Source organism: Prunus avium, chromosome 5 (assembly GCF_965620075.1).
Source record: "Prunus avium chromosome 5, drPruAviu1.hap1.1, whole genome shotgun sequence".
NCBI classification, from domain to species: domain Eukaryota; kingdom Viridiplantae; phylum Streptophyta; class Magnoliopsida; order Rosales; family Rosaceae; genus Prunus; species Prunus avium.
The window spans coordinates 22,251,228-22,307,783 of record NC_142288.1 but is presented as its reverse complement, the minus strand read 5'-3'; the positions used below and the strand labels follow the sequence as shown (position 1 = coordinate 22,307,783).

Genomic DNA, 56,556 nt, shown 5'->3' with positions numbered 1-56,556 from the left:
ATGTTTTTGGGGTTTAGAGATGCATATATGGGTTGTGAATTCATTTAAAAGTATAATAGTTATACTTGATTTATTTTGATATGATTGAATAAAAATCAAATGGAGTGAAAGGGGTTGTTTGGGATTTTGAATTTCTGGATTTGTGTTTTGATGATTGATGCTCTCTTTGTGTTCATATATGTATATGAATATTAGAGCATAGTTGCATTAAAACTCACATGATTTTAACTTCATGAAATATATGATATTAAGAGCATGAGATAGTTAAAATGGAATATGAATTTTTCCGGAAATAGCATGAACATTCATATTAGTTCATATGCATGTTCTTGGTGTTCTTGATGTTCTTGTTATGGGATCTTTTTGATCCATAAGTTAGGTGGCTAATTTTGATGATTGTGTTTAGTGGAATTTTCCACCAAGATAGGTCAAAAGATGATGATGATGTTTATTATAAAATTAAAAGTTTTTCAAAAATGTTTCCACTCAATAAACATTTACCCACCACACTAAAATTAATAAGATTACTTTGGTGAGTGTGTGGGGACTATCTAGATGTAAATGATGGTGATTTGATATAAAATGCAAAAGTTGATCAAATTATTCCTATCACTAATTATTTACCTACTACACTAAAATTAATTTTGATTACTTTGGTGAGTGTGGTTGGCCTACCTAGTCACATTCATGATTATTCACTTGTTGGAAAAATCATGATCACCACTTTGTATTTTACAAATGCATGCTTTAACCCCACACCCTAGTGGATCAACTTTGGATCCATTATTAATTGTTGAATAGTTTTAGACCTAGTTGCAATATATGATAAATGTAACTATGCCTAAAAGGTTTCCACAATTACATTTACTATTGTAGTAAAATGTTTTCACTCCATGGTAAATTTATTTTATTTGAATATGGTTACCACTTGAATTAAACCCATATATATGTATGCAACCCAAGAGCATGTTTTTACATTGCTAGTTTAATTATTTAAAGCGTTTAAATAATTAAAGGATGGTTATGGACTTAGACCAAACAATTGAGCTATGTGATTGGCCGCTTATTGGATATGTATTCGATTTTGATTGGCTATGTAATAATGAAATGGCTTTCATGCCTAATTTATTTTTATGCGCGCGTAATTAAAATGAATCACCATCCAAGACCATGATCCAACATGGTGGCTCATGTTGGATCAACAAGAAAGTCCATAATCATCCTACAAGCCCAATGCAATTGGAATGTTCGGTAATGATGATAATTAATCAATTAGTAGTATCATGTATTTCCACTATCTTAAGCAAATGGTTTCTAAAACATTTAGTGGGAGTATTATGTGCTACTAATATATTGCAATGGGAACCATTTAATGAGATTAGATAAGTAATTTTAATAGGATTAAAATTGGATTAAAATGAGACCAATTTAACTACCCTCAAAGCAATATTAAGTTGATAAGCGAAATGGCACTTTGAATGCTATTTTGTGGCCTTCCACCGTGGTAGTCTCTTATTGGGTGGCACATTTACACATTGTTGTACCTCAGTGAGGCAACATCCAGTACTTGTAACCATCCAAGGGAAGCCTATTACACATACTTGATGTAGTGCGGATAGATAACGAGTGTGGCCAACAAACTGTTAGGTTGAGGTCATACTTGAAACCCTATACCCACAAGCATGGTGGGAATAACTTAACTAAGACGAACGAAACCAACAAACTGTTAGGTTGAGGTCTAGTTCTCTAGAGGCCATAGTGATGGGTATTCACATTAATGATGTGATTGGATAAGAGTATCCTCTCATTAGTATCATAGCAATCCAACAAACTGTTAGGTTGAGGAAAACTATGTGAAAGTGAGACTCCCATCCCCACTAAGAGTTTCAACGGAAACTCTCGGATTTCAGGAGGGATATGAAATTTGCCAAAAATAGTGGGAGCTACCATCATGACTTAAAGACCCTAAGTCCTTGGTAGAAGATTAATCTAAATTAAAATCTATTTACGTTTTGCAGAATTTCAAATTAACCATCACAAACCCAATCTCAAAGATACTTGACTCAAACGTCCAAGATGACACGAACTATCCGGTTTGATGCACAAACACCAAGTTGTCCTATAATTGGATAAGATTAGTTGTGTATAAGAAAAACCCCACCATATACCCCTCTTGGTCCATATGCCATTGAGGAGAAGACAAAGGCTTATAAGAAGCATGTGTCGGATGACAACCGAGGTAAAAGTTACATGTTGGCATCCATGAAAAGGTGAAGCTACTCATAGCTTACATTACCATATGTGAACTTGTTATGACAAGAATGGTAAGTGGGTTCCCGGTTAATCAACATGATCTCAATGTAATATCATTACATAAGATATTGGAAAATATGGATTTTTCTTTGATGTTGAAGTTCAACAAGATTCTTTCTTTCATCCCTATCATTAGTTAATCCCAATATGTTATGAACTATAATATGGGAAAGATGAATGATACCATATATGAGCTACTCAATATGGCTATAGTAGCTTAAATGAATATCTCAAAAGATAAAGGGTTAAAAGGATAGTTGCAATTTTAGAAGGGTTCTTCTTCTTCCAAATCCAAACAAAAGGTAAGGATAAAGGAAAGAAGAAGAAAAGTTTTCTAAAAACCCAAGAAAGAAAGAATACAAAAGAAAGACAAGTAACTTAAAGGTACTTGTTTTCACTGAGGCAAGGATGGACATTGGAAGAGAAATTGCAAGAGATGCCTTGCAAGCCTCAAGAGAAAAACCTTCGGAAGGTCACTCTCTTGTTCTAAAATTAGTAATTACAGTTAAAGCTTCTAAACTGAATAGTTGATTCAGGAGCTAGTCAACATATATGCAATTGTGTGCATGGACTAGTGGGAGTAGAAGACTTGGAAAATGAGAAATGGTGCTGACTGTGGGAAGTAGCACTAATGTAGTTGCCAATGCAATAGGCACCTAACATCTCAGACTACCCTCTGAAGAAGACCTGAATTTGAAATAATTGTTATTTCATTTCTGGATGTGTAAAGAACTTAATATCCGCCTCTATATTTTAAGAGATGGAGTTAATGTTTTGTTTGACAAAATTCTTTGTTCTATTTCACATATCAATCATATCGTTGCTTATGCAATTTTGATTGATGGTCTCTTTTCATTTAAGAAATGAATGGTAGCATTAACTGTATATGGATAAAGATGCAACTAGACCTGAGAGGCCTAGAGATGTGGATACATCAACTAAATTGTGACACCTTAAACTTGGAGGCATTAGCCAAGATAGAATTCACCGGATGGCAAAAGATGGAACCTTTTGGATCATTTGATCATGTTCATATGCCTACTTGTGAATCTTGTCTACATGGTAAAATGACCAAGTCTCCTTTCACTGGTAAAGGAGAAAGAGTTACAGAACTGTTGGGATTAATTCACTAAGATGTTTGTGGATTTTTGTATACAAACACAGATGGCGGTTATTCATACTTCATTACCTTTACCGATGATCATTCACGGTTAGGGTATTTATACTTAATGAAGCATAAATATGAATTTTGAAAAGTTTCAGGAATTCAGAAATGAAGTTGAAAACCAAACAAGCAAGAGTATTAAAATCCTTAGATTCGATCTAGGATGTGAATACTTAAGCACATTGTTTCTTGATTACCTCAAGGAACACGGCATCTTATCACGATGGACTCCACCAGGAATTCCACAACATAATGGAGTTTCTAAAATGAGTTCCATGAGCTGTACTAATTTACCTATATCCTTTTAGGGATATGCACTTGAAACTGCAATTCATTTGCTAAATAGAGTGCCTTCCAAATCCATTCCACAAACTCCATTTGAAATGTGTTTTGGGAAGAAACCAAGTCTTGATTAGATCAAGATTTGGGGTTGTCCAGCATATGTAAAGGCAATATGCGGATAAACTAAATGCAAGGTTAGTGAAGTGTAGATTTATAGGGTATCCAAAAGGAAACTATGGGATATCACTTCTATCACATCGACGAGCAAGAGTTGTTTGTCACAAGGTCAGCTACCTTCCTAAAAGGGAATACACTCTTGATGGGAAAAAGGGGACATGAGATAGAACTCAAGGAATTGTCCAATGAGCTAGAAATCAACACTGAACTAAGTGCAATCCCAGATCCATAAACTTGTTGTAACACAGACTCCACGTAGTTCAAGAAGGGTTAGCAGAATGCCTAAAAGGTATTATGGTTTCCTTCATGACAACAAAGGAGAGTTGAATCTCCTAAGTGATTGTAAGGATATCGAAGACCCTTCGAACTACAATGAGACAATGTTAGACATTGACTCATAGAAATGGCTTGGAACCATGAAATCCGAAATGGATTCTATGTATACCAACAAAGTCTAGACTCTAGTTGATCCTCTTCCTGGTATTGTACCAATAGGGAATAAATGGATCTTTAAGAGGAAGATAGGCTCAGATGGGATAGTAGAAACCTACAAAGCAAGGCTAGTAGCAAAGTGCTACAAGCAAAGAGAAGGGATTGACTATGAAGAAACCTTCTCTCCTGTCACTATGACAAAGTCTATTCGGATTTGGCTTGCAATAGCTGCATACCATGATTATGGGATTTGTCAAAATGGATGTGAAGGCGGCTTTTCTGAATGGCCACCTTCAGGAAGAACTATATATAGATCGACCTGAAGGCTTCATTTCTAAAGTTGATAAGCATAAGGTATGCAAGCTACATAGATCCATTTATGGGTTGATGCAAGGTTCTTGGAGTTGAAACATCCTATTTGATGAAGTTGTCAAAACATTTGACTTCATACAAAACATGGATGACTAATGAGTGTACAAAAGGTCAGTGGGAGTTTGGTAGCATTCCTAGTGATGTATGTAGATGACATACTACTTATCGGAAACGATATAGGAATGATATCTTCAGTGAAGCTGTGACTCATTAAAATCATTCTTAATGAAAGATTTTAAAGAAGCATCTTACATACTTGAGATAAAGATTTATCCTGATAGATCTAAGAGAATAATTGGATTATCTCAATCCTTGTATGTTGATAAGATGCTAAGGAGATTTCATATGGAACAGTCTAAGAAAAGTTTACTTCCAGTATGACATGGACTTCACTTTTCTAAGAGCATGTGTCCAAAAACTCATTATGAGATACAGTAGATGAGTAAAAATCTCTTATGCATATGCAATTGGGATTCTCATATATGTCATAGCATGTACAAGACATGATATCGGTTATACGAGTATAACTAGAAGATATAAATCAAGCCCATGATTGGATCAATTGAGAGCAGTCAAGTATGTTCTTAAATACTTAAGAAGGACTAAGGACATGTTCCTCATCTGAGAGAAACATCAGAGTAGCAAGTGGAAGCATTTACTGATTTGGGTAATATATCTATTATCAATTATTGCAAATCCACCTAAGGGTACGTCTTCATTTTGAATGAACACGTAGTTGTTGGAGAACAACTAAAGTTGATTACATTGTCGCTTTAGAAGCTACAATAAAATCTGTTTGGATAAAAAGGTTCATTACCGAACTAAATGAGGTTCTAACCATAATGTCACAAGTACCTTTACTGTGTGATGACAATGGGGCGATAGCTCAAGCCAAGGAACCTAGGTCTCATCAAAGATCCAAACACATAGAAAAATGTTACCATTAGATGGGGCATCTGCAAACAACGTAACAGATCCACGCACTAAGCCTATGTCACAGTCACAACTGGATAGACATACAGAGATAATGGGTATGAGATACATGGCTATGTGGCTCTAGTGCAAGTGGGAGATTGTTAGAAATGTGCCCTAAGAGCCAATACATTTGATGTAATCTCCTTAGAATACATTTCGTATATGATATATAAAGGGCAAACTTATTTGTTATCTTTTACATCGTGTAAAGAAACAAATGTCCCGGGTATGCTAAATAAGAGATAAAGTAATCTAAAGAAGATTAGATTCGGGAGACCTTTAATCTCTAACTGTAGCATCCCAAAATGTTCCTAATCATAGGTTATCAAATGGGCATTGATAAACCGTCAAGATTAGCACATATTATGTATGCTCAATTGGGAGGATGGTTAGTCTCAAACCATTTGTGTAGTTGACACTAATACAAGTATGTGGGTGCTCATTAGTGAATGAGTACACTGAACGCGATCAACCGTAGTTCTCATATGGAGTATTTATCTATATGTCAAATGAGAACTCATAGTTGCAATAATGCAAATTAGTCCTTAGACCTGAGGTATCATGGTTGTCCTGTGATGCGTTATTGATCTTTGATAGCTCTTAAAGGCAAGCCGTAAAAGATTTGTCTTAAGTGTTGTTGGGATCTCTTAATTCATCATAGGGGCATGTGAATGTACAATAAGGAATCTCTACTTTCGATAAAGAAGGAGAATGTTTCAAGATGTGATTCAGTAAATCTTTGGCCAAAGTATTTTTGAGCTTGATTTAGAAAGTTGTTCTTAATCATGTTCTTTTGAATCACATGAGGTTATAAATCATATTAGGGGTTTGACATAAACAATCCGTACCCTAATAATATGATTTGAAACATTGTATAAGAGAAGGATCGTATTGCATTGCAATTCCAACTGAATAGGTTCTTCATCTATTCTGGTTAGCTTGGGTAGCCTTGATATATTGCTAGATGTCACTCTTGGCTTGTGGAAGTCCTAGGATTGATTGTGATCGATCCAAATAAAGGAAGAATTAAAAAGGGGTTTTAATTCCAGTTGGTTAGAAAGAGTTCTAATATTTTCCCACTGCCTTGCTAATTAGAACCTAATGGATCGCACACCTTAAATGGTTAACTTTGAGTAATACAAATGAGAATGAGGAAATCAATTTGATTGATTTGATGTGGATGATTTACTACGTGTAAAAACGTATTTGGGCCTCGATAATAGTTAGAGGGAAGCCCAAATGGTTGGGTATCAAGCCCAAGGGCTTAAGACACCTAAATATTATGGTTTAAGTGTCATAAGGCCTAATTTTGGAAGCCCAATGGGATTTGGCCGAAAATGGTTAAGTGAATGTGTATGGGAATTGTTTCCATAAGCTAATTAACACACAAACACAATCCAACATCAACCAAATGGGTTTGGGAGATCAAAGAGAGACAAAAGAGAGTTTTCAAGAGTGAAACACTTTCATCTTTCAAAGTGGTTTAGATTGAAACCAATCTTGTGAATCTTGCACTAGCATCCAAGTATTCTCAAGATACTTATTCTCATCTCAAGGTTCCATTGGTGTGGAGACTTAGAGGCCATATACTTTTGTGGCTCACATGGAGGAGAAAGATTAAGGAGCAAAGATCAAAGAGGAGATCAACAAAGAGGAAATCATCAAGAGAAGACCAAACACAAATTGGTTCATATAATTGCTTCAAGGGTAATTAGATCTTATCCTTTTTCTCTTGAATTTTCATTTATGAAAAACATATCAATGTTCATGGCTTAAGATACTTGGAAGAAGTTTTGTTTTTGAATTTAAACAACCACCATAGACTTCCGCTGCGATTAATTTGATTAAATGCATGTTTAATATTGAAATGAACTTTGGAAAAATGTTTTGAAATTCCTACATATTAGTGGATAGACCAACTGAGAAGCCAGTCATTGGAGTCAAGTGGGTTTACAAAACTAAACTCAACTTGGATGGTTTAGTTCAAAAGAATAAAGCAAGGTTAGTTGCCAAAGGTTATGCTTAGAAGCCTGGATTGGATTACAATGAAACCTATGCTCTTGTAGCTAAGTTGGACACCATCAGAACTCTCATTTCTCTAGCTGCTCAGAAAAGATTGGAAGTTATATCAGCTTGATGTAAAATCAGCCTTTCTAAATAGAGTATTGCAAGAAAAAGTCTATATAGATCAACCAGAGGGTTTTGTGATCAAAGGCAAGGAAGACAAGGTGTACAGGCTACATAAAGCTCTCTATGGAATGAAACAGGCACCTAGAGCCTGGTATGGAGAGATAGACACCTATTTTACTCAATGTGGTTTTGAAAAAAGCCTAAGTGAAGGTACTTTGTATACCAAGACAAAGGGAGACAAAGACATCCTAATTGTTTCTATCTATGTAAATGACATTGTGTACACAGAAAGTAGTAAGGAAATGCTGGATGAATTCAAGGAAGACATGATGTTGAAGTATGAGATGACTGATTTGGGCCTGCTACATCATTTTCTTGGTATGGGAGTGGTTCAAACAAACTCAAGTATATTCATCCATCAAAAGAAATATGCAAGCTCTTTATTGAACAAATTTGGCTTGAATGAATGCAAGACTGTGACCACACCCCTTGTAGCAACTGAGAAGTTGTCTAAAGATGATGGAAGTGGAGCAACAAGTGAGGAGCAATACAGAAGCATTGTAGGCAACCTCTTGTACCTAACAGCCACTAGACCAGACATTATGTATGCTTCTAGCCTGCTTGCTAGATTCATGCACTGTCCTACAAGAAAACACTATGGAACTGCTAAACATGTGCTCAGATATATCAAGGGAACTCTAGACTATGGCTTAGAGTATGTGAAAGGCAAGAGTGCAATGTTGATTGGATTTTGTGACAGTGACTGGGGTGGATCAGTTGATGACAGTAAGAGCACATCTAGATATGCATTTTCCTTTGGAAGTGGTTTTTTCTCTTGGGCTTCAGTCAAGCAAAATTGTGTGGCATTGTCCACTGTAGAAGCAGAATACATAAGCGCATATGAAGCTACTGGACAAGCAATCTGGCTCAGATTTGTGCTAGAAGACTTTGGAGAACTTCAAACTGAAGCAACTCCATTGCAGTGTGACAACACATCTGCAATTGCAATCACTAAGAACCTAGTGTTTCATCAGAAGACAAAGCACATTGATCAAAGGTATTATTTTATCAAAGATGCACTACAAGAAGGAATTATTAACTTGGTGTACTGTCCTACAAGTGAACAACTAGCTGACATCTTCGCAAAGCCATTGGCTAAGGATTGGTTCAATTATCTCAGGAGCCTGATTGGAGTTAAATCAGCTCAAGATTTAAAGGGGAATGTTGAATTATAAGCTCTTAAGCTGATTTAGGAGTTAGTTAAAACAATATTTTTTATTCCTTTATTTTCATAGCCAAGTGTAAAGATCTTATTGGATAACTAGATGGATGGCTGAGATCATCTTGTGATGTAAGAGATCCAGCTCCTGTGCCTAACGGTTATATTCCTCATTCCAAGTGAGTAAGGTTGCAATGAAATAGAAGAGAATATTCCTCTGCTTCAATATAGCAGAGTAGTTGACATTTTCATTCTCTCTTCTTCTCTCCTTTCGTCACTCTCACTTACACACATCAGAAAACACTAACAATTAGGACAAGAGTGAGCGGTAATATATTTATTTTTTTAGGGTATTTGAAGAGAACTAAGGTTGACGGTTGAGCAATATAACCTTTGTTGTATGGATCATATAAAAGTTCCCCTTCCACCCTTTCATGACAATGATCCAATAAGCCTGAACAATGAGGATTAGAAGAAATCGTTGTAAGATTCCGAATATTTTTCAACAAAGTGGAGATTAGATACTATTGAGCCCAACCCTATTTTGGTGGTTCATTCATTCATACTATACGACTCATTTAATTGTTTGTTGAATAAACTTGTTCTTAGGAATAGGTTGGGGCGGAGCCGCACAACTTAAAATGGTCCTCCAAGCCTCCTTATAGTTCTCTTTAACATTGTTTAAAAGATATAAGTAGTAATTTCAATATGTTGGGAATCAAGAATTCTGTAGTTATATATGGTCTTTAGGTGAGGTCATATCTCTTAACTGTTGGATCAAATTGGTTAGTCATCGGATCAAATTGATTAGCCTGATTTAACATTTAAGATATAGGACCTCATTTAAGGGCCATAAATAAGACCCTCACTATAGAATAACTTTTCTGGGAATATATTTGGGACACACTTTTTATGTGTAGCTTTCTAGCAACAATGGGCTTTAGCCCTATAGCTTTTTTGATAAAAAGGATAAAAGCACTAGAAATGTTTTATTATGTTTTCAATGCAGTTAACCTCAAATAAGGTTAGTAGCCCACCCAAATTAAGCCTAGTAACCCATTATCTACTCTAGTTTGTAGGACACTAGGGATCTAAAGCAATTCGATAATTGAATACAAATTTGAAAAGAAAAAAAAAACCCCTTGGGAAGAAATAAAAAAACACTCTCTTACCTGTTTGATAACCATTTCATTTTTTAGTTTCTAGTTTTTCAATTTTCATTTTTAAGAAATTAAAAACAGATAACTTGTTTGGTAACCAATTTTGTTTTCAAAAAATTGAAAACTGAAAACTGTTTAAAGTTGTTTGATAACTTTTTTCATTTTTCATTTTTCATTTTTATATGGAACTTAGAAATTGAATTTTTCCAAGGAAAGTGCATGCTACAAAGAGTTCGTAGTATTTTTCGGTGAATTTTTTGGAGTTAGGATGAATTTTGGATGAATTTTGGATATGGAGGTCTCGAGGCTTAGACTGGGTCCATAATTGAACACAATAGTCGAGAGCAGTCGGGTCCAAGTCGGGAGGTCCTAAACACCGAATTTTAGTAACTGGAGTGCAATGCATGTGTAGTGATGTAAAATTGGTGAATGAGAAAGGAGTGCAAAAAACTAGTTCTTATTTTTTGTAAATGGTGATTTTAAAAATTAGATTTCACTTTTTTTTTTTAACTGAAAACAAAATCTATTACCAAACATGTTTTTAGTCTTTAGTTTTAAAAAAAATTTGAAAATTGAAACAACCGCTTAGTAAATCACTCCATCTTTTCCTCCAAATATTCCCTTGATTTGTCATGAAATCTTACATGGAGTCTAGCCAAGCATTAACTTGTAGACTAGTGATCTCAAGCTTGAAACACATGACACCTTAGGTCCACATCTATGATCCATATATGACACCCTCATCATAGAATGACTCGTGCTGTGTGAGAAAAACCCCTCCACTTTCCTAACTTTAGCCCAAAACCCAAAAAAAAAATACAGAGTAATTCAAGGGGTTACCGTTTAATCTGACGGTGACATTTTCCTGTGACATTCAATCTGACGGTGTATCTATTAATTCAAGCTTGGCAAGCAGACGACGTCGTTGGAACATGTCTGGAGCGCGCCAAGTCTAAATCTTTAAAATGATAAATTGAATTTCTCAAATAGCAGCAAATCCAAAAGCCCCAAAAATGGAAGAAGCTTGCAAATCCTCGTTGAACTTCTTCTCCGATCAACACCTCTGCCATGCCGACGTCCTCTCTCCTCCGGAGGTCATCGCCAGAATCCAAGTCGCCGTCCTCAACTTCCTCCGGATCTTGACCTCTCCAGCTCCTGCAATCTCCGACCTCCCTCTCGTAATTATTAACTAACTCAGCATTTCATTCTCATTTCAACAACTTTCTTTCTCATTTTCTCGCCAACCAAACACAAAATAACTTGAAGAAAAATCCACAGGTCGCAAGAAAATCAAGCAACAGCCGACTCAGCCAAGGCCTGTTGACTCAAACTTCATGGATTTTCCTAACGAACGCTTTCTCCACCAGGTCTCTCGCGCGACCCAATGCCACCAAAGCCTTCATCAGAGGTTTAATTTCTCAATTGGTTAATTAATTGTATGGATTTTAGCAGCGTCTGTTTCGATTTCTCATGTGTGATTCACTGTAACAGTGTGGAAGGTGATGGCGATGTGCTCTCAGATTTTGGGTCAAGAGAAGAAGGTCACGCAGAGGGAGATTTTCTACAAGTTGCTCTGCGATTCACCGGATTATTTCTCGTCTCAATCGCAGGTCAATCGGACTGTCCAAGGTGATCACAATTCAACAGTACCAACTTCGGTTTTGTTTCAATCTTTTGGGACTTTTTCCAAACAAATGGAATGCCTAAAATTTTACTTATATTGGTACAGATGTAGTGGCATTGCTTCGCTGCAGCCGTTATAGTCTCGGAATCATGGCGTCTAGCAGAGGACTTGTAGCCGGCCGTTTGCTTTTGCAGGTACTCCATCCTTGCAATCTGTATTAAATGGTTGTGGAGAAATTGGCTACTTAATTAATTAGCAGATTATCAATAATTTAATATGCACAGAGAGGCTTAATTGGATTAGTCTTGTTATAGGAGCCAAACCAAGGGGTTGTGGATTGTGCTGCCTGTGGATTTTCCGGGCATGGTATCTCTGGTGACTTGAGTTCCATTGATAGTTTGATAATGAAGACCGATGCAAGGTACATCATTGTGGTGGAGAAGGTATTTGCTTATTGAGCTTCTGTGTGTCTGACTAAGATTATGATAGCTTGTCAGCTTCTTGACTTTCCAACAATATTGATTTACTTGGATATGAATAGCATGCAATATTCCAGCGGTTGGTGGACGACCGTGTGTTCAACCAAATTCCTAGCATTCTTATCACTGCCAAAGGGTACCCTGATATTGCCACAAGGTAATTAGGTCAGTTGGAGCCGAGTTCAACTTGTCGATGCTTTTTGCTTTGAATCCCACAACAAATTCCTCAATTTAATTGAAGATTTGATACCCTAATAGACTCAATCATGTATGCCTTAGCCATTGTTTGAATGTAGGCTTCTTCTTCACCGGATGAGCCGGGCATTTCCTGACTTGCCAATTTTAGCACTAGTTGACTGGTATGGATGCCCTCTCCTTGTCACTTCTGATTGTTTACGTTGCAAGCCCTCATCTTTTTGACTGCTAGAAATTTTTTGAAGGAACCCAGCTGGGTTGGCTATCTTGTGCACCTTCAAGTTTGGAAGTATAGGGATGGGCCTGGAGGCTTACAGATATGGTTAGCTATTTTGTGCACCTTCTGTTTATATGTTGCTGAAATACAATTTTTACTTATGTAGAAATAAACTTACAAAGGTGGGTTGGTTTATGGCGTGTTCTAGCTTGCAATGTGAAGTGGTTGGGAGTGCGTGGGGATGACCTAGAGCTGATACCCGAACATGCTTTAGTTCCATTGAAGCCGAAGGACCTCCAAATTGCTAAAAGCTTGATGTCCTCGGAGATTTTGCAGGTGAACTATTTACCCTAAATCTCATGGCATTTTACTTTAACGTTACGAAAAAAATCAAGGTTTTTGGTATTTGTAAAATTAGGTCCTGAAAAAATCTGTATTGCAGGAGAATTACAGAGAAGAGTTGACATTCATGGTTGAAAGTGGTCAGAGAGCAGAAATTGAAGCTCTGTATTTTCATGGATATGATTACTTGGGGAAGTTCATAGCAAAGAAAATTGTGCAAGCCAATTACATCTAACAGCAGCTACTATTTCATTATAGTTGCCTATCAGAAACTGTGTATTGTTGAGAGGGATGCTCACCCCTACGATAGAAACAAGAAATTAAGAGAATGACAACACCAAATCTCCGACAGAATTGATTTGAATCTTTTTTATCTTATTTTAAACATCACAATAATAAGCAAACTCTGGAATTACTGTTTACAAGAGTTTCATCCTTATAGCAGCTCAGATTTAACACAAATAATACAAAGCAAATGGCGCTTTGATTTACTTTCGACTGATCACTACAACAAAACTAGTAAAGGGCATACCTATATGAATTTTGATTATAAACTAGACTCGGCTGCAATGTACATATCACAATGCAGAAGTCTCAAAATCGTCGAAGTAAAAGAATGTGACCTCTCAATATCTCTAACAAAATCTTCAGCCCCTCCTCGATGTGAGACTCACTTTTTTTCCTTCCACCATGAACTTGTTGCTGCCTTCCAGCTGCACAGACAAGAAAATATGAAAAATACATTTAAGAAAAGAGAACATATTGTGAGAATTCAGTGATGCAGCAGGGGTCAAAATGATATTTTCTTTTTGAAGGCAAACCATTTTGCAAACACAAGATTACTGCCTGATTACCAAAAAGAAAAAAAATGAATACTGCTTCAAAGTAACTTGGTTGCATGCCTTTTCTCTCAAGTAAGCAAGCGCATCTTTCTTTGAAGAAAAATTGGAGAAAACAGAAGATGAATGTTCGTCGATCAAAGCTTTCAATGTTTTAAGCTTCAATGATTCTCCAGGTGCCTGGGAACAGGCCAACAATTAGTGCCAGGGAAATTCTGAAAATCAAAAGTGCAATTTTTGGAGGACTCACCTGACGAAGGAGCTGTTTACAAAGATTTTTCAGCTTTACTTTTGGTTCATTGGCACTTCCCATTTTCAAAGAGTCATCTCCATTTTGTTTCACAGGAGATCCAAGATCAGCAGAATCTTCATCATCACTATCGTTAAATGATGTCTTTTTTCCCTCAAAGTAGCAACCAGCTATTTTCTTTTTACGATCCTTAATGCCTAGTCCTTGCTTTCCAGTTGTAGATTTATCCTGAAAACATAAGGCACACACAGTAATGGTCTAACCAATAACACAATTCCAATCTTTTACCAATTCAGTTAAATAACTTTTTCATAGCACTCTAGTCACCTATCTAGCAATAAGGAAATTCACATCAATATAAAAAACTGTTTGTGTAAATATTAGTTATGCTTCACCAGTCACTGCAGTCACTTCATTTTTAGATGTTACAAGCATTAAGCAACTAGGATTCCGATTGCATGACAAACAATTATACAACTCTTTAAGATAATATATGTTAAAGAAAAGAGATCCAACCAGGAAAGTACATACCTGAACAAGATTGTAAAGATTTACTTGATCGTCCTCGTAAAACATAGTCCTCTCATTACTTTGAGACTTTTCTGATTTTCTTCTTTTCAACTCTGCTCCAAGCAAACCTCCAGGGATGAACCCATATTTATGGCCCCACCAATTTGGAGGAAGCTCTTTACATGCGTTTCCTGTAACAATGTGATAAGATTGTTAGACAAGAAAAAAAAAGGTTCTAACAAGGAACCAAAGAGTACAAGTATGAAAGAAAAAAAAAAGAAGCAAAATCAGCTTAATCTACAAAAAATTAATTAACTTTTTGCACAGAAAATCCTTTTTCTTTTTAAAAAAGAATTACATATCCAATCAACTAATGGTTAAAACAGTAAAATCTGATACTAAACTTTAGATGCTTTCTGCACAAGTGAAATACTTATTATGGGATTATGGGTTCACCTTGAGCACTCTCAATAAAGGTTACCAAGGTAAGTCTATCAAGCATCAGAAATTCAGTGGTGTTTCAAAAGCCTTGGCGCTAAATCGTTAGGAATATTCTTTAAGGAATGAAAGAAAGCACTAGATAATATAGTATTATTCACTTAAATAAATTAGGCAACATAGATATTAATACCTAGGAAGGAAATGCGCAACCAAATTCATACAACATAAATATGGATACCCAAGAATAAAGTCCTAAATGTGAAGTTAAAAGAAATAAAAAAGAAGAAGAAGAAGATCAGGTATTGGATCCCTTGATCATAAAAGTCTACTCATCATTTGAAATACTAAAAGGTTAACTTCCTCCTATATATATCTTTTCCAGACTATTACCTTCAGGAGGACATATAACTTGAATCTCAGATGCCTTCTCTGACTCTACTTCTCCACCCAGATCAAAATTTATCTCTGGAGACTCCGCCCTTCTGACCTGCATCGTGCATGAATCATCACAGTCAGCAATGACATAATGCATGCCCATAATGAACTTAGACCTTGCATTCAGGTTTCATAAACCACGTATATGCTCATTTTGCAAAAAATAATCTGGAACTTACAAGGATTCCTTCAATATCCTTAGCAGAATAAGCATTAACAAGCTTTCCTCTTTCTCTTTTCTTATATCTGATTATCATAGACAAAAGACAGAGACGATTTAGCATTAGTGAAACAGCTAGTAATCAAAAATAAAATATCTTAAAAGAATTCAACCAACCTTCCCTGTGGCCGAGTAAACTTCGCAACTGGTTCCTTAACATCCCTAGGCAATTCAGTATCACTTTCCACTTGAGTGGTGTTCTTCCCAGCAACTATAAGAAAACAAAGACAATACTCCTCAAACTACTAGTTCATAACATACAATAACCAAGTTAATCTAAGCAAAATATACCTTCATCGCTAGGTTCCGCTGATTGCTGCCAATAAAAAAACAAAAAAACACATAAATATAAAGAGTGACGCATCGAAAGCTCAAAATACGTTTGAAATGGATTGAATAAGAAGACAAAATTCATAAAGTTTACCACTTTCAATCTTTTGAGGATACTATCAAATTGGGTTGTATCAAATGCCCAATTGTTGGGCTTCTCTACACCAACACCTATTCAATAAAATCATACACAAAGATCTATATAAGTTTGCTGTTTCCATTCACCAAAAAACTTGAAAAAATTATTGGCATTTCCAATTCCTACCTCAAACCAAGCAACAAAGCAAACAAACATGCAAAACACTGAATAAACAAAAACTGAAATGGTAAAAATAACATAAGGAGGAAGCCAACCAGTAGTGTCCTGCTTGTTTTTGACTCTAACATAGCCTTTGATCCCCTGCTTGTCTTTCCCAAGCCCCTCTCCTTCTTCCCACCCCTATATAACAACACAATTAAAATAAATAAATTGAAAAACCATTCCCCAATTAAATGTAGGGAAAAACAACAACAAAACATGTAGGGTTTATGAAGATAGAGAGGAGCACCATTTGTTTCATGAGGCGGAAAGCAGCAGATTTTCTGGCCACACCGACATAGCAAAGAGGGGCTTCTGGTGCGGCCATGTTTGGTTTTTGCTTATCTGACTCCGACCCACCGGCCACGATCTGCAGCCGTCTCTGCGTCTCTCTCTGTTTCCCGAGGTCAAGGAGTAAAGAGAAGGAGGCTTGTGGAGCTAAGCTCCAACCTAATAGAGGAACTGAGGGACCGTACGGTGTTCGGTGTTCCACTCTAAAAACGACGTCGTTGCGCTCACCAATCCCCACTTCTTTTCTTTACTTTTCTTTGTTGCCGGAGTTTTGGGCTCATGACTCACATGTGCTTTGACCCAACCAAACCTAGTGGAAGGTTGGAATGGCAATAAGCCCACTAATAACAAAGGGTTTTTCTTTTCGGCAAGAGTTATAATTGAGTGATTAAGAATAGTTATTTTTTTACAAGACTTTTATTTATGTTATAAACCCTCTCTTCCGGTATCACTTGTATAGAAAAAACGTTGGATCCAAACTTGGACATATTTCAACATTATCTATATTAATAACATATCATTAAAATAATAGCTAATTAATAACCCAAAGAAATGAACAAAAAAGTAGGCATGACATTTTACCTGGATAGGTTTGAGCCTTGGACCAGTTTCGTCTACCCTAATTTTCTAATTTATTAAAATATTAGAGTGAAAGATTTAAGATCCATGCTAAAAATGCAGATCGAGTTCGAAAGGGAAAAGGAAATCATCAAGCCATCATATAGAAGTCTAGAAGGGTAAACAACCACAATATAAGGTATATTTTTATATTGACACCCATATTGTCATTTTCATTCTTATGTTGGCAATATGATCTGATAAGTAAAGTAGTAATTCTTAGCATATATGGATCAATTTGGCTAGAGCGGAAGTGCTCTTCATTCTGCATCCCGAGTGAATTCTCCTTCTCATAATTTAGATTAAATTAAAGTAGAATATTGTTTGTATTCAAATAGTAATTCTTAAAAATAAAAAAAATAAAAAAGAGTAAAATCAATTTTATTAGACTTTATATTCCTTTACTAATTAGAAGTTAGGACAATGGGGTGGAACGAAGAATTAGGGTCCTCCCCTATATAAGATGTGGCGAACATATGCAACTCTCTCTGTGTCTGCTTTGAGGTTGGTTCTAGAATCGGGGGGTGTCTAGATATTAGGTGCATTCCATGGGCTCTTTGTTCGGTGACTGGCCGTCATATGACCCTCACAACTTCAGCCAGCTCCGGCCCTCCGATCCTTCCACTCCTTCTGTGAGTTTTCAGCATCTCAATCAAACCCATTTTGCCATTCTTTTTATTTTAAGCTGTATATAAACATGCAAAGCTTTGATTTTTCTTTACCTGTTAAGTTCTTTGCTTTCTTTTTGTTTGGTTTTGTACATCTGTTATGGTGAAATTGCTGAAGTTGTTGATTGTTCTGAACTGAGTTGTTGTGGGAAAAAAAGATTCTGCTTTTTATGATACTGTTCAGCTCTAGGTAAGGGCTTCCTGTTATTTCCATCAGAAAATTTCGAGACCCGGTTTGAATTTTATGGGAAGTTTGAAATGATTTTTGTTTGTGCATCCAAAAAGATAGATTTTAGTGCAGATTTTGCTTCTTTTTTATTTTTTTATTTTATGGTAAATGATGTTGCAGCAATGTCATTGAAATGAGATTCGAAGCTTGAAAAACCCTAAGTGTTTCCAAAAATGGTTGATGCATGCTAGCCTGGTAACTGAATCTTGGATTTGTTTCAAACCAACTGGGCTGACATTGTGGGCCACTAGGACATATTCATTGATGTTATCAACATAGAAATATGGTGAGGAAGTCTGAAAAATTTTGTTCTCTACTTATAAATTCTATTTATACATTACTTCCGAATACTTAAGAATAATAGCATTTCCCAAAGTTAAGGTGAAGATTCTGTGTTACAGTAGGACTCAGTGCTATGAGATGAACCGAAGAGCAAAACTTTTAAGTCTAGCCACCTTGTAGAGAGAAGCAGGATTCCTGGTAGAAGGTTGCTTAGTGATGTTTCTAAAACATACATTCTGGTGTGTATGAACCATCATTTAGCTTCATTAGTGTTGATGTGGTGAAACAGGCCTATCTGATGGAAAATGTCTCTCTGTTCCAAAACCACCAGACTATTCTGCAGTTTAGCTTATATTCTGCTAATAATTTTATGAAGTTATCATTTACAGCTGTTGAGTTCTGGGTGCTTTATTGTTGGACCTATTTCTGGTCCCAAATCCAGATTAAGATGGAAAGTTCATAGCTTACGTACTATTTATAGATTGTTGTACGTCGCTCAGGCGCTCACGGATCTTCAGAATTTGAACAGATTTAACTAATGCAAAATTTGCTATTCGCTTGTTCTTTCAACAACCACAAATTTTAAAAAGGAAACAAAAAGAACATGTCATGAGTTAGGTTTATGATGCAAATAGATCAGAATTAAACGCATTCTCTTTCTTTGTTTAAAATCATGCTTCCATTTGTCTGTAGAAAATGACACCTGCTACCTATCATCCAACTCACAGCCGGACCCTTCCCCCACCTGATCAAGGTAATAATGAAAACTTTGTATCTCATCATTGTTTCATTCTGGATCCTTACCCATTGGCTGGTAATCAAGTGTCCTTTACGTGTTGTATTATTGCTTAGTTCCTGTATCAACAACTCATGATTCTTTAAGAAAGGCCTATTCCAGTTACTCTTGATATTGATTAGCAATTTGCTAATCGTGCTGTTTCACAAAGTGAAATTAACCTGTCTGAACCCCTTTGCAGTGATAACTACCGAAACCAAAAATATTCTTTTGAGGCACATGTATCAGAATGATGAAGAGAAGGTGAGTATTAGTATTACATGAGCATTTTATGTCCCCTTTTCCCCATTGCACACAACTGCGGACATACATTGAGAGAGAGAGGCTTTCTTCTAGATTTTTCATGGACTGTTTATTGCAGTTGAGACAAAAGCGAGCTGCATCAGAACATCTTTTACCAGAGCATGGATCCAAGCAACTTAGGGCTTCTGTCTCAGATAATGCAAAACAAGCTTAACTGCTTCTGGCAACGGGACCCGACTGATGTTGCATGGAAATTGGAAACATACCGATCAATGTGAATAGTTTTGTCAGTGTCAAAGATGCGTGGTGTGTGCCCTGTCTTAGACAAAAGGGGTTTGCTTGCGCATTGTTGTGAAAGGTGCTTAACCATACATGTAAACTATGTGTGTATAAACTAGTTATAGAGCTTAAATGGAATTAAATATTTAGATGCATGCTTTGCTTTATGTTATCGTTCTCTATATGTCCAAGTTCTATCTCGCATTTGAGCGAGGAATCATTCTTCGCGCAGAAGATGCATGTATAAGGTGGTTCCAGGTTCAGAAGGTGCATGCCAGAGAGCAATGTGCTACATAGTATTCTGTCTTTTTCTTGGCTTGTTAAAACGTTTTAAAGGTGTACTAACATTTTCATGTGATTTGTTGATTCACATATGCGTATATAAACATCTCTCCCCTCTTGATATCAAATAAACATACGAGTAGGATGGATAAGTTACTGTTTGGTCGTATAGCGATCTACATCGTATCTAGCAATTTTACATTTAAAAAATGGGAGCATTTTTGTTCACCATTTTAATCATAGGTATTCCCTCACCACCATCCTCAATGCTTGACACGTGTCCATAAACATAACTATAGTTAACTTTTGCTTTGTATTTATGGAATCATGATTATACATATGAACACGTGTCAAGCATTGAGGATAGTGGTGAGGGTACACCTATAGTTAAAGTGGTGAGCATAAATGCACCCTTTCAAAAATGGCAAGCTGGCAAAATGCATCCAAATCAATTACCTAACTAAACGTTGAAGATTCACTAGACAATTCATAGTAACAATTCATGGTAACATATGAGGTTTTGTGTTTGAATCTCCCTCCTCTATTATCAGTTGTATTAAATATAAAATAAAATTTCAATAATGGTAAGCTGGCAACATGCATCCAAATTAAAATGTGCCTAATTAATCATTGAGATTCACTAGAGGATTTATATCGGTTTTATAATAACATTCGAGGTCTTGTGTCTGAATCTTCCTCTTCCATTATCGGTTTCATAATAGGTGGGATTGCTTATGAACATTTCCTTTTATATCCCATTCCACCATAATCCGTGGGATTTCTTATTTTGGGCATTTCCTTTTATACCCAATTCTTTCTATATTACTCACTAATTCCCAACAAAGATGAAAAGATGGGGTTTATGGTTAAAATTAACCCAAAAATACATTGGATGGTTGAAATTAAGCTCAAAATACATTGGATTTGTTAATCCATTCCATAAAATAAAATAAAAAATTGGCAAATTGGGGAATATGCGAGTGCACACTTGGATTTCGCTGGAGACAAATGTAACCCACGTGGGTCCCGCTAGTTATTGCGAACTTGAACAGTTGAGCTCAGCGCTGCACAACACTCGACAGAAACCGCAAAGCACAAAACGCCGTCGTAGCAACTCGTGTGGCAGAGCTTCAAACCTTCAGAAATGGCCATGGTAGCCACACCCGTCTACGCCTCTTCAATCGCCACCACCACTGCCAAAACAACCAAACCACTCTCTCGATCTCTTCCTCGCTCGAACCTGACAGCTCCAAACCCCTTCAGTCTTCGAACCCCGTCTTCTCTATCTCTCCGAGCCGCCCAAACGACGCGCAGGCCGGTCGTTTTTGCCTCCGCCAGCACGGCCTTCGAGGTTGACCAAGCCCCAGCTTCCGCCGCCGCCTCCAAGGTCTTGCCTTTTCGGATCGGGCACGGGTTCGACCTGCACCGGTTGGAGCCCGGTTACCCTTTGATCATCGGCGGCATTAACATACCTCACGATAAAGGCTGCGAGGCTCATTCCGATGGTAATTCTGCAATTCTAATTGTTAATTTTGTTTTTTTTATTTCGATTTTTTATTTTCAATTTTGTTTATAGGGGACGTGTTGCTTCACTGTGTGGTGGATGCGATATTGGGGGCTCTGGGCCTTCCGGATATCGGGCAGATATTTCCGGATTCGGATCCTAAGTGGCGCGGTGCAGATTCCTCTGTTTTCATCAGAGAAGCTGTAAGCTATCCTCCTCCTTGTTCTTACTGGTTTTTTGGTTTGTTTGAGTTTTGGTTTGGTTAGCATGCATTTCCAGAAAATTTGTGTTTTTGGTTTCTTGGTGAAGATTTTTTTAATCAATTGTAACTTTTGGATGGAAAATCTGAATGTTTGCGGGGTACGATATTAACCAATAATGGCTCTTTCTTTGTTCCCTCTACTTTGTGTGAAGTACATAAATTGAAGCTGCAAAAGTGAGACTAAGCAATTTAGTTGAGGGCTCGTTTGAATCATGATCTTGATACAATTTTTGGTTTTTGAGGAATACAGTAAATGCAGAAGAAAAGAAGAAAAGAAGAAAAGAAACACACACACACACACATTTGATTAAACTGCTGTGAGAAACTATTTTTTAGATACAATCTTGAAAAGGTTGTGTTCGCCCTTTCAAATAAGATTGGATTGGAAACCACTCAAAAACATTATGAGTCCAGGGCATTGACGTTCCCCTAGACCCGAACTTTGAGGCATGGATCATAGGCTCAAAGTTCAAGTTCAAGTAATGGACCCTCTGCCAAATTTCTTGTATGAGTCCTGGACCCCAGATATCAGGATGTTGACCATGAGCCTCATGCCCTGGAACCCAGGCAGAGAGCCCAAACCCCAGTTTGGATTCTCAAGCATTGGGTGAGTATGAGAGCATGTGTGCCCTTCGGGCCAAATTCATGGATTTTCTGCTCTGCCATGATACCTCGTGCCCCAAGCACCTCCAACCTCATGGACTCAAAATCTGAGTCTAAAGCCTCAAATCCTAATTCCTGGCTGCAAAACTTGTCATGGGCCAATCCACATGTATTTTCATGGTTTTTTAAGTTGAAAAACTTTTTTTGAGTTTAATATGGAAACTGTAGGTAGATAAATAATAATAATAATAACAATACTTAGAATATAACTTAGATTTTCAGATTGTATCAAAGTTTCCAGTAACCTTTTTGTCCGATCATGAGTCAAGCAGGCCATGTGTTGTTGAATGATTGATCATACATGGCGATTGGTGAAAACGATTATTTAATCAACCTTATATTCTATTATTTTGCTTGTTTCAGGTGAGATTGATGCATGAGGCAGGGTATGAGATTGGAAATTTAGATGCTACTTTGATTCTTCAAAGGCCAAAACTGAGCCCACATAAGGAGACTATGAGGGCCAACTTGGCTAAGCTGCTTGGAGCAGACCCCTCTGTTGTGAATCTCAAAGCTAAAACTCATGAGAAGGTGGACAGCCTTGGAGAAAATCGAAGTATTGCCGCTCACACTGTGGTTCTTCTTATGAGAAAGTAAGAAAAGGCCTTTAATGGCAGTTCTTAAATTGTGATCATTGTAGTTTATCATGACTGTTGTATGCTGCTTTTCTGCTTACACAGCTTATAGGTAACAAATTTGCTTACTCATCTCACAACTGTGAATTTGGTTGGAATCACATATATGAAAAGTGTTTTCTCTTTCTCCTGGGTTTCTTTGAAATCACATATATGAAAAGTTGTTTCTCTGCCCCTTGGATTTTTTTGAAAAATCGTCAGAATACAACATGTAAGCATGTCATGATAGAATCGGGACGGATGATGTCACGGTAACAGATAAGTTTGGCCCTTGGCCGAGCTCTGGACTTGAAACCTTAAGTTTCCCATAAATTTGGGACTGAAAGTTAGGCAGGTTGTTTCAAGCAAGCAGTCATGTTGGTCGTATTGGCATGTTGATTGACCATGACTATTGCTGATCAAACACGTGCACAATATGCAAAGGACTATTAGTTTGCCAAATTTGAATTCACTTGGTTTTCTAAGGCACAACGTAAGCATTTATACCATAATAAGCTTTTTTCAGGTTTCGTAGTCGACTTTGGAATGCAGTTGGAAATATTGAAAACTTTTAAGCTTAGCCATAATGTTTTGGTTTTACTATTAATTTTTTTTTTTTTAACCAAAGTTTTGGAAGGAGACGGGGTAAACTCACACGCAGATACAATAATGGCTTAAATCCAAGACCACTAGGGAGTACACCAAAAGCATGGGCCAATCCATCTAAGACCCATTGGTGTTTTACTATTTAAGTTCATCCTCAGAAAGTTGAAAAATGAAAATTTTCAGTTTTAAGGGGTGCCATGGCCAGGTAGCCACATAGATGCAAAACGCAATTCGTTGGGCTTAACCAAAGAAAACTTTGAGATCCATTTTATAATGTTTTTGTATTTGGTTTTAAATAAACAATGAAAAAGAAAAAGAAAAATGAGAGAGTAAAATGGCATAGGATAGGTTTATAAATAAAAATGAAAAACAAATTTAAATCGTGTCTGTCATTTTCTCAAATTTCCTCTTGATTATTTCTTTAGGCAGTAAACGGTCACAAGCTATGGCAGTATGGCTTGAACCCTTGCGGACATTGTGGAAGCCAGTGGAATTCCCATCAAGCCGTTGATCCCATTGGGACATTGTAGTCTTTTATCTTTATAGCATGCAACCTGAATCTATCTCAATTTTCACGTGAGTTATATGGTACAAGATAGTCAGAAAAAACTAGAATCTTGTCCACCAATTTTAATTTCAAAGCACGAGGGGTGGAAGTATGCTTCAACCGACAACTAACATGCCTGATGCATCAACAACTCACAGTTACTTACGTGCGCAGAACAGAGCAGAACAGAAGATTTAAAATATTCCCCTTTCAAGAACAAATAAAACCCAAATTGGAAGAGAGGGCAGGACATACAATCTTTGAATTTCCCTAACCAAATTGTTCCAAACTCAGAAAGCCAGAGCCAGAGACTTAAACAGGACTCACCATTTCAAAGCAAAAAATGGTCTGCAATTTTTCTTTTTTATATTGTTTAGTGAGATTTTAAGCAAGATTTGAATTGGAATTTCAACTCCCCGCGTGGAGGAAGGAACCATTCTAACCTATGACCTTTGACCAAAAAAAGGGTAAATAATTTCCACTAGGAATGGAAAATAACCAAACAAAAGCAAAGCCGGTTCAACGACACACTCTGCATCACTAAGCTTGCAGTCTTTATGAACAACTGCAGCTGACCAAGAAAGTCTCACGCCCTGATCTTGTTATAGCCACCCACATGGTGGATAAGAATTCCAATAACAGCCACCCATATGTTAAATTGTTTTCATACAAGAACCTAAAACCCTACATCTCAATTTTACTACTTTCAAGTTTTTAACTATTTAATCTAAAGCAGAAGGGTGGCTTTCCTGCTCTTTTGCATGGCATCTCAATGTTTGTGTCTAAACGTTAATTTAAATTGACAGTCTGACAACGTAATATGTTAGTTTGATGATAAAAAAAATCTATGGCAAACACCCATACTCCAAGGCTGAGGTGGGTTCCAGCAAGAACTTGTATAAGTGCTGGAGACAATTGCAGTCAAAGACTGTTGTTTTGCCTCCACATGATTTGGAGACTAAACCACTTGTGGAATAAAAATCTGGTGCATAAATTCTCAGGTTCTTTCCATATATTGGGCCAAAATTTGAACATTCTAGACGGGCCACCAGCGAATTCAGAGCTCTCTTTTGAATTCTTGAGCCTTAAGGTATAAAACGAGGAACTTTGAATTAATATGTGGAAATTTTCAGGTCGACCGACCGAGAGCCCACTCCAACAGCACCGATACTGTCCCCACTTTACCACCTGCACAATACTCAGGTGTGGGGTTTTATCACAAAAGGCCTCGGTGATAGTTAGAGTGGGGTAATTCTATTTAAAGTACTCTTTCTCCTTCCCTCTTTCCGATGTGGGACACAATTGGTTTCAACATAATGTAAGTGTCTTTCTGTGTAATCTATGAAAAAATAGGGCTGCCAATGGAAATGCTAACCACTACAATTAACTTTACTCAAGCACAAATCAAGATTTCAAGATGTTAACCATTACAAGTTATACTTAAGACTGCAATTGATTGAGAATTACGAGCCCTCTAATACTTATTAGGTTAGTAAATGAATGATGGCAATGTTTCACAATTTATAACGTGACATAATTCCCTAGTGACACGTCTACAAACTCCGATGATAATTCATACCGCGTCATTACACTGTACTAATTTGGTGGGTCTAAAAGGAGATCACAAGTTCGGTTTTAAGTGGTTAGTCGTGCCACATCAACATGCTAGGATGATTCCACTCACTAATAGAATTTTGTTTTGCTACAATCTTCTCTACAAGATGGTTTGACTTGTTGTACCAACGGACCTAATAAGAGTCAACTACTCATATATTTCACTTGTTGTACCAATTAACTTAATAGGAGTTTACTATATGCACCGATATTGTCCTCACCTTAACCACCTAGGCTCAATATATGAATTGAATTAGGCTCATAGGTGTAGGGTTTTAATTTAAAAGGTCTCAGTGCAATTAGGAGTGGACCACTTATATTTGAACTGTAGATTATTATTGTTGTAATCTCCGATATAGGACTTACACATCATAGCTTGTACTGAGCCACCAACACCAACATGACTAAATATAGACCCATCCAGAATATGGAACATGAAATTTATTGATCATCATGGCTGACGGTAGAGATACTTTAACTTACAAGCTTTGTCCTTTACATAAGGAAGTGACCATGAAAGTGCTTTTCCCCAGCTCAGCTTCAAAGTCTTAAGTATAATTTATGACATGGAAATGAACATCAAAACACCCACCTACTATAACCAAGATTTTCAAAGAAGCGACCATTGTGCTCCTTCATAGGAAACTTCATCAGATTCTCATTTCCTTAGAACAAAAGTCCAACTTAATATTGCATAGTCATCTCTCAGACCAGGCTTCCTACTATAAATACCATTGAGGAAGTGTCATTCCTCAACTAACTTACATAAATCTTTATCTCTTTTAGGCTTTGCATAGCGGTCAAAGCAAACCATTAGCACTGCCCAAAAGACTAGACCCTCTTGCTCCTCTCTTCTCTTTATAAATAATTTACACTTTGATAGATATATTTCTCACTGCATTGCAAGGATCTTTAAGGCATATACACAATGGGGTTCACTGTGAGCAACCAACAGCAACTCTTGTCTAAGATGGCAACTGGAAATGGGCATGGTGAAAACTCTCCATACTTTGATGGCTGGAAGGCTTATGATAGTGATCCCTTTCATCCCACCAAGAACCCTAATGGGGTTATCCAGATGGGGCTTGCAGAAAATGAAGTAAGAATTTCCAAAAAGGAAACCTTTCTTCATTCTTTTCCAAGTTAGTTAGGTGGTTTTTGAAAAGCATAATTACTTAACTCTTGTTTTCTCTTCTTCTGTGTGCAGCTATGCTTTGATTTGATTGAAGAGTGGGTTTTGAAGAACCCAGAAGCCTCCATTTGCACAGCAGCAGGAGTAAATGAGTTCAAAGACATAGCTATCTTTCAGGATTATCATGGATTGCCAGAATTCAGAAATGTATGCACTTTTTATTAGCATCATTGATTTGTTACCTTAATCTAGCAATATTTCATTAACATTTGGCTATATACTGACATAATTATTGGGGTGATAAATCCACAGGCTGTTGCAAATTTCATGGGAAAAACGAGAGGAAATCAAGTCACATTTGACCCCGACCGGATTGTTATGAGTGGAGGCGCAACCGGAGCTCATGAGATGATAGCCTTCTGCTTGGCTGATCCTGGGGATGCATTTCTGGTGCCTGTTCCTTATTATCCAGGGTATGTTCTAATATTCTTTTGAGAAAGATTAAATTAATAATGTAGGCCATTTGCATGATAATGAGACGTTTAGCAATTGATAAGTGGACCTTGACTTTTATTTCAAATCACAACTCTATGACCTTCGACCAACTTGAGCTTAGGTGGGGGCCTGAAAACGATCAATTACAACTGGGTCAGCAGATTGTCTTAGAAACCATTCAATACGTATCACATTTTGACAAAAAGGAAAAAGATGCTTGGGGAAAATGAGGTCCACTTTCCCTTTAGAGGACTGTTTACAAGTGTGCAGACTTTGGACACTTATTTATAAAAGAATCGATCCCTTTCTCAGTTCCAGCTAATTAGTTGAATTCTTAGCCGCACTGAACTTGTGTACAATTCTTACCCTTTCATGGTGGCTCAGTGATTTCCACCTCATGTCAAAAGCAGTCAAAGCAGGGTCAAATTTTCCCTGGTGAAAAACTTTATAATGAAACTGTTTAAAGGCAGCAAAGTTTAAATTTAGGGAAATAATCTTTGAACAACTTATATCCATTCTCCAGCAATTGCTAATTTTTTTTGGAATTTATTTGCAGTTTCGATCGAGATCTTGGATGGCGAACGGGGGTGCAACTTATTCCAGTTGCTTGTGAAAGCTCCAACAGTTTCAAAGTCACCAAAGCAGCCTTGGAGGCTGCCTATGAGAAAGCTCAAAAGGATAACATCAGAGTAAAGGGCTTGCTGATCACCAATCCTTCAAACCCCTTAGGCACTGTCCTAGACAGAGAGACTCTAAGAAGCCTAGTGACCTTCATCAATGAAAAGAAAATCCACCTGGTGAGTGATGAAATATATGCTGCCACTGTCTTCAGCCAGCCAAGCTTCATAAGCATTGCAGAAATCATAGAGGAAGATATCGAATGCGACCGCAACCTTGTTCACATTGTCTACAGCCTCTCAAAGGACATGGGGTTCCCTGGCTTCAGAGTTGGCATTGTGTATTCTTACAATGATGAGGTGGTAAATTGCGCGCGAAAAATGTCAAGCTTCGGCTTAGTCTCTACACAAACTCAGCATCTGATCGCATCCATGCTTTCAGACAATGAGTTTGTGGACAGATTTATTGCACAAAGTGCTCAAAGGCTGAAAGCAAGGCACATGCGCTTCACTATGGGGCTTGAACAAGTAGGCACAAGTTGTTTGAAGAGCAATGGTGGGCTCTTTGTATGGATGGACTTGCACAAGCTCCTCAAGGAGCAGACATTTGAAGCTGAGATGGCGTTGTGGCGCACGATAATCCATGAAGTTAAGCTCAATGTGTCACCAGGATCTTCTTTTCATTGCCCTGAACCAGGCTGGTTCAGAGTTTGCTTTGCCAACATGGATGACAAGACCATGGAAATTGCTTTAAAGCGAATCCGAACCTTTGTGCAACAAGATAAGGAGGCTGTGGTGCCAAGGAAGAAGAACAGGTTCTGTCAAAACAACCTCAGGCTCAGCTTCAAATCGCGACGAATGGATGACATCATGATGTCGCCGTGCATGATGTCGCCTCAATCGCCTCTGGTTCGAGCCATGACTTAAAAAAACGTGACTACCAAAAGATTCTTACTTCTTCTTAGGTAGAAACTATAAATTCTTTTCTTGTGAAATTATTTTCATGCCAAATCTTCAGCCTTTACCTACAGAGTGAAGTGCATTTTTCCTTCTTTTCACTCAGTGAAAAAAAGATTGTATTTGTTTGTAATGATTTCTCACAAAATATATTTGAATAATTTAATTCAATGTTAATTGTTTTACATCAATATGTTTTAAGATAAGATCAAAACAATTGTGTATATGAGAAATCCTAATAGATTCATGCATTTCATTAAGAGTCAGAGAAAGCAACTGCAAAGCAATACATAGCAGGTCTCTTTACGACCATATACCAATATTAGACCAGAAGAACGTGGACTGCAAAAATCTTGTTCAATTTTCATCATGGAAAACATTATTGTGGAACAGAATTTTCTTAAAAAAACACATGAGAATTGAAAATCGTTTTCGTTCATTGTTCCCTAGTATATATTGTGCACGTGCTGTCATGAGACATGGGGTCTCCTCAATTTCTGTTTACAGCACCCGTGTCTATGACTCATCACTATGATGTTTTAGTCCGGCCCATATCGGAAAGGGGGTCGGGCCGGTCTGTCCCCCTCAACACAAGGAAGCCTTACTTTTGATGTGGCCCTTTTCTTCACAAACACTCATTAGAGCCCCTCCAGCCATACACCAAAACCGGGCAAAAGGCTGCTCGGGCAAGCCCAATTCAACTCCAGCGGTAGAGAACAAGCCTGGGCAAGGCATGGGACCCACCAGCCTGGGCAAGCCCACGGGCAAATCTTGCCTGGGCTCAAGCCCGAAGGCGCTCACGTCAGCGCTGATGTCACGCTGATGTCAGCAAGCAAAAAAATTATAAAAAAAATCAAAAAAATAAAAAAAAATTCAATTTTTTTTTATATAAAAAAACCAAAATATTATGGATGTTTTCCCTATAAATACATAACAATTTTATTCACTTTCTAAATTGTTTATATTTTGTTGCATAATCTTTTTTTTTTCTTGCCCTTGCCCTAGCCTTTTGGGGTGGAACCAAAAAAGGCAAGGCTGCCACTATTCACATGAATAGTGGCAGCCCTTGCCTTGCCTTTGCCTTGCCTTAGCCTTCATAGGTGGACTTGCTCTTAGGGAGCTGGAGATGGATATGTTTATTTGTAGAAACCTTAAATGTTACCCACCACCAAGACACTGCAGGGAAGTTAACTGTGATGTCATTGATCCACTTTTTCCAAGCGACAAAAAGAGCAAAACACCCACCGCAATGGGGATGTTCTGAGAAATCTTTTGCTTGTATAAGCAGATGCTGCTCATCAGCATGATAGCTGTGATCAATTCAATAGTACTCATCCTTGTTCTGCTTGTTACAATGTCACCATCTGCTTCACATTAATTTAAATTAATCACTCATTATTATCTCTTATGTTCCCATCAAAGGATAAAGTACGATGGAGTTGGGATGGGTTTTGCTTAAACAAACCGAAGATTAGTTAGATTATTGGTAAACAAAAAAGCATGAAAAGATGACTTCATCTTGTACACTATTAAGTCCAAGGACCATGGCTACACATATATAAACATTTTAATGATAACATTAAAGTTTGGCATAAAAGTGGTCTTCTATTTCTCAACGGAATTTAGCTTAGTAAAAAAGGGCATTGATTTGCATACCAATGGTCTCAGGTTCGAACTTCCATAGCACCTTGGCAGTGTGTGTGAGAAAACCCCGCTCTCCCAAAATCAACTTAAAGTTGTCTTCTCACTTCATCTAAAAGCCAAACCTGTGCCCTGGTCTATAAATTTGCATTTAACCTCTGCAATAATAGGGGCACTAACTAAATAATTAATTAACATTTCTTTTTTATGCATATAATTCTGCAACAGCGACATTACCAATTGGAAACTTCACATCATCCAAAAGCAGCCCTTTCAAGTTACCAATTGCTACTAGTAAATTTGTCATATGAAGAAAAAATAAATTGACATACTTTCATTTGGTTGTAGTTCAAAATGGATGTGGACCAACTGCAATTATTTCTTCTTCTTCTTCTTCTGGTGTATTGAATTTAACCTCAAAGTACTGAGAATATGTATGACATGCATTTATGTGTATAAATACTTGTGAAAAGTACTCAACATAAGCTTTGGTCCCTTCTAGAAGTGAAATTCATTGTTTGCCACCGCCCTTGGTTGTTTTTTTTTTATGGGTTTGGAACTGAGTTGTTTGCCACTGCTTGTTCCTGATAAAACACAAGTGGGTTTCTTGATCCCACAGATTTCAAATTAATTATTCCAATATCAAAAAAGAACTTGATAGCATCATTGTCCTTTTTGGGTTTTAAAATAAAGCTTCAACAACTTGTCAAAGAAACAAAAGTTGATTTCCCACCTTTGATTTAAATGACCCAGATGATGAATTATATCAAATTAACAAGAAGTTGAGAGATCAAAACAAACATGAATCTGATAGAGGTTAGGTAGGTTAACCGTGGATAAACAGTGTTCTAAGTATGATTAATTATGTTAGGGTATACTGCTGCATTGCCTCCTGAACTTATACATAACTCTCAATTTACCCCTTGACTTTTTTTTTTAGCGAATTAAGGGCTCGAATTAAATTTTATTATCAATGTTCCTCTTACCGTTAAAATTCAAACATTTCATCCATTAATCCATCTATTTGACTTACGTTGACTCTCTTTTGAGGGTTATTTTGGTCATTCGGCTTGGATTGAATTATCCAGGTGAACCTCACTTCTCATTTCGCCCTCCAAGCTTGGTCCTCCATTTGTTTGCGATTTCCATCTATCTGGAGAGAGAGAGAGAGAGAGAGAGAGAGAGAGAGAGAGAGAAGATTCCCAGCAGCTTAGAAATTCATACCTTCAACTAATTTCTCATCTCAAAAATCACCATATTTGAAGGGAAGATTCCCAAACCAGCACACCAGACCATGCTATTAGAAAGAGGTTTAACAAATTTGGGTCAAGTTTGATTTTGTGCTTGAGGTGGTCGTGAGTTGCAGGTATGGGTCAATTCTTTTTTCTTTTTCTTTTTTTTCTATTTTTGAGGGAGGGATGGGTGTGCTGTGAATTTTTTTTTAGGAGGGCTAGGCAATGGTGCGGAGGGTGGGTGGGGTGTGGCTGTTGCAAGTCCAAGAAGGAGAAGGGGGCTGAGGGAGATATCGACATGGAGATGGTGACTGTCCAACCCTACCAAACTAGAAATGACCAAAATAACCCTCAAATTGACGGATTAATGGATGAAATGTTCGAATTTTGACGGTAGGGGGAATATTGATAATAAAATTTAATTCGAGCCCTTAATTCGTTAAAAAAAAAAGTCCGAGGGTAATTTGAGAATCATGTACAAGTTCAGGGGGTAAATCGGCAGTATACCCATTATGTTAGCTTGATCAATTTGCTGCAAACTTGAAAAACCCCAAAATGAATATCAGTCACTACCAAAATGCTTGAAATTTTCAAACACTTATTCTCAAGCTACTTGTACTATACTGTACATACCACAAACTGTTCTTTTGGTTGGCCTCGAGTTGGTTCAAAAACAGGATTCAGATCAGAAGCCTTACCAATACATGATCAAACTGCATGCTATGCTCACCATCCTCAATTAACTGGCCCTAAATGGCAAAATTAATTTAACATATCACACAAGCATTAGGGTTTTCTTCTGCACTTTGCACATAGTAGTACTTGGTCATGTAAGGATTGTAGGCTTCGTAGGCTTTGACAAGCTCAGCAACTTTCTTCTTGTCATCGTCCTTGCCGTCATCTTTTTTCTTTTCATCTTTCTTCTCATCTTTCTTTTCTTCTTTTGCTGGTCCAACTGTTAGTATGTCTGTGTGCCAACCTTTTCTCAATTTGGCTACCACATCGACTGGGTCTATGTCGCCGATCACGGTTAATTTCCTCTCCTTCATGTCCATAGCAATAGAGTCAATGCCTGCAAAAATCACAGAACAGAGGAAAAACAGAGTCCAATAAGTGCATGAAATATTAAATTTCAATAAAGTATATATGACTGAAAATTCTCTTGAGTCCAGTCACAATCTGCTACATGGATGCTCCAATATGTACTCAAAATTAAAATAATTGAACGCATTTGACGTTCGTTATATTTAAAGAATCAAAAGTTCAGATGGAGCCAAAAACACAAAAACTGATCTGCTTAACTAGTTCATACCAGTAAGGCTGGAGACTGATTTCAAGGCCTTTTGCTTTTGCCTGTCATCGTGTAAATCTAATTTCAATACCACCTTCTGCAAAAAGAAAAAGAAATTTCAATCAGTATACAAAAATGGAAGGAACAAAACAATCCTTCTCGGACCAAAAATTTCTGATACCAGTCACCAAAACCATGCATGTTCATAGAGATGGTAAAGTGTTTGAAGTCCAAACAAGAAACAAAAGCAGACAAAAGGAAAAAAAGTTGAGAAAAGGATGTTTCATTTTTCTGAAATGATAAAAGGCAGAGGTCTTTAAAAATTAATTACCTATATGATATCAGACATATCAGATAAAGATATTCCCATCAATCCATGAATCTTTGAAAGAAAATAAATAAATAAAAAACACGGAGTTGCAGAAAACTCTGCATCAACAAGGAATGAAACTAAAGCATAAAAGATTGGGTTAGAAAGCAGAGTGAGAAACTACACCTTCATTTCAATTGGGTCCTGAGCTCTGACCAAGAAGAATAAAATAGTAACAAAAACTAATCAAAAATTGTTCTAAATCTAAGCCAACTGGGCAAAGGTTTATGAGGAGGAGGAAGAAGAAGAAGAAACAGAGAGGAGTCAGAGGAGAAAAAGTCCTGGGGAAGACGGACAGACCAATGAGCCCAAGCCTGCCGCGGGTTTAATATATAAAGCCAACAAACCAAAAGTCAAAGTTCTTAAAGTTGGAAATGGAGGGGAAGGGCTTGCCTTGTTGGACAAGGAACCAATCAGTCGTGGTCCTCGCTCTCGCACTGTTTCCTCTATGCCTGAATTGCTTGTACTTTTCTACCTACTCAGGCTGTGGGGTGTTGTACGTTTAGGTAGTGACCTTTCGTCGTGACTTTGGGTCTGGGGAAAATATATATCTCTATGTTTTGTTTTGTTTTTTTTTACTTTCTATTATTAGTTGATATCATCTCATTATTGTAGCAAGAAATTAAATTTGTGTCAATTTTTGAACCCCATAAAGAATAGATGCGTCTACGAGTAGGCCAATTTTTGGTGGTCCTCTCCTTATCATGTGTTGTCTATTCTAATTTTTCTTTTAATTTCATGCTTTATATAAGCTACAAAAGAAATTAAGTTAGGATAGCGAAAACATCACACGTGTCATTAAGTTAGATTCTTCTCTCAATAATTCCAAGTAGATGGTTCTTTACATGCAATGCAATGATTCCCTTTCCCTTATAAACAAATCATAGTTTGACAAGTGTATAAAATTTGTGTGTATTCGCGCGCGCACTTTGGTTGAGTTAGTTATATACGTGTAAAATTGTAAGTGATAATAGAAAAAAAAATAATGAGTCATCTTTATCGGTTTATATGATCATGTTTTCTTTTGAAACTTATACTGAGAAATGAGAAAATTTAGTCAATTCAATAATAAGGTGCAAGTGCACGACTGTGTTCAGTCAATCAAATAATCTTAAAACCTATGCTTCAAGGAAGAAGAAGAAAAAAAAACTTTTAATACTCTAGGCAGGATCATTTCAGCAAATTCTGCTACTCTAGAACCATCTGGGTTGATAGCAAAAGCGTGGAAATGAAAAGTCAATGTCAACATAAGAATTTATTTTGGGTGAAAAAAATCTGCGAAATGGAAAAGAGAGGGAGGAACCAGTCTCTGGCTGACAGACACTAACAACAACTATTTAAAATAAAATAACAAATTTCCAACTTGATAATATCCCATCAGATAATTAAATATTGCCTCCTAAATTAAAGATGAACTTGTTAAATCAGCAATTTGGATATCGATGGCTACTGTCATCTACTCCACAATATTTCTTTTTTATATTTTTCACTATTTAATTATGTCCTATTCTAATTTAGTTTTATTTTATTTTTCTGGTCAAATATTCTAATTTAGTCATAAAAATCGAACGCCACCAACGTTTCCACATCCATGAGAAGCACGGATGTCATCTCCCTTATTTTAAACATAGAATCCATTAATTTCTGTGTATTTATATATACACATGAGTGTGACAGTCCACCGTGTGTTGACGTTTCTTTCAAATAATAATTGTGTTATAATTTAAATAATTTCGTTCCAATTTAATTAAGCGGCTGTATTTTTATTTTTATTTTTGTAGATTTACTTCAATTATGAGTTTAAATTATCTTAAAAAATTGTAAACTTCAAAACTGTGATGTAATTTGATCAGCTTTGACTGAATTTGATCCAACTATTAATATGAGTAACATGATCAAATCACATCATTAATAAATTGTTATGGCACAGTTTAGTACTTATTTTGTTTTTTCTTAATTACTAGGGATAAAAATCTAATGATTTAGACCATAGTATTTGAAGGTTATATTTAAATTCATTGGTTCGATATAAGAAATTTTTCTGTGTGATGGTAACACGAAGCGAATAAATTTTTTCGCAATTGATCACTATTGATGAGTGTTCAGAAGAATTTGTCCATAGGGTAAACTCTAGTTACTTTTACTGCCACTAAATTACAATCAATTTATTATGTAAAGAACATTGACTGTATACAGATAGCCGCATGACTTATTCCTAAAACACTAACCATGTAAAAAACCTGTCTAACAAAGGAAGGGATTTTTGTAGAAATGTCACCTGAACTTGTACATTAATTTCAATTTGTCACCTTAAAAAAAAATTTAGGCGAAATGTCACCTAAAGTTTTCATAATCCATGATTTGTCACCTAACTTTAACGTCATCCAATTTTCCATCCATTTTAAAAGGGTATTTTAATCTTTCCAATATATAAACCCTTTTTTTCCTTCTTTTTTTTTTCTTTTTTTTCTTTTTTATAATTTAAATATAAAGCTATGTAAACCCTCTTTGAAGCTCATTTTTTGGTGAAGAAAAAGGAGTTAAAACTCCAAAAGCAAGACTTTACTCCTGAACAACACTCAAACTTTATGGTTTCAATATTTTTTGGGAAATAATCATAGATACTAATTCAAATTTGAGAAAAACTAACAAAAAGTCAAACAATATGGTAGAATATTTTCAGATGTATTTTATTCTCCGGAAAGGAGGTATTTATAATACAAGGTTACAAACCCTAGTAGGGTCAAACTGGGAAAACAAGTGGAATCCTAATTACATAATATCTATATAAAAGGAAATAAATAAAATAATATCATAATAGAATATGATATCTCTCGCTAACACTCCCCCTCAAGTTGGAGCAAAGACGTCACGCATACCCAACTTGTCAAGCGAGTTGAGAAAGATACTTGTAGAAACAGTTTTCGTAAGAACATCGGCTAACTGGTACTTAGAACGGATGAACGGAAAGGAAACAATCTCCGCATCCAACTTTTCTCTAATGAAATTTCGATCAACTTCCACATGCTTTGTACGATCATGTTGTACAGGGTTATGAGCAATTGCAATCGCAGCCGTATTGTCACAATATAAATCCATGGGTTTCTTAGGCCCAAAACCAAGGTCTCTCAACAATCTCCTTAACCATAGTAATTCAGATACACCATGGGTCATTCCCCGATATTCGGCCTCAGCACTAGACCGAGACACCACCTTTTGTTTCTTGCTCATCCACGTAACAAGATTGCCACCAACAAACATAAAATACCCAAATGTCGAGCGCCTATCTGTAGCTGAACCAGCCCAATCAGCATCTGTGTACCCTTCCACATCTGTATGACCATACTTGGAAAACATTAACCCCTTGCCAGGAGTCCCTTTGAGGTATCTCAAAATACGTGTCACGACACCCATATGATCTTCACTAGGTGAGTGCATAAATTGACTCACTATACTTACTGCATACGCAATATCAGGACGTGTATGAGCCAAATAAATTAATTTTCCCACAAGCCTTTGATAACGCTCCTTATCAGTAGGAGCTTGATCAGGATACAACCCCAACTTGTGATTCTGTTCACTTGGAGTATCAATAGGTTTACAATCCAACATTCCAGTTTCTGCAAGCAAGTCCAAAACATACTTTCTTTGGGACAGAAAAATACCATGCTTAAATCTAGCAACTTCAATCCCAAGAAAGTATTTCAAGTCACGTAATGATTTCATCTCAAATTCAGACGCAAGACATTTCTGAAGACTCTGTATTTCTACCTGATCATCTCCAGTTACAATCATATCATCAACATAAATTATTAAAACTGTCAATTTACCTCTGCGACGTTTCAGAAACAAAGTATGATCCGAGTTACTTTGTACATACCCAGATTTCCTCATAGCTGCAGCAAACCTCCCGAACCAAGCTCTTGGAGACTGCTTTAATCCATACAATGATTTCCGTAGCTTGCACACCATACCCTCCTTAAAGGTCACAAGGATGCCTGGTGGAGGATCCATGTATATTTCTTCTTTGAGGTCACCATGGAGAAATGCATTCTTGACATCAAATTGTAACAGCGGCCAATCATGATTAGCAGCTAAGGACAAGAGTACGCGTACAGTGTTGAGCTTGGCTACTGGAGTGAAAGTCTCTGTGTAATCCACTCCATAGGTCTGAGTATACCCTTTTGCTATCAATCTTGCCTTGTAACGGTCAATAGAACCATCAGCCTTATGTTTCAAAGTAAACATCCATCTGCACCCAACTGCCTTTTTCCTTTTGGTAAAGGAACTAACTCCCAAGTAGCATTCTTGTTCAAGGCTTCCATCTCAATATGCATTGCATCTACCCAGTTTTGATCAGATAGAGCATCCTGCAACTTAGTTGGCACACATACACTAGATAATTGACACAAATATGATGCATATAACTTAGATAAACGATGAGTTGACATATAATGGTTAATGAGATATTTGGACTTGGCATGTATATCAGGAGAATATTGTACTTTAGGTTTCCTACGGGTAGTGCGTGGGGGCAATAAATAAGTAGGCACATCACTAGAAAGTACCTCATTATCACGAGTTGATTGGAGCAGTGGCAGGGCAGAGGGGGGTCCTGTATCAATTTCATCTGTACGAGAGTCGCTAGTATCACTGTTATGTCCTTCTGAGAAAGGCTCAAAGAATTCCAAAATATTACCGAGCGACCGGTGTGACATTCCTAGCGACCGGTCGCGTCACTCGTATCGTCATTGTCGTCGCTCATCGAGGCAGGCGACTGGTCGTTTCCTATGTGCGACCGGTCGCTTTCAGGCAGATTCGTTAGCGACCGGTCGCTCACTTCTATGCGACCGGTCGTATCCAAGCAGATTCGTTTGCGACCGATCGTTTCCTCCATGCGACCGGTCGCTTCCTTTTCGCCAGAAATTCCTTCTTCAGGTCCAATATCTTCCACATTTTCTACTCCGAAACTCTTCAATTCACTCCCCCTCTCCCCCTGAATTGAAGAGGAGAGGGAAACATAATAGGGTACTTCTTCATGAAAGGTGACATCCAATGTAACATGTACCTTCTGAGTAGGCGGGTGATAGCACTTATAACCCTTCTGAGTAGTAGAATAGTCAATGAAGACGCAACGGAGAGCACAGGATGAAGTTTACTCCGTTGATGGGAGTAGACATGAACATAAGCAACACACCCAAACACCTTCGGAGGTAACTTAGAGACGGAAACTGGATGAGTATGGGCACACAACACATCAAGCGGAGTCTTGAAATCAAGAACCCGACTAGGAGTACGGTTAATCAAGTAGGCCGCAGCCAAGACACCATGTCCCCAAAGATGATGGGGAACAGACATATCCAACATAAGAGAGCGGGCAACTTCAAGTAACTGACGATTCTTCCTTTCAGACACGCCATTCTGTTGAGGAGTGAATGAAGTAGTAGTTTGGTGAATGATACCGTGATCACGAAAAAACTGGTTCAAGGTATGATTCACATATTCACCGCCATTATCGGTCCAAAATACTTTAACATGAGCATGAAACTGAGTAGACACCATGGCACAAAAATCAGGGAGAATAGATGCAACATCATGTTTATTCTTCATCAAATATACCCATGTTAAACGAGTGCAGTCATCAATAAACGTAACAAACCAATAGAAACCATGAGAAATCACACGAGCAGGACCCCATACATCAGAATGGACTAACTCAAAAGGTAAAGCAGCTTTATTATTACTTATGGGAAAAACAGTACGGTGACTCTTGGCCATTACACAAGTCTCACATTTGAAGCTAGACTCATCACAGGAGCGGAATAAAGATGGAAACAGACGCTTAAGGTAGCCAAATGACGGGTGTCCCAAGCGACGATGCCATAACCAAATTTGCTGTTTGTCTTTGACACTGCAACGTTGAACAGTATTAACGACACAATCACGAACTGGTGCAGAAGGTAATGTCAAATAATACAACCCCCCTATCCGTTTACCATGCCCAATCACCTCGTGAGTCTTGAAATCCTGAAAAGAGCAATGGGTAGGATAGAAAGTGCAGAAGCATTAAATGTATCAAGTAAGCGATCAACAGAGAACAAGTTGCAATGGATATTAGGAACTAATAACGCACGAGACAATGACAGAGTTGGGGTGAGAGAAATGGTGCCCTCGCCAGTAATTGGAGAGGGTAAACCATTAGCACTAGTTATGTATGGGTCACGGGTGTTACTAGACAAATCATCAAAAAATTTAGCATCATAAGTCATATGATCAGAAGCACCAGTGTCAATTATCCAAGTATTGGAGCCAGTACCTGGAATAGAGTCAGAAACACGCAAATTTGCAGAAGCAGCAGCAGCACCAACAATGGAATTATCACCCATGATTGTAGCAGAAACTCAAAAAATCACGCAGAGTATACAACAGAACACAGCACAGACACAAAGATGGCAGATGCCCGAAGATAACAGAGGCACAAACACAGTAGAAGCAAATGCACGAACACAGTAGAGGCACACAGTAGAGGCACGAACACGACAAAGCACACAGCGAAACACGGCAAAAGCACAGACACAAGAACCCTAAAAGGAATTAAGGCACACAGTAGAACACGGGTGGGCACAACACGCACAGATCACCAGAAAGTCGGCTTTGATACCAAGTCAAACAATATGGTAGAATATTTTTAGATGTATTTCATTCTCCGGAAAGGATGTATTTATAATACAAGGTTACAAACCCTAGTAGGGTCAAACTGGGAAAACAAGTGGAATCCTAATTACATAATATCTATATAAAAGGAAATAAATAAAATAATATCCTAATAGAATAAGATATCTCTCGCTATCACAAAAGACATTATCTGGAAATTGATATGCAAAACAAAAGTAGCCAAAATGAGTTCACAAAATAGGTTCAAAATGTGACCAAGTCTACAACTTGTACGAGGCCACAAAGCTACAGCACTACAAAACATAATCCCAATTTTTATCTGTTTGTAAAATAAACTTTGCATGGTACCAAGACCAATTAAACCTAAGTGCTTTATGGTTTCCATACGTTATTCTTCTTGGCATAAGACTTGGTGTTGGTTTTCATTGTGCTTGCTCTTGTAGAAGAAGAACTTGGGTTTGAGACTTGTGCATTGGATTCAGACATATTTCTTGCAGATTGTATTCCTCTTGGTACAGAGTGCTTGATTTGCTGAGGTTTCACTTGTCCTATTTCCTCCATTTGTCTGTGACTGTTGTTGGCTTGAATTTGCTGAAGTTTGCCCTCTTGGATCACCTTCTCCATTCACCTGTACCAAATCAAATTTCATTGCCAACTTCTCAACATTTAATGAAATAAAAATAAAACATAAAATCTCATTATCTTTATACTTGAGCTCTTTTTGCTTTCAGAATCCTCATCTTCTACACCTACATCAATTAGGTTCTCTAGGTCCATATTAACTAGGTTCTCAACATCCACATCTAAAAAAACAAAGCAATAGCATATAAATAAAGCCAAAGAACATAAAGAAAGAAAAAAGGATCCCATGAATCAAATCTCCCATTGTCATATAAAAAGAAAAAACTTCAGAGATTCCCAAGTAGAAAGCAAAGCTTTACCGTAGTTTGTAGGGTTCCCAGTGACTCTGTAGCGTAGAGTCGCCATCAATCCCAACGTTGCTGACAACTCGCAAATATGCCTTAAAAAAAAATTGAAACCCTAAAGTCTAACTGTTGTTTAGGCGTTGTTCTTAACTTCTGTCTTTTTTCTTTTCTTTTCTTTTTTCTTTTTTTTTTGTTGAGAAAAAGAGCTTCACATAGGTTTATATATTGGAAAGACTAAAATACCCTTTAAAATAGATGGAAAATTGGATGACGTTAAAGTCAGGTGACAAATCATGGATTATGAAAACTTTAGGTGACATTTCGCCTAATTTTTTTTTTAATGTGACAAATTGAAACTAATGTATAAGTTCAGGTGACATTTCTACAAAAATCCCACAAAGGAATTATACAACCTCTCTCTTTCTCTGCATACTCCTGCAAAACTCTTTCGGGTTTTGATTAACAGTACATAAACAAGCTGCTCTTTTCCTCGCTATACTGCAGCTTTCGGCCTATAACGATGACCCGGCAATCTCTAGTGCTTCCTCAACTGAAGCTGCGTTCTGAAGCTTGGCTTTATCAACAATAGGCTGGCTCCTTGCAAGTTTCGGAAGGAGTTGAAATTCCTTGACAACACAACATGAGGTGTTAGGGCCATGCAGGAAAAGATATGCTTGTAATTACAGATAGGGTGATAGTTAGTTGAATTATAATATTAGCACTCATTCTCCTTTTTGGGTATTATTGACAGTCTTTTCTGATAATGTACAAAATTTCAGAAGAAAAACTCTCACATAATCCATTTTGAAAACTAATTCATGCATCTGTTTCTTATCATTACGACTCCTCTATCATTACTTCTATCCAAAAGCTTGGCCCCCAACGACATGGTCAGGGTTCAAGCCCAGCCCTGTTCCTTGTCTAGCAAAAAAAGAAAGTAAAACAGAACAAAATGTACCTCGGGACTTCCACTCTCAAGAAGAACACCCTTCAATTTACCTGAAGCACAACAAGAATAAACTTTTCATTTCGGCTGTAAATAAATAAAATAACTACAGTGTGAAAGACAGAGATAGTTTACCAGAATCTATCCAGAAAGTAGCAATCTTGGGATCAAAATTACCAATTTCAATGGTCTCTCCAACTGTTCAATAAAATGACAACAGTGTGAAAAAAAAACACCATATAAATTAGAGCCAATAAAATTGCAAGCATCACAGATTCTTACCATTGTCCCCAAAAAATTGCCACCAAATTTTCCTGGGGCTTCCTTCATACTCAAATACCCTCGAGTAGAAAGATGGGAGATAATCATATCTGGATTTTTGTGCAGTAACACAAATCATCAGCAAGGAAGTTTCAGCAAAAGGCAGTCAAGAAAAACGAAATTAATCTTGTATTCTAAAGGCTAGACTACAAATATAGAGAGGCAAACATACATGTCAGTTTGTGCACTCAGTAAAGCTTTAACGCAATGCTGTGCAGAACGACGAGCATGATCTACATGTTCAACTCGCGCTATACGGTTATACATCTGTTCAGTGGAACACATATTTTCTTTCAGAATTCAGATTAAGAAATACTTTTCTGCTTAATTTAAATAAAGGTATACCTTCAAGGGGAATGCTGCAACATCTCCCACTGCAAAGATTCCAGGTACACGCGTCCGGAACAGACCATCAACCTTGGTTTCAAAGTACAAAGATATAAATAACAATAAAAAGCAAATGGACATTCTACTTGAACTAATCCTGGCTATCAGATTTTGAAATTATTGTTGTTCCAAGTTAAATTTCTAAATTCAGGATTCTAATATTCTGATATGTTTAATATGCACAAAATAAAGTTAATCTAGCATGTAAATCTGAGTCTATCTATCTAAAGGTTGTGCACGATACATAATACAGTATATATGTCGGCATTATATGCTCAAAAAAAACAAAAGGCAAAATGTCATTTGTGTGTCACAACTTGTGGCAGCATAAATTTGGATATGCACCTGTATACCACCAACACTGGAATCCAAGCCCGCCCCTTCAAAAGGACTGACAGCAGGTTTTGCGCCAATACCAATAATTACCTACAAAAAGGAAAGAAACAGAAGGGAAAGTATTCCAATTCAATGAACTTCTTCATATATATATATATTTTCTTTCTAATTTAATATGAAAACAAATCTTGAAAATCTTCATTTATTATCCAAGATGAATGGGGAAAGGTGACACAATGATGAAAAAACCCTGACAGCAAAGGATGTGTAGGATCAGAAACTTACTGTGTCTGCTTCTATAGTAGATCCATCGTCAAGCTTAACATATGTTACACGTCCATCAACACCAGCTTCTAAATTTTTAATTGAGGCACCCTGGTCGACACTTAAATGAGCTTAATAATCCAGGTCGAATGGAAATTATCACATGCAGTATAGTGTCAAGTTTACAAAAGTAGAGAGAGAGAGAGAGAGAGAGAGAGAGAGAGAGAGAGAGAGAGAGAGAGAGAGAGAGAGTACTTTCAAGAATTTAACACCATTCTGTTGGTAGAACTCTTCATATCTCTGGGCAAGTGAAGGAGTAAACAGCCTTTGCAAAAGATGATTATCTGGAAATACGATCTTCAAAAAGAAATATAAAAAAATAAGAGAAGAAAAATGTAGGTCCAAATTTTCCATAAAACTTTTTTCACTTCATGAACATTTTTGTTATGTCATCCCAAGAAACAAAAAAAGGACCAAGTTGAATATAACACGCACAGTTGTATCAAGGTTCCAACCAATAGCAGCAGCAGCAACCTCCATACCAATATAACCACCACCAACAACAACCACCTTCCGTGCTTTCTCCTGGAGAAGAATATGCGAAATTTTACTGAAAGGAATATGCTACTAGTCCAAACAACAAACCAAACCTCAATAAAACATAGTTCAACAAGAGAACATGTAACCAGGTATTAATTGACTAAAAGAAAATTATTGAACAAATTAAACCTCTTAAAATAAATTTACAAGGTTTGCACTTTGTTTATCCAGGGTCTGAATAAATTACCTTTTAACTGAATGCTACAAGTAAATAATTGATTATGTGAATCAGAATGTTGATAAGTCATTCCAAAATTTGGAAAAAAAGAAAGAAGGCATCTCCTTTATAAATTAATGAATTGCAAGGAACAACAACTTCCACACTCCTAAAGCAGATATAGTGTCATAATATGATTGTAATACACAAGCTTCATACGACATAGAAAAAAGTAGAAAAACACTATGACTGAACATGAAAGTGTACTGCAGCGTAGAAAGCAAGCACACTTGCGTTATGTCAATCAAGTTTGCTTTGAAGTCCCAAATGACACTCAACAAAACAATACAGCTAAACCTTCAAACAGTATACACTTGTGTAAATGATGTGGGACTTCTCCATTAATCTCAGACAATATCCAACAGTTGCATTAAAAGTTTAAAGAGGTAGATCTATTTCATTGTTCCATAAGCACTTCATTTATTAATTGCAACAAGGAAAGAAACTAAAAACAAATTAATTTCAAACTAACCAGTGAAGATATTAGTGCATCAGCATCTGCAACATCCCGGATATAATGAACACCAGGTAGGTTTCCTCCAATTTTCTCTGGTAACCTGAAACCATTCTCAAGGAAGCAGCTTTGCTTTAGTTTAGCTATGTACAATCTATCAGCACTTATAATTCATATAAACTAATCAGTAACTGTCAAAAATTATCTAAACCCACCTTGAGGCTGTACATCCTGTGGCGACTATCAGTGATCCATACTTAAGCAGTTTGCCAGAATTTGTAGTCAGGGTCTGCTTTTCGATATCAATATTTGAAACCGGATCTTCATAGAACATCTAAATAGAAAGTTGAAAAAAGGCAACAACATTGTAGACATTTGCACCATTGCAAAAAACTAACTTATAAAGCAGTTCCAAAAATTGGGGAAAATGCTAAGAAAAGGAATAAAAATAAAAATTTACCTCTATCCCATTTTCTTTATACCAGTCAGGTGTTTGCCTCTCCCCACCAGATCCAACACAAGTATGAAACCCCTATAACAATAATATTTCAAACTCTAAACTCCAAAACATTACCATAAAGACCATTATTTTTCATATTTCAGAAAATACTCAAAATTCATAGACTCAAGTGTGATTTCAGCTTACAGGTAATCGTGCTGGCTTCTTATCTAAAGGGAACAAATATCCTTTTGTCAGGGCTGGACGCTCATAAGGAGCATGGGCCTGTTCACAAAACCCAGCAAAACTTCACTTCAATAACAATAACCAAATAAAAAATTTCAATAAGGATGGAAAATTTGATTTCACTACCTCTTTGGATACGATCGAAAGGCGTCCATCGGCCATTCCGTGTTCGACGAAAGTCCTTGCCGCATAGCCAGCCGCATTGCCACCACCAACAATCACAAACCTGCAAAGACAAAGAGTTCCACAAAAATTTTAAAAACCGGTGCGAAAATTTCAAGCTGAAAAGACTGAATTTTCGAATGACTCACTCCCGGTTCTCATTGGAGAAAGATGAAGACGAAACGACGTAGCTTCTGCGGAAGGTTCTGAATCCGATTGAAGAAGAGCGGTGAGCTGCTGGGGATTGAAGAGGGGACCAGAGAGAAACGGAGTTCTTCAAGCACACAGAGTTGGCTAGGTTCGCCATTCGTCCGCGAACTGTAGCTTGCCAAGCAAGAAAGAGAAATGAAATTAAAGAAAATTAGGGATTCTACAACGACGATCAAGATTGAAGAAGGTAAAATGGAGAAGAGAGTGAGAGTGGGGTTTGATTTTGTAGAGCTCGAACCTGAAGACATTGGGAACTGAGAGTGGCTTTGTTTTCAGATATTTTTCTGTAATTAAATTAATTATTGGTGGGTGGCTCTTGAAAAGATCCAAAGGTCAGTAAGGGAGAACTGTATGCTGGCGGGTGAATCGCTGGCTTCAGAAGGCTCCTGGGACTGCATTAGCCATGGAGGACGTTTCCAAATGTCAGGGGAGTGATACGGCGCCGTTTTGCTTGTGCATAAGTTAAGTTAATGTATTGGAAAGTTGGAAACCAGTAAATTGCTCGACACGTCGTCGTTTGGTTCTGTCCACGTAATTTATTCGAGAACGCTCCACGTCTCTACATGCCGACATTAATGAATTGTCATTTGATTTATAAAATACAAAAATCTAATGCTATGTGTAACAAATTGGTATCTCCTCAAGACCCCAAAGTGGGCCCAACTTGGTGAAACAGAAAAGGGTGGGGCCTCTTTTCGTGCAATTTGAAAGTTAGAATTGGGTTTGTTCCAGTCTATTTAATCAATTTCTTAATGGATCTTGGGGAAGCAAGCCCATCTACACAAATGATTCGACTCGACCCATTTAGTCATGGGCCGAGGTCCAAGAAGTTGTTTCATAGGCGGCCCACCAATCACACGCACGACCACCGAGGTCATTGTGCTGGTACACCTCGCATCCTTCCACATCCCAAGAAAGACGTTAGTTGCTCCATTTTCTCGGCGGGTTGAATATTACTTTTCTTTTTATTACCTTAATTAATAACAAGAGGTCATCGTATTGATATTGATATGTCTCAAAGAGACATGTCAAATGGTGTGGAGAGAAAATATAGGGGGATTATATATACAAGTTTCTCTTACTCTCATAGCTAAGTTTCAAGACCAAACCCAATTAGGCAGCTAAGCTTTCCACTCATGAATCAAAAGTTGAAGAGTTGGTGGGTCATATGGGGAATGTGAAACTGCAATGAGTAAGAGGCCTCAAAAGTCACAGACAGGCTTGCCGAGCCCATATGTCTTCTTTACCATAAATAGTTCCAAACTTCTAATGCCACAAATGACCCTGAAGAAGTTAGTTGTAGTAAAACAAGTGGCACAGGATGACCTAGCATTTTGGCCAGTACTGAGTACTGTAACTTGGTCTGCGGTTTGTTCCTGTGAAACAAGTGGCACAGATGACTGCCAATTATAGAAGTTGTCTTTGCCCCAATTGCGGTTACACCTTTTTCACTTTCGGTTGGTAGTTAAAAGGCATCATCTTATCTTCATGACTTTTTAACTATGATGTGACGTCTCCAAAATTGAACATTTTACAAGTGTTTGGTGAAAGCAAAAGCAAAAGCAGAAACTGCAGAACCCTAACAAGCAGAAACTTGAGGAACAAATATTGACAAAGGAGAAAGAAAAAGAGAATTGAAGAACCCAAATAGAAAAAGAGAAAACACCAACTTTAATTGGGTATGTACATTTTCTCTTTTCAATTAGATTTTCTGTACCCAAATAACCAACCAAGAACACAGAGAAAGAAAAACAGAGTAGATAAGCAAAGCATACTTCAGCACTTTGGCTATTAGGCTATGTATACTCCTACCAAAATGAACCCTTCTAATAACTATACTCTAATTCACATTGCAAGATCAAAACAAAAAAAAAAAACTTAATGTTCTTGGCTCATTGAGCAAATTTGAAACTACGAACAACATTGCAAAATTCACCTCCTTCAATAACTTGAACTTTTCGATTGTTCTTCGTCTTTGACTAGTCAGGACCCAAGTTTTGATCTTTACATGACGGGCGCGGAGGCTTTGCCCCCTTGATCCAAAACATCAAGCACCTCAGTCCTGCTCCTCACCACCCTGTGAAACAACTCTCTGATCTGCTGTTGCAAAGGCACCAAACCCTCCTCCATTTTCCTGCAAGTCTCCGCCAACTCCGCCACCTGCGCTGCCACCTCCTCCAGCTTCTCCGCCTCCGCGGGGAACTGAAAAGAGTCCGAAAACTCGATCAAACTCTGCCCCAATTTCTCCATCTTCTGCATCTCCTCGAGCAAGCCAGCCGAGCCCTTCTTCTCCTTCTTCTTCCACTCCTCGCTGATTTTCTCCTGGAGGCCGATCATGGCCTGAGCCCACGCCAAATTCCTTGGCACCGGAAAATGCGTCATCAGCCCGGTTCTCTCCTGGCAGGGGATCGCCGTCACCAACATCCACATCACAAACAGCATAATTGTGCTCATTATGTAAACCGGCTGGGCCAACCCAGAGGCCTCATTGCCTTTCGGAGCCACCAGATTGCTCGACATCGCCTGAATTTGCTTGGCGGCGGACCAGCCTTTTGACATTCCCCACGACAAAGCCCGAAAATGCCCGACAGCTCGGTCTTTATTCGGGGCAGAAACGCCACTCCTGCGACCGAAAGACCAGCTTCTTTCGGTGGCTTTGTTTCCACCCCCTTCTTTGTCCTCCACCGCCATCCCCGTCACCAGCGCGCTCAGGGCCTTCTTCGCTCTCCGAACCTGGCCATCCCCAATCGGCCTCTGCTCCAGAGCAGAGACCGCAATCTCGGCCAGCTTCTGGAAATGCCTGACGGAATCGACCCCGTGCGAGACCGCATTGCAAATGTCCAACGCTTTGACAACGCGGTCCAAGAACTCCGGGACGAGTCGGTCGAGTGGGGGCTTGGAAATCTGAGATGGGTCTCGACCCATCAGCAGAACAGCCTTGAACTCGGCCTCGCAGCAGAGAAAAACGTCGAGCAGCTTCCGGACCCACGCAATTGACAGCATCGGGTCGGAGGGGAAGTCTTCCGAGGGAGATAAGAGGTCGGAGAATCGATCGGCGACGTGCTTCTGGAAGTGCTCGAGGTCTTCGAGCTCTTGCTCGTGGTTGCCTTCCATGGAAGCCACCTGGTTTCTTCGGATGCTGATTCGGTTCAGAAACGAACCCTGGTTATCTGTGGCACCCATTTTCGGGATTGTTTTCGTTTGCTGGTGTGTGTTTTCGTTTTTTCTCTCCTGGAATTAAATTTGAAGAATTGGAAAGGGAAAAAGAGAGAAATGAGAAACACAGAGAGAGAGGAGAGAAAAAGGAGAAAGGGAGAGGTGTAAAAATTCGAAAGATAAGGGGAGTCGGGTGGTCTTGGCAGTTATATGGGGCGAAATAAATCTACGGCTTGGTCGGGGGCGAGACCGTTTCTTGTTCCTTTTTGTAGACGCTGACTAGGAATATTGTTCCAAGACTACCCTTCACTGTCTCCTATAATTACAAAACAATACCAATTTGCTGCTTTAAATATGAAAGCAAAATTTGATTAGATAGTTTTTAGTTTTTACAAATGAATCTTGATCGAAAAATGCGCAGTTTTAGCATGTGACAAGATAGAGTTTGGCTTTGATTACTTCAACTTGGGCTGTGTTTCTCTGCATCTATTTACAGGCTATCTTATTTTTTGAAATTGTTGTTCAATATTGTTTTCAACTGCTCAGAATTCCTTTGTAATTACCTGTTTGTGTAATATATTAATAGATTACGCACAAAGTCCTTCAAGTTTACTTTTCTTAAACGGTTTATGTATTAGTTTCAAATCTAGTCAAGTCTTTGGATGAAGATTACATATACATATTGTGTTGCCATCAAGGAAGCATGTATCTATGGCCCGTTGGGGGAAGATGCCCTCACTCAATTTTTTCCTTCAAAGAAAAATAAAATAAATAGGCTATATTATTTTAGGTTACTGTGTGTAATAATACATGTGTACATATTCTTACAAAATGTTCACCTTCCTATATAATTTTCTAAGGTATGGTTTAAGCAAAATGGGGAAGATAACATATTTGGTAGCACGAATTATTCCACATGCTTTCATGTTAAAAAGATCCTTAATTTTTTCAGCAATTATCAATTGGTTTTAAACACAAACATAAAATTTCTATTTCGGTTATTACTACGCTACTCTATCAAATAAGAGGATAGAGTAATCTCCCAATGTGCATTTCTCAACCATCTATGATTTCATTTTAGTTACAAGCTATCTATGATCTTTGATTTGACCAAGTGTTTACAACTATTTCATTATTTTCCATGTATAGCACCACCGCCAAGTAATGGTATTATAAGTTGAATTGCTAAAAATAATAAAACAACTTAATTAGATGGCATGTGTTATATATGCTTGTATATGTCAAGCTTTTTATATATGATTTTTGGGTTGAAAATATCTAAGTCTAGCATCATTCTTTCTTTTTGGTTATGAAATTTTGGAATTACATTCATAATTCATCCAAAATAGATATTAGTCACAAAGGGCCATTATAATAACGGAGCGATCTAACATCAAAATTAAGACAATTTATAGGGCTTCTCCACTAACGATCACACAGGATTGAATAAATTCTGGCATAAGCATCCTAACTAAAATTGTAAATTCAGAATAACCAAAAATAGATAAAGCTTGAAAAAATCAAGTCATAACAATACAAATAAAACTCTCACAAATGAGATGTGAAAAACTCTCACAAAAGGAGAGGTAAAAACTACACAGAAAATCCAAAGAGTTTTTTCGACTTATTCCAAACATAAAGAAACCACACAAAAAATGATGGTAGAGATCCGACACTGAGACGCATGTGGTAATTCAATGCTGAGGTGTTTCCACCTGTAATGAGTAGAGGAAAATCATTACAAAATGAAGACAAATAGATGAAACCTTCAATTTCTAAAAATTGGAGAAAAAAGGAGAAGGGGAGAGGGAAGGAAGAATAGTGACTTCCTCCCTCCTCAAAGTGAAAACGGTTGTAGAGTGTTTTTTGAGAGAGATGGGGCTAAGATTTTTTCTTCGAATATTTGTTCAAAATATAAATAAACAAATATATTAAAGAACCAAAATTCTTGGTTTCTCTTGTCTCTATCAAGTCTATCATCTAATTTGATCAATCAAATATTTTCATTAGACTAATGGGAAAATTTTCACGTATGTATAATGGCAGTTTAGAGATTTACATCAAAACTAAGGGCAAGAACGTAAGATAGTGTTCTATTCATCTAGAGGAGTGCTGAGTCAGCAAGCGGCGATGATGTACGTACGCGTTGTTCCGTGACAGATAGACAGCGATCGGTCTGGTACGATAATGTCAAAAAAGAAGAAGGAAAAAGTGAAAGCCCCCTTTGACCGGGTCTTGTCCTCCTCCTCCTCCTTCTCTTTTGGCCTGTTTCCGATTCCCTACAACGCTTCTGCACGATCCACATTTCCCTTGCTTACCCCACCTTTTTACTTGCCTAAATATCTGGATTTTTTTTTGGATGGTACATAATTTCTTTTGCCTTTGCCTCCAAATTTGTAGATTTTCAGATAAATATTGTACTAATTTACACTTTTTAATTATTTAATTAATTAATTGATTATTGGTATTAATATTAAAAATGAGTATGTGTGTCAGTTATGTTATTGTTACATTCCGTGGCAGAGCTAGTATCTTGTTTTTAGGGGGGTCAGTACTGTAATTATAAGGTTTTATTGCCTTATATTTCAACTGATATTGCAGCAGGTGTTTAAGGATTATTGGTTTTTTCATGGACTCAGGGGGGCCACGACAGCTGCAGGTCTGTATGTGGCTCCACCGCTGATTACATTGATACGATGACAAAATACAATTCTAAGAGTCATTTTTTGCTCAATTTTTTATTATTATTTAAGAGCAACAACTTTCAACAAAACTTAAACTCAAATGAAGTTAGAAGATTTGGGTTTCTTTAACTGTCACATATAGTAAAATATCACTAAATGGATGTAGTGTGTGGCACATAATTAGTGAGGTGTTGATGACGCACTAGGTTTAAAAATGATGAATAGAAATTACACTTCAATCTATGTAGTATACTTTATCTTCTCCTAGACATGTTGCCTATTCGATTTCTCAAAAGTCATCATGTGCTGACTTTCTTGAAATTAGGACGACCGAATATTGAGAAGAAAAGATGAACAAGAACAAGTTGTTTAATGAGAAAAGACCAAAATTAGATGGAATATTTGCCAAAAGTGAACATGTTTTGCCAAGCAAGGAGAGCGTTCAATTGGGCATGCACCATGTGTAGTTTTGAGAGAGAGAGAGAGAGAGAGCCGTCCTGATTAGATTATTGAGGTCAAATTTGTTTGGATAAAAAGATTATTAGGATAGATAGGGGGGTTGCCCTATCTTCGTCATGATGATATTCGATGGCAATGACATTGAATCGATAATTGTGGCGTAAAATAAGACAAAAAAGTGATGACCAAATTAAGGGAGTGATTAAGAAATGAAGTTAACATTAACATTAAAAAAAAGAGATGAGGTGATTAAGACACCGGCAACTTATCTTGGCATGGTCAACAATTGAATCTTAAATAGTTATATACCTTTGATAATTAGGATGATCCACAAACTGCCTAACCCATATTTCATAATATAAAAAAACAATCTAAAAAAATTATTACATGGTTGGATTAATTACTCATGTGTCACTTCAACATGCAGTTTACCATGAAAAACGGCAAGCCGTCTAGAATTTTTTAAATTGTCTTGTTTAAATATGAGGTTTTGATTAATTAAAGGTTAGTTTTGTTATAGTAACTAATTTGTATAGTTAGCCATCTAAAATTATTTTATTAGGCCACCAAATATTTAACTAGGATTAAGAAATTATATCAAGCCATATAATCTGTTACAAACGTAAATATCTTAATATTTGGCGCATGAAACGGTTAGAAACGGTTATTTTAAAGAGATTAAAATTGATGAATTAGATTTAAAAATAATGTTTCATTAATTTCAATCGTAATTAATTAATGAGTAACTCACCAACCCTCATGACATGGGAATCTTTGTCTTCTTCTATCACAATGGCAAGTTGATTTTTTAATTAATCATGCCAAGCACCACTTGATTGACTACTTGGCAATTGTTGGTGTGGAGTTAAATGAACAAAAAATTATTAGATACTAATTCAGTAATTAGCCAATTAGCAACAGAGTACTAACGGTAAAAATTCAATTTTAGAAATTTGTTACGTTTTCTAATATTGGAAAAATAAATACTACTAAACTAACAGCTAGTTGCAAACATGCGTCTTAAAAACGCCACTACTAAATTATTATACTATAAAAAGACTTAGCATCAGTCTATTTATAATTTGTAAATTGGCTTTATGTCCTTATTTCATGACAACAAATGTAAAGCGAAAGTGTCCAAAGAAAACCGTGTTAGAATAAATGTGTGAGTCAACTATGAAGCAGAGATTAGAACCCTCACTTCAATTCATGAGGTCACTTCAGTTGCTAATTAGCATGCCATATGTTTGATATGGTAAATCCAAAACATTTCCTCTCTAACTAAGTTTTGCACGACCAAATTTAAATCCATATTTCGCTTTTGGGTCATGACTTTCTAGGGATGGGCCATGCTAGCTTACTACGTTTTTGGGCCTAAATATATGGAATTTTTTTTTATGGTACATAATTTCATTTGCTTTTGCCTTCAAAATTTGTAGATTTTCAGATAAATATTGCGTCAAAAAACATGGGGTAGAATATTTTTTAATATATTTTTGTTCTCCAAAATGAGGTATTTATAATACAAGATGCAAACTCTAGTAGGGTTATACAAGGAAACAAATAGAAAACCTAATTACACAAGATTATATAAAAGAGAAAGAAATAAAATCCTAATAGACTAGGAAATAAATCTCCTAATCAAACTAGGATCTTGCCAACACTCCCCCTTAAGTTGGAGTAAAGATGTCACTCATGCCCAACTTGTCAAGCGAGTTAAGAAAGACAGTAATATACACAATTTTCGTAAGAACATATGTTAACTGATACTCGGAAGCTATGAACAGAAAAGAAATAATTTCAACATCCAATTTCTCTTTAATAAAATGTCGATCAACCTCTACATGCTTTGTATGATCATGTTGCACATGGTTATGAGCAATCGCAATTGTAACTTTATTGTCACAATACAAATCCATGGGTTTCTGGGGCTCAATCCCAAGATCTCCCAACAATCTCCTCAACCACAATAACTCACAAACAACTTGAGCCATCTCATGATACTCAGCCTCGCCACTAGACCGAGACACTACATTTTTCTTTTTACTCTTCCAAGTAACAAGATTACCACCAACAAATGTGAAATGCCCAGATGTAGAACGTCTATCAGTGACTGAACCAGGCCAATCGAGATTCGTATACCCTTCCACATCCATATGACCATACTTGGAAAATATTAACCCCTTGTTAGGAGTTACTTTTAGATACCTCAAAATACGCATCACAACACTCATATGATCTTCACTAGGAGAATGCATAAACTGACTCACTGCACTCACTGCATATGTTATATCATGACGTGTATGAGCTAAATAAATCAATTTCTCCGCAAGTCGTTGATAATGCTCCTTATCAGTAGGAACTTGATATGAATATAACCCCAACTTATGATTCTGTTCATTATGGGTATTAATAGGTTTAGAATCCAACATTCCAGTCTCTACAAGTAAATCCAAAACATACTTCCTTTGAGACAGAAAGAAACCATGCTTAGATTTGTCAACTTCAATCCCAAGAAAGTATTTCAAGTCATCCAATGACTTCATCTCAAATTTGAAAGTCAGAAACTTTTGAATATTTTGCTGTTGTGCCTGATCATCTCCAGTTACAATCATATCATTAACATAAATAATTAAAGCTGTCAATTTACATTTATGACGCTTTAGAAACAAAGTATGGTCCAAGTTACTCTGTACATACCCAAATTTCTTCATAGATGCACTTTAATCCATATAAAGATTTTCACAACTTACACAAAACACCCTCTTTGGAGGTCATAGAAATACCAGGAAGAAGATCCATGTATATTTCTTCCTTGAGGTCACCATGTAGGAACACATTTTTGACAACTGCAACAAATGCCTGTCACGATTAGCAGCCAGGGACAAGAGTACACACACAGTATTGAGTTTTGCTATTGGAGCAAAGGTCTCTAAGTAATCCACTCCATAGGTTTGAGTATAACATTTTGCTACTAATCTAGCCTTGTAACGGTCAATGGAACTATCAACCTTATGCTTCAAAGTAAACACCTATTTGCATCAAACAACTTTCTTCCCTAGTGGAAAAGGAACAAAATCCCAAGTTTCATTCTTGTTCAAACCTTCCATTTCAACATTCATGACATCTATCCACTTGGGCTTAGAAAGAACATCCTGCAACTTAGTTGACACACATACACCAAATAATTAACGCAAATATGATGCATATAACTTAGATAAACGATGAATTATCACATAATGACTAATGTGATACTTAGACTTGACATGTATATCAAGTGAGTATTGTACTTTAGGTTTCCCACGAGTGGTACATGGGGAAACTCATAACTTGGCATGGATAGATTGTCATGACCCGACTCCCCTAGTACGATATTGTCCACTTTGGGCCCCCTTATCCGCCCTCACGGTTTTGTTTTTGGGAGCTCACGAGCAACTTCCTAGTGGGTCACCCATCCTATGATTGCTCTAGCCTCCAACTCGCTTAACTTCGAAGTTCCTAAGAATCCGAAGCCAGTGAGCTCCCAAAAAGCCTTGTGCTAGGAAAAGAAGTGCCCACACATTTAAAGCACTTCACATTTCCCTCCCCGAGCGATGTGGGATTGCTCACCGTTCTTGTTTCCCCAAGACACGGGTCTTACATAGATCATCAAGGATGACCTCACTTGTTTCATTATCACAATTTGATTGAAGCAATGACACGGAAAATGAGGGAACAACGGACTCCTTGATAGATAGGAGAGATAACATTTGTGAAACTAAGAGTTTGTTTGGTACCACTTCAACTAAAAGCAGTTTTTGGAGTGTGACCAAAAAACTTGAAAGTGTTTCTGGGTTATAAACACTTTATGAAGAACCACTTAGAAGCACTTAGATTTTTATAAAAATTTCGATGTGCCTATAACGAAAGTACTTACTAGCATAAACTCTTATAAGAGAGACGAACCATTTATTTCAATGCAAAAATGGTAAGTGCGGGTCCCAATCATAGTCCGTTGCTGTCTAAAAGTCAAGTATGATAATATTTTTCCCTTTCAATTCCTCTTAAACTTGCTTTTCAAAGATGATCAATTGATTATACATTAGTTTCAAAGTTTTGTGTTGCGATCCGTCCAAGCAAAAGCCCTCTCAATATTATTGTCTCCAGACAATTCACATTTCAATATCCATAGGGTAGTGAATTTGCATCAATGAACAGAACATACCCTTTTTGCTTTCACTCTCTAGCTTTGATATCCATCGATCTCTGTCTATACTTATGCATCTATATCTTACCTTGCTAGCTATAAGGCGTCAAATTGAAGCACCATACAAAGCAAAGAACTACCTAGCGTACGTCATGTTCTAACTGTTCTTGTATATTGTATAACAAGCCTCCTGATCAGCCAAAATGTTGTCGGTGCAACGTGCTTATTGCATGGCTGGCCATACTGTATT

The 56,556-nt window shown here is 37.3% G+C and overlaps 8 protein-coding genes across 9 annotated transcripts; 4 read left to right on the top strand and 4 right to left on the bottom strand.

Moving 5' to 3' along the window:
- The first annotated feature begins 10,584 nt into the window (after positions 1 to 10,584).
- On the top strand, positions 10,585 to 13,326 carry SPO11-2 (sporulation 11-2). The gene is made up of 10 exons (XM_021965163.2): positions 10,585 to 11,403; positions 11,504 to 11,633; positions 11,717 to 11,854; positions 11,955 to 12,043; positions 12,164 to 12,292; positions 12,391 to 12,485; positions 12,625 to 12,687; positions 12,769 to 12,845; positions 12,949 to 13,076; positions 13,183 to 13,326. The coding sequence occupies exons 1-10, from the start codon at positions 11,239 to 11,241 to the stop codon at positions 13,315 to 13,317; spliced, it is 1,149 nt and encodes a 382-aa protein (XP_021820855.1). The 5' UTR covers positions 10,585 to 11,238; the 3' UTR covers positions 13,318 to 13,326.
- A 100-nt stretch (positions 13,327 to 13,426) lies between these two features.
- Positions 13,427 to 16,838, bottom strand: LOC110762511 (D111/G-patch domain-containing protein). 2 transcript variants are annotated; one of them, XM_021965161.2, is made up of 11 exons: positions 16,656 to 16,838; positions 16,462 to 16,546; positions 16,202 to 16,278; positions 16,069 to 16,093; positions 15,895 to 15,988; positions 15,737 to 15,803; positions 15,513 to 15,609; positions 14,703 to 14,872; positions 14,172 to 14,399; positions 13,937 to 14,101; positions 13,427 to 13,795 (listed from the first exon to the last, which is right to left on the bottom strand). In XM_021965161.2, the coding sequence occupies exons 1-11, from the start codon at positions 16,731 to 16,733 to the stop codon at positions 13,730 to 13,732; spliced, it is 1,152 nt and encodes a 383-aa protein (XP_021820853.1). In that variant the 5' UTR covers positions 16,734 to 16,838; the 3' UTR covers positions 13,427 to 13,729. The 2 variants fall into 2 exon arrangements, with proteins under 2 accessions (XP_021820853.1, XP_021820854.1); XM_021965162.2 differs by having other exon boundaries at positions 13,985 to 14,101; positions 16,656 to 16,837.
- An 894-nt stretch (positions 16,839 to 17,732) lies between these two features.
- LOC110762456 (DET1 complexing ubiquitin ligase) lies at positions 17,733 to 19,966 on the top strand. Its single transcript, XM_021965099.2, has 4 exons — positions 17,733 to 17,946; positions 19,187 to 19,247; positions 19,471 to 19,532; positions 19,651 to 19,966. Exons 1-4 carry the CDS (start codon positions 17,863 to 17,865, stop codon positions 19,744 to 19,746), a joined length of 303 nt encoding a protein of 100 aa, XP_021820791.1. The 5' UTR covers positions 17,733 to 17,862; the 3' UTR covers positions 19,747 to 19,966.
- A 1,161-nt stretch (positions 19,967 to 21,127) lies between these two features.
- Positions 21,128 to 23,284, top strand: ISPF (isoprenoid F). The gene is made up of 3 exons (XM_021965176.2): positions 21,128 to 21,598; positions 21,670 to 21,800; positions 22,886 to 23,284. The coding sequence occupies exons 1-3, from the start codon at positions 21,238 to 21,240 to the stop codon at positions 23,117 to 23,119; spliced, it is 726 nt and encodes a 241-aa protein (XP_021820868.1). The 5' UTR covers positions 21,128 to 21,237; the 3' UTR covers positions 23,120 to 23,284.
- Positions 23,285 to 26,652: 3,368 nt separating this feature from the next.
- On the top strand, positions 26,653 to 29,275 carry ACS6 (1-aminocyclopropane-1-carboxylic acid (acc) synthase 6). Its single transcript, XM_021965100.1, has 4 exons — positions 26,653 to 27,002; positions 27,111 to 27,242; positions 27,348 to 27,508; positions 28,087 to 29,275. Exons 1-4 carry the CDS (start codon positions 26,832 to 26,834, stop codon positions 29,072 to 29,074), a joined length of 1,452 nt encoding a protein of 483 aa, XP_021820792.1. The 5' UTR covers positions 26,653 to 26,831; the 3' UTR covers positions 29,075 to 29,275.
- Positions 29,276 to 32,523: 3,248 nt separating this feature from the next.
- On the bottom strand, positions 32,524 to 33,954 carry LOC110762454 (heavy metal-associated isoprenylated plant protein 39). The gene is made up of 3 exons (XM_021965096.2): positions 33,765 to 33,954; positions 33,290 to 33,365; positions 32,524 to 33,049 (listed from the first exon to the last, which is right to left on the bottom strand). Exons 1-3 carry the CDS (start codon positions 33,768 to 33,770, stop codon positions 32,745 to 32,747), a joined length of 387 nt encoding a protein of 128 aa, XP_021820788.1. The 5' UTR covers positions 33,771 to 33,954; the 3' UTR covers positions 32,524 to 32,744.
- A 7,581-nt stretch (positions 33,955 to 41,535) lies between these two features.
- Positions 41,536 to 46,252, bottom strand: MDAR6 (monodehydroascorbate reductase 6). The gene is made up of 17 exons (XM_021965164.2): positions 46,060 to 46,252; positions 45,761 to 45,929; positions 45,576 to 45,675; positions 45,411 to 45,488; positions 45,225 to 45,296; positions 44,980 to 45,098; positions 44,783 to 44,867; positions 43,989 to 44,078; positions 43,749 to 43,850; positions 43,515 to 43,604; positions 43,239 to 43,319; positions 42,852 to 42,923; positions 42,679 to 42,773; positions 42,468 to 42,556; positions 42,321 to 42,383; positions 42,198 to 42,238; positions 41,536 to 41,865 (listed from the first exon to the last, which is right to left on the bottom strand). The coding sequence occupies exons 1-17, from the start codon at positions 46,067 to 46,069 to the stop codon at positions 41,752 to 41,754; spliced, it is 1,470 nt and encodes a 489-aa protein (XP_021820856.1). The 5' UTR covers positions 46,070 to 46,252; the 3' UTR covers positions 41,536 to 41,751.
- A 1,217-nt stretch (positions 46,253 to 47,469) lies between these two features.
- LOC110762466 (protein ROH1A) lies at positions 47,470 to 49,206 on the bottom strand. Its single transcript, XM_021965109.2, has one exon. The coding sequence runs from the start codon at positions 49,002 to 49,004 to the stop codon at positions 47,826 to 47,828; it is 1,179 nt and encodes a 392-aa protein (XP_021820801.1). The 5' UTR covers positions 49,005 to 49,206; the 3' UTR covers positions 47,470 to 47,825.
- Between the last annotated feature and the right edge of the window lie 7,350 nt (positions 49,207 to 56,556).

Coding starts and splice junctions, on each gene's coding strand:
- SPO11-2 (XM_021965163.2), top strand. CDS start 11,239: ATGGAAGAAGCTTGCAAATCCTCGTTGAACTTCTTCTCCGATCAACAC. Junction 12,044..12,163: donor CCGGCCGTTTGCTTTTGCAG/GTACTCCATCCT, acceptor GTCTTGTTATAG/GAGCCAAACCAAGGGGTTGT. Junction 13,077..13,182: donor TGTCCTCGGAGATTTTGCAG/GTGAACTATTTA, acceptor TCTGTATTGCAG/GAGAATTACAGAGAAGAGTT.
- LOC110762511 (XM_021965161.2), bottom strand. CDS start 16,733: ATGGCCGCACCAGAAGCCCCTCTTTGCTATGTCGGTGTGGCCAGAAAA. Junction 16,547..16,655: donor TCCGCCTCATGAAACAAATG/GTGCTCCTCTCT, acceptor GTTGTTATATAG/GGGTGGGAAGAAGGAGAGGG. Junction 14,102..14,171: donor GTAAACAGCTCCTTCGTCAG/GTGAGTCCTCCA, acceptor GCCTGTTCCCAG/GCACCTGGAGAATCATTGAA.
- LOC110762456 (XM_021965099.2), top strand. CDS start 17,863: ATGGGCTCTTTGTTCGGTGACTGGCCGTCATATGACCCTCACAACTTC. Junction 17,947..19,186: donor CCGATCCTTCCACTCCTTCT/GTGAGTTTTCAG, acceptor ATTTGTCTGTAG/AAAATGACACCTGCTACCTA. Junction 19,248..19,470: donor CCTTCCCCCACCTGATCAAG/GTAATAATGAAA, acceptor ACCCCTTTGCAG/TGATAACTACCGAAACCAAA.
- ISPF (XM_021965176.2), top strand. CDS start 21,238: ATGGCCATGGTAGCCACACCCGTCTACGCCTCTTCAATCGCCACCACC. Junction 21,599..21,669: donor CTGCGAGGCTCATTCCGATG/GTAATTCTGCAA, acceptor TTTTGTTTATAG/GGGACGTGTTGCTTCACTGT. Junction 21,801..22,885: donor CTGTTTTCATCAGAGAAGCT/GTAAGCTATCCT, acceptor TGCTTGTTTCAG/GTGAGATTGATGCATGAGGC.
- ACS6 (XM_021965100.1), top strand. CDS start 26,832: ATGGGGTTCACTGTGAGCAACCAACAGCAACTCTTGTCTAAGATGGCA. Junction 27,003..27,110: donor TGGGGCTTGCAGAAAATGAA/GTAAGAATTTCC, acceptor TTCTGTGTGCAG/CTATGCTTTGATTTGATTGA. Junction 27,509..28,086: donor CCTGTTCCTTATTATCCAGG/GTATGTTCTAAT, acceptor ATTTATTTGCAG/TTTCGATCGAGATCTTGGAT.
- LOC110762454 (XM_021965096.2), bottom strand. Junction 33,050..33,289: donor ATCAGTCTCCAGCCTTACTG/GTATGAACTAGT, acceptor TGATTTTTGCAG/GCATTGACTCTATTGCTATG.
- MDAR6 (XM_021965164.2), bottom strand. Junction 45,489..45,575: donor TTTCGATCGTATCCAAAGAG/GTAGTGAAATCA, acceptor TTTTGTGAACAG/GCCCATGCTCCTTATGAGCG. Junction 44,868..44,979: donor ACAGGATGTACAGCCTCAAG/GTGGGTTTAGAT, acceptor GAATGGTTTCAG/GTTACCAGAGAAAATTGGAG.
- LOC110762466 (XM_021965109.2), bottom strand. CDS start 49,004: ATGGGTGCCACAGATAACCAGGGTTCGTTTCTGAACCGAATCAGCATC.